General features: G+C 40.1%; 1 protein-coding gene across 1 annotated transcript; it reads left to right on the top strand.

Moving 5' to 3' along the window:
- The first annotated feature begins 13,620 nt into the window (after positions 1-13,620).
- Positions 13,621-40,431, top strand: EDNRB (endothelin receptor type B). Its single transcript, XM_052650210.1, has 7 exons — positions 13,621-14,199; positions 34,108-34,220; positions 34,355-34,559; positions 36,179-36,328; positions 37,373-37,506; positions 38,074-38,182; positions 40,111-40,431. Exons 1-7 carry the CDS (start codon positions 13,720-13,722, stop codon positions 40,243-40,245), a joined length of 1,326 nt encoding a protein of 441 aa, XP_052506170.1. The 5' UTR covers positions 13,621-13,719; the 3' UTR covers positions 40,246-40,431.
- Positions 40,432-72,089: the final 31,658 nt, after the last annotated feature.

The raw sequence follows: 72,089 nt of genomic DNA, 5'->3' as shown, positions 1-72,089 counted from the left end.
CAGTGGCTAAGACTCCATGCTGTCATTGGGGGCAGGCCCAGTTTGATCCCTGGTCAGGGAACTAGATCCCACAGACTGCAATTAAGACTTGGCACAGCCAAATAAATAAAGTATTGGAAAGTTCACCTGCCATGTACAGATCTATTTTCAGGTCCTTAAGAATTATCTAGGGGCTTCCCTGGTGGCTCAGTGGTAAAGAATCCTGCCTGCGATGCAAGAGACCTGGGTTTGATTTCTGGTTCGAGAAGATCTCTTGGAAAAGGGAATGGCAACCCACTCTAGTATTCTGGCCTGGAGAATTCCATGGACAGGGGAGCCTGGTGGGTTACTGTCCATGGGGTCGCAGAGAGTTGGGCACGATTGAGCAACTAAGCACAGCCAGCATACTATTGTAGTACATATTTAGTAAAAGAAATCCACATACTCGTGCAACCACTATTAAAAACAGCATAGAAGTTCCTCAGAAAGCTAAAAATAGAGCTACCATATGATCCAGCAATTTGAGTTCTGGGTATATATATTCCAGGTAAATATTCTTGCCTGCAGAATCCCATGCACAGAGGAGCCTAGTAAGCTACAGTCTATGGGGTCACACAGAATTGGACACAGCTGAAGCAACTAAGCAGCCTCGGATAGAAACATCTAATTCATATAAGAAATAAGACAGTTGATATTTCATTCTTTCAAAATAATGATAGATAGATCTTAGCCAAAAATAATAGCAAATAAGCCACAGAAGAGGAAGTCTTCTAATGTACTTTTTAAAAAATAAAGGCCATCTAAAGAGAGCAGATGGGCTGTCCCAGTGGCTCAGTGCTAAAGAATCCACTTGCAATGTAGAAGACATGGGTTCAATTCGTAGTTGGGAAGATTCTCCTGGAGAAGGAAATGGTAACCCATTCCAGTATTCCTGCCTGGGAAATCCCATGGACAGAAGACACTGGCAGGCTACAGTCCATGGGGTTGCAAAAGAGTCAGACACAACTGAGTAACTAAAAATAACAACCAAAGAAAACAGAGGCTGAAGCCAATATACATCACTAAGTATCAAAGAAGAGTCACACATACATGTAGCTGAAAGGTACAGTTTGTATGACCAGATCTTAGATATTTATCTTACCCTTTTCCCTTATATATTAGTAACTGTTTAGGAAGACAGAATCCTGTATATTTTGGTCTTCTCACTCATATACTCTGAGAATTTCTAATAACCAAAACAATTCCTGGTATTAGGCCCACATTACACTTGCTCAGGCAAAACAAACAATCCCTTCACATGATTATTTCCACTGTCAGTCACTTCCAGAAATCTGTTGTAACAAGCAGCATCCTGACAAGTACAGGAAATGAATCACTCACCTTTTGACCCTCGTCAATGTCTGCACCTAAACTTTCAACCTGATACATGTCTGAATACAACTGAAAATGCTTCAGTCATATTGCTTTGGTTCTTCTGCTGATATAGTCTGAGCTCTAAGTAAATCTGATACTTAGAGAAATTATTTTAACAATTGGAGATTGGACAATGATTGTTGCTAAATTACGCATTAGAAATATTTTAAGAAATACTTAGGAAATTCTTCTTAAATAATTTGGTGAAAACATTACGAAGACCATGACATTTTACCTTCATCCCTCAAGCAAATACAGCTTTTCCCTAAAGGTAAGGATCACATTGTTCCCTGACTTGATCTTCTCTTGATTTCCAAGAAGCTGTATTATGTCTGGAAATCCAAGGGGAAAGGGCCATTTTTTTAATCTCAGGCAAAGCCATTTTTATTTATATGTTTCAGATGGAATAACTTAAATATGTGTTTTTAGAGCTACTTTTCAGCCGAACACACTGTTGATGCCTCCAGTGGTAAACTTTTTCCGGAAAAAACATTCTCTTTGGAAACAAATCTCCTTAAAATATCTTGTACTCTAGCTAATTTTATACCAAAAAACACTGTCATGAAAAAAATATATAAAATATTTGGTAACAATACCAGCACAGAACCACCCTGTGGTAAGCAAACGGGATGAAACATTCCTCTGAATATTTCTTGGTGGTGAAAGAGGACCACCAAAGATCAGGTCACTTGGTTCTTGATATAAGACAGTGGTTAACATTACATTTTGTAAAATATGATGATTTACTATTGTTATGGAAACTAAAATGGAGAAAGTCTTATTCAGTCTTCAGAAGCAAGAAAGCAGGCCTCTGACTTGTTCCTGACTAACCTGGACTCTGCTTGGATTCCGTGCCTGCCTGCAAACACAGCAAGTCAGACAACACTTTAGATAAGAAAGGGAGTGGGTCTTGGAATCTCTTTTAAGCCCCTGAGGACCAGGCCAGCCTCCCAGGGTCTAACAAGTCTTAATGACTCACCAGATGAAACAAACTGTAACAGTATTGTAAAAGCATTGCAAAAGTTAAAACAGAGCTGCATTTTTGCACACAAACTGATGATGATGGTATCAGTTTGCAGCCTGGGATTATAAACAGGAGCCCCCCACACTGCCATCTGAAGGCTTACCTCTAGGGTAGATGTACCGCCTGGAACACTTTCACAACTGAGACTCCGGGTTGCTACTAACAAGGGACTTACCAGTGCTGTTCAAGTCTGGATATAGATTATTGGCCCAATTTGGTGATGTATGCACTGTTCTCTCTATCGTTTCTACAGCTTTTCTTTTAAATGACTGTATATTGAAATTGTCAAATAATTTTCTATAAAAAATTTAAATTGTTTATTTGTGAGTAACAAGAGATTTCTTTTGTTAACAAATTTCCTTCCAACCTAAAATGAAAGTAAAACTTTTGGCAAAACAGTTATAGTCATATATAATATTATAATACATCTACACATATATGTATACATAATAAAAGTAGCATCTTATTTACCTCCCAAATGATTATAAAATAAAAGATTAGTTGCTTGTCTTTTTGCTTGCATATTAAAGGTCAAATATGCTTTTTTCTACAAATACTTGACTCCCCCACAAGATATGGATTATTTACTATAAATATCTAGATAGATGAATGGATGGATGGATGGATAAATGTAGAAGAAAAGCAGCTGTGAAAGTCTAAAGATGTTATAGCTCTTACTCAGGATAAATTTTATTTAAAGCACTGCAGTGATGATAATCATTCACCTACTTTTTCAACTACCTTGAAATGGGAACAATATCATGAAAACATTTCTATGAAGTTCCTGTCTGTCTATTTCACCTAAACTCCACAGCTGGTCTTTTACCAAATTGTCAAAAAGGGGAAATTTGTCTTAAATTTATTTTGAGTACACCCACCCTTCTTAACCCTTGACCTGGTTTCTAGACACAGACTTCCCTAGTCCTCACATTTCCCCAAATGGGTCTATTAATATCCTTCTTGTATAATTTCAGGCCTGTCCAATTCCTACATAAATCCAGAGCAAGTTCTGAATGCAACAGTACAGTTCTAGAGTCCAGCCCTCAACCTACCTCAACTTGAGAATCTCTGAACTTACTGAGGCTCCCAGATCAAGGATGTGAAGGCTCAGTGCTCACACAGGGATCTTTGAATCTCTGACTTCTACGACCATGAACAGAGAACTAGGCAATTAAGAACAATCTTTCTTATGAATGAAATAATGCCATTTGCAGCAACATGGATGGACCTAGAGATTATCCTACTAAGCAAAGTTAGAGGGAAAAAAAATAACATGATATCATTTATATGTAGAATCTAACATTTGAACCAAATACACGTATCTATGAAACAAACACAGATTTACAGATATAGAGAACAGATCTGTGGTTGCCAAGGGGGAAGGGGTGGGGGAGGGAAGGGCTGGGAATTTGGGATTAGCAGATACAAACTATTATATTAACATATAGGATCAATAAACTTCAAGATCCTACTGTACAGCACAGGGAACTATATTCAATATTCTGTGATAAACCATAATGAAAAAAAGGACAATCTTTTTCATGAAGATGAGAAAAAATATGTATTAATCTTATATATACTGTGCGTGTATGTGTATTGCTCGAAGCCAAAGATTTAGCAAGGTAATGAATTAATAGGCCAAGTTCTCAGAGAAACTGTAAAACCGGAGAAGTAAGCCTGTCATTTTGATACTGCTTTTGCCACCCCCAGGCATTGACCAGTTCAGTTGTGCCAAGAGGCAGCTTCTTCCCAGCCTTGCAGAGCTAGGAGGACAAAAGCTGGAGTCCAGGACACACCCTGAGTGGGGGCCCCTATCCCCCATCTGGGGTTGCACTCAGAGCTGTCGCCTCTTAAGAGTAAGGACGGGAAATAAACAAGCTTTCACATGGACTGAAACTCAGCTTCAGGTTGTATGCCTGCAGCCCATATACAGGACACCAGGGGCTCTGACCCTCAGGAAACTTATGTTAGAAGTCCAGCATGTGGTTCCTTCTCATCAGTTTGTCCCAAGTTGTTCTGATCACCAGTGCCAGCCGGTGATTTCCTGCTTGCCATCACAGGATTAGATTTCAACATATGAATTCTGTTCATATCACCTCTTCACTGCCATATTATTCAATAGCCAAAAGGTGGAAGTGACCCAATGTCCATGGACAGAAGAATGGTTACACAAAATGTGGTTTTAAACATACAATGGATTATTAAGGAATATTATTGGGCCTTAAAAGGAGAGGAAGTCCTGTCACCTGCTACAACATAGATTTAGCTAAAGATTTATCTACGATAAATAATCCTCAGATAAATCTGAAGATTATGCTAAGTGAAATGAGTCAGTCGCAAAAAGACAATTACAAGGGTATCTAAAGTTCTCAAATTCATAGACACATTAGAATGGTTGCTACCAGGGCCTGGGATGTAAGGGGAAAGGTACAGAGGTTTCAGTTTTGCAAGATGAAAACTGGAGACGTGTAACAATTCCCAGCACAGGTGAACTGTACACTTACAAATGATTAAGATGGTAAATTTCATGTTATGTGTTTTTTATCACAATAAAAAAATAAACAATATAGATTTTCAAAGGAGGAACCACTTGCCAGATTCCCTATTGCTATATCCTGTCTGCCTCCCTACCTAACTGCTCGGTACCCACTGCCTCGGCAGGGGCCCCTTAAATGACCAGCAGCCCCTGAAGGATGTCTTCTGTGCATTTCCTATGAGAGCATGTGGGCAATGTCAATAATTAATAGCTGATAAACCACTTCAGAATCCCTGTTTCCATAGGTAGCAATAACTGCTCCTCCTAGAAGGCCTAAAATAGAAGAGGCAATTCTTTGCTCATCCATCTCTAAGTCATTGTTATCATGGTTTAGTCACTAAGTCATGTCTTTGCGACCCCGTGGACTATAGCCCACCAGGCTCCTCTGTCCATGGGATTTCCCAGCAAGAATACTGGAGGAGGTTGTTATTTCCTTCTCCAGAGGATCTTCCCAACCCAGGGACTGAACCTGTTTCTCCTACATCGCAGACAGATTTTTTACCACTGAGCCATTTACCAAAACAGCCTTATGAAATCAGGCACAGTTTTGAAAACCCCTGATAATGCCTCACCTTAACAAAGGTGTCATAATTCTGAGCTATTTACTTTAGTTTGGACTGGAGATCAAATTTTTGGTCTTATGTAAGGTAAATGAACTTTCAGGAAATTCAGTTTCCTGAACATTTGCAGTTCAAACTTTTCTATTCTTCCACTAATAGATCTCAACAGATAGGAAACTTTCTAAAGATGTCAGCAGAATTTGATTGAAAATATTTTCATTAAAACTCAGACTTTAATTATTAGCAAAAGTGAAATAAAAACACCTCACTGGTCAAACACAATTTTTTTAAAAGCCTGCTGTGGAAATTCTTTTTCTCGTCTCCTAGCACATTCTATTTTGTACTGCAAAGAACTCCTTTCTTTAAGAAAATAGCAATTCTCCTTTATTCAAGAGTGAATTGTTAAATCCCCATGTTTCACACTCTCCTTTCTTTCTAACTTTCTTTGACGAATATCTTTTTGAACATTCTTTTGGGGATATTAAAAGAATGGTAATGAGGAAAGGTGAAAATTAAAGAAAATAGAGGAAATGATCTATAAATTCATCATAAATTTATCCTAATGAAATAACAGCCCCCAAAAGGAGTTCCTGGCATATGATGGGATTATTCTAATGTCAAGAAATGGGAGTGTTTTGTCCATGATTGAATGAACTAAGAATAATTATCGTAAATGCTAAGTGTGCTCTGGCAAACCAAGAGAGCCCAGGTCGGACTGCTTGCTTAGAAGGGATTTCTAATACATTTTTAAGTTGTGCCAAGTAGTTCTTGTGAACAGTTTTAAGGATTTTGTAGACCAGCTTATACTGTTTTTTTTTTCTTTTACTGACACTGGTGTCCAAAAAGTACATCAAAGAAAGAAATATAAAAATTGCTTAAGCCATAAGCAAGGAGCAAATCCTTTAATTAAGTCCTTTAATTAGACTTTAGCCTGAGGTATTTGAACTATGCTGTTTTTCTCAGGAAATAAAAGAAGTGTGACCTTGCTATTTTTCATATTTCCTCTAAGCAGATAACTAGTTATGTCTTATTTCTAGTTACTAAAAGCCTATCAAACTTTCGTTACTTTAGGGGTATTGTCAAGCAATTATCAATATAGTTTCAAACTTTAGATTCTGTAAATTATAAGCACACCTCTAATGAATCATGTTTCAATCATGGAAACTGATACCATGTATAAAATAAGATACTAGAGTAGAAACGATGTCTAAATGAAAAATTTCATAGGAATAGTATCCAGATCCAAAATATTTAAATGTTGCTACTTTAAAAGAAGAAAAAATGCATTTTCAAAAATCGCTGGTAAAGTATGGGTCACAGGGAACATGCATTTGTCAAAAGTCTTCCAATAGTGAAAACTGTGCACTTGTGGTTGTTTGTCATGTCTGACTCTTTGCGACCCCATGGACTGTAGTCCTCCAGGCTCCTCTATCCGTGGGTTTTCTTGACAAGAATACTGGAGTGGGTTGCCATTTCCTCCCCCAGGGATCAAATCCATGTCTCCCACATTGGCAGGTGGATTCCTTTACCACTGAGCCACCAGGGAAGCCTGTCCATTTAGCTATATGTAAATTATAGTTTCACTTTGAAAGCCTTAAAAAGGCATCCTCAGCCATAAGGCCCAAATAGCTACATCACTTAATATATGAGAAAAATTCAAAAATAGAAAGGCTCAGGCTGTTTGCTGTTGATTTGTACAGTCATTTTAAATCTTCTGTTTGCTCTTACTTCAACCTCTATTTGATCATCAGATCTGTTCCTAGGGGAGATGTGTGGAGAGCAACTAAACCAACTCTTTCTGTGTTTTTCATACACTGTGTTCCCCAGCATTGATGGTTTAGAGAATGGCAGGTAGATTTCGAAAGGTACATTCATAGCAAAGGGATCACACGAAAGCATTAGCTTTTTCTCGTGATTGTAAGGGATTTCTTTTTTCTTCTCTTACCAGGGGAAAAGGTTTGCTTTGAGTGAGCTCCCTGTTTCTCAAACATCTTTGAGAAATGAATTCTGGAATGCATTCAACCATGTCTTCCAGACTTTCTAGTTAAACCATTTGAAAGGGATTGTGGGACATTGTTCTTCACCACCCTCTCTCTCTGGTGACTTTAGCTAATCTAGGATTTTGAAGTACTTCCTACGACACTTCAAAAAGTGTCTTCATAAAAGCAACTTTGTAAAACAGTCCATATTTACGAAGTCAAAAAAAGAAATTCCCTTCATAAATGCTAACAACGGAATTAGTTCAAACCCAAAAGTTTTCAAGAAAGAATTATTAAAACTTAATCCAACTTTTTTCTCCTATTTACAACTGAAAAGTGTTTACACAACACTTTAACTACTGGTGAATTTATAAATAACATTTATCAATAAAGGCTTTTAAGTCATTAGGTGAAAAAAACCCTTGTATCTGTAGTAGTAATGCCCAAGGTATGAGTAGCAGAGAAAGTACAAAGAAGAAAAATAAGGTCTGGCATAAGATCTCTCCTCACTTTTCTGATTTTCAGGTCACTGAGCACACCCACAAACACACACATACTCGCACACTTATAGGATCAGTTAGCTTACCTGTCAAACTGATGGATTAAAGTGAGACAGCTTTAAAAATCATCTAGTCCTTTCCCTCTATTTTACAAAAGAGGAAAATGAGACTCAAATTCTTGTGACTTGATTAGAGTCATTCAAGAGGAGCAAGTCAGAAAACTTTCACATCATTACCTTTACCATTATCACTCAATTGAAGGTTAAACTTCAATTCAATATTCTAATGTCTAAAATACTGCTTTCCCAAATTAATAAAACAAAAAATATGTGTAGAATCTATGGAGTTAGTTGAAAGTGCGGTCTGTATAACCAGATAGACTCAGATTTGAATCCTACATTGAAATCATAATCCTAACAACTAACCAACCACATGATCTTACACTGATTTCTATAGCTCAATTTCCCTACCTATAAAATCATGAAAAACAATTCCTAACCCAAAGATTACCATGAGGGAGTATAAGATCCTGTGGATGAGGTGCTTAGTACGTCCTATAGTTCAGTTTCAGTTCAGTCGTTCAGTCGTGTCCGACTCGTTGCGACCCCATGAACCGCAGCACACCAGGCCTCCCTGTCCATCACCAACTCCCAGAGTTCACTCAGACTCATGTCCATTGAGTCAGTGATGCCATCCAGCCATCTCATCCTCTGTCGTCCCCTTCTCCTCCTGCCCCCAATCCCTCCCTGCATCAGAGTCTTTTCCAATGAGTCAACTCTTCGCATGAGGTGGCCAAAGTATTGGAGTTTCAGCTTCAGCATCAGTCCTTCCAGTGAACATCCAGGACTGATCTCCTTTAGGATGGACTGGTTGGATTGCAGTCCAAGTGACTCTCAAGAGTCTTCTCCAACACCACAGTTCAAAAGCATCAGTTCTTCGGTGCTCAGCTTTCTTCACAGTCCAACTCTCACATCCATACATGACCACTGGAAAAACCATAGCCTTGACTAGATGGACCTTTGTTGGCAAAGTAATGTCTCTGCTTTTGAATATGCTATCTAGGTTGGTCATAACTTTCCTTCCAAGGAGTAAGCGTCTTTTAATTTCATGACTGCAATCACCATCTGCAGTGATTTTGGGGCCCCCAAAAATAAAGTCTGACACTGTTTCCACTGTTTCCCCATCTATTTCCCATGAAGTGATGGGACCGGATGCCATCATCTTCGTTTTCTGAATGTTGAGCTTTAAGCCAGCTTTTCCACTCCCCTGTGTCACCCTCATCAGGAGGCTCATAGCTCCTTTTCCTGTAGTGTATGTGTATCAGTCACTCGGTCATTTCCGACTCTTTGTGACCCCATGGGGTGTAGCCCACCAGGCTCCTCTGTCCGTGGGTTACCATTTCCTTTTCAAGGGTGTCTTCCCAACCCAGGGATCAACCCCAGGTCTCCTGCACTGCAGACATACTATTTACCATCTGAGCCACCAGGGAATCCCAGGTTACCTGGTCCTGAAGTAGGTATCCAGTATTGTATTTTAAGTTTCAGGTGAGGAATGTGTATATTTACCTTAATTTTTGGCTTTGACCCTGAGACATGACTACAATTGTTAAAATATAATTCAATTACATAACTTAAAATGTAATTATCACATCTATAAAAATTATTTCTGGAGCTCAGCTTGCAGCAGGTTTATTGTGGTGGTTCAGAAAGAACCTATCATTCTGTCCCTGAAAAAGAAGCGAATACACATGAAATCAACCTTGAGCCATGAAAGCCTCAATGTGATCAAGTGCTCAGTTGTATTTAACAGTCTTACAGTGCTAAGAGAAAAAAAGGAGAGTGAGATCTTAGTGAGGCTTAGAATAGACGTCCAGGACTCGGCGGCACAAACACGACTGGAGATGGCAGTGAAAGTGGGGGACTTTGGAGGGAAAAGAAAGTAACCCCTGCTGTAGGGCTCTATGTGCCTGCCATAGGGGAGAAGGACAGGTCCCAAACTGAGCACAATATACTCCAAATGCATCCATTTGATTTCTCATTCACATAACACTCTGTATTGTCACTTGACTCAGTTTTGAAGCAACTGAATGTTTACTTTGTTTTTTACCAAGACACGAAGGATGAGTACTGGGCTCAAAATAGCCAGATCTGGAATTAGTACTCACAATTCTAGACCATATTTCTCATTCCTTTAGCATTACTTCTTAATCATGTTCTTTAAACCATATTTCACACTTAAAGTTCACCTTTTAAAATAGAAATTGATTTCTTACTTAGATTTTCCCAGAAAACTTTGTATCGAAGCCCCAAAGCCCAAGATTCTGGTCGCTGCAAAGAGTGGCTCCTCCTGGTTCTGAAATTTCACAGATCCAACAGGGACTTAGCTGACTGGGGGACAGCGGAGTAACATCCAGTATACACTGTACAGCCTGAATTTCTGACTTCTGTTCTATACAATCTAGCTAAAACTGGCCAAAATTCTCAGCCAATATTATTTCTTTCTCCCTCTTAAAAACTGAGTTCAAGAATGGATAGGAAGAATTCACTTTATGGCTCTGCTGATAAATATCCTAAATCTGAATGTTAACTTTCTGATTATTTCCTTGCCCCTGATAGGTATCAGGTTCTGACAGGAATAAAATCTGGAGGTAGGCTGACAATAGCACTTTAAGACATAGCAGGAAGAGAAAAGAGCCATTGCTAGAGAAAATGAGGGAGGAATTTTAATTCTCTCTCAGGGCAGTGATGAGGCTTAAGGAGAAAGGATCAAGCTCTTCCATGCTGGTGGGCGCCAGTGCAGACTTGACACTTAACAGGAAAGCATTTGGACTCAGTGGGAGAAGAGGAGGGAATGATCTGAGAAAACAGCATTGAAACATATACATTACCATATGTAAAACAGTCAGTGGGAGTTTGATGTTGGAGAAGGAAATGGCAGCCCACTCCAATATTCTTGCCTGAAGAAATCCGTGGACAGAGGCTGTCCATGGGGTTGCACAGAGTCGGACACGACTGAAGTGACTTAGCAGCAGCAGCAGCAGCAGCAGGGAGTTTGATGTATGACGCAGGGCACCCAAAGCCAGGATAGGGTGAGAAGGGAGGTGAGGGTGGGGGTTCAGGCTGGGGGTGACACATATATGCTTATGGCTGATTCATATTGATATATGGCAAAAATCATCACAATGCTGTAAAGTAATTGTCCTCCAATTAAGATAAATAAAGAAGTCCACAAGCAATAAATGCTAGAGAAGGTGTGGAGAAAAGGAAACCCTCTTACACTGTTGGTGGGAATGCAAACTAGTACAGCCACTATGGAGAACAGTGTGGAGATTCCTTAAAAAACTGGAAATAGAACTGCCATACGACCCAGCAATCCCACTGCTGAGCATACACACCAAGGAAACCAGAATTGAAACAGACACATGTACCCCAATGTTCATCACAGCACTGTTTATAATAGCCAGGACATGGAAGCAACCTAGATGTCCATCAGCAGATGAATGGATAAGAAAGCTGTGGTACATATACACAATGGAGTATTACTCAGCCATTAAAAAGAATACATTTGAATCAGTTCTAATGAGGTGGATGAAACTGGAGCCTATTATACAGAGTGAAGTAAGCCTGAAAGAAAAACACCAATCAGTATACTAACACATATATATGGAATTTAGAAAGACGGTAATGATAACCCTGGATGCGAGAGAACAAAAGAGACACAGATGTATAGAACAGTCTTTTGGACTCTGTGGGAGAGGGAGAGGGTGGGATGATTTGGGAGAATGGCATTGAAACATGCATAATATCCTATAAAAAACGAATCGCTAGTCCAGGTTCAATGCAGGATACAGGATGGTTGGGGCTGGTGCCCTGGGATGACCCAGAGGGATGGTACAGGGACGGTGGTGGAAGGGGGGTTCAGGATGGAGAACACATGTACACCCATGGTGGATTCATGTTGATGTATGGCAAAACCAATACAATATTGTAAAGTAATTAGCCTCCAAAAAAAAAAAAAGAAAGAAAGAAAAAGAACCCAACAACAACAACAAAATAAATAAATAGTTTTTGTTTAAGCCAAGAGCACCCTCCACCCCCAACTAATCGAAGTTTAGGTGTCACCGTGGGATGTTTAACTTTTTGGGGCAGGGGAGTCTTAGCAGACGTTGCGCGTGCCTATGCTCAGTCACTTCAGACTCTGGGCCACCCTATGGACTGTAGCCCGACAGGCTCCTCTGTCCATGGGCCTTCTCCAGGCAAGAAGACTGGGGTGAGTTACCACATCCTCCTCCAGGGAATCTTCCCGACCCAGGGATGCAGCCCTAGTGTCTTGTCTCCTGCATTGGCAGGTGGGTTCCTTACCACTAGCACCACCTAGGAAGCGGGCATTAAACACATTTAATTCAGAGCCAGGTTCTAGTCTCGAGCCTCGAGGGCCAGGAGTTGTGTAAAAACTTGGCCTTGGCCGAGGCTCGTCATCTGAAGCGCTTTGAGCCATGATACATCCACAGCCTTTCAGGACGCATCTCTGTCCGAGGACTGCCCAGTATGGCAGCGGCCAGGTCCGACTGATGCTGTCCAGGCGTCGCCCCAGGGGAAAGGTTGCTGCGCGGTCGCTAGGGACGGGAGGAGTCTGGTGGTGATTGATGGGGAAGGGACGAATGAATAAAAGTACTTGTCTTGGGACAGCAAGAATCCCGAGCAAACTGCAGAGGCTGCATGGTCAGGCATTCCCTCGGCGTTTCGTCAGAGCCAGACCCTCCCGCTGCTGAAGGGAGGCGCGCTTTGCTCCCGGGCCGCCGGGAACCCAGCCGCGCGCCGGGGGAAGGAGGTCCCTGCCCGGCGCGTCCGGACCAAGAGGTAACCGTTCTGCTTGGTGTTTAAATCAAATCTGTGATTGAACCTTATCCTGGGGCTTCAGTTTGGATCACTTCTTTGTGTGTGTGTGTGTGTGTGTGTGTGTGTGTGTGTGTTTAAAACCTGTAGCTACAACAGATTAAAATGGGATTGGAGTGAAGGAGGGCTTGAGCGTTTGAAGTCACTCGGAGGGGATAGAAACTTCCGAGTTAATGCAGATAGAGACTCTTCCAATCAGACCAAGTGGAGATGTCCGGGAGATTTTCCGAATCAGCCGGCGCAGTCCTGGGGTGTGTATGGGGGGTGGGAGCGGTGCCGAAGGAGCCCGACCACAGGCAGCCGGGAAGGGAGGGGTCTGGGAGTCCAGACACGCGGCATCCGGGGTTGCTGTGGAGTCAAATGCAGAGACTGGCGATGCCCTTGATCTCTAGGTGCCTTGATTTCCCCTGTACCCGCGCGCCGTTGGCCGGAACGAATACTCCTCCCTCTGCGCACACCAGGAGCTCAAAGCTTTGCATTGGACACCCATCCTTTCCTCCCCGTCACACCCCTTCCAGGATACCCCGCCCCACTGCGAGTCATTTACCCCTCAGGGGACGCAGGGGAGGAAAAACCAGCGAAAGCTGGCTCTGGAGGGATCGTCTAGGGCGCAGGCGAGTCCCACGCGCCAGAGTTCCCCACTGCAGCGCCAGCTCGACTTATTAATACTTTCGCGCGCTGAGAGTGCGGGCGCTGCTGCGCTCCGGGACAGCTGCTTGCAGGGGCGTGGCTGGGGACGCTGACCCGGGTGTCCTGTCTTCCTTCCCTTGCTGGTCTCTAGACTCGGAAAGCTGAGGAGCGGCCACCCGACTCCCTCTGGAGCAGGCAGCAGCATGCAGCCGCTGCCCAGCTTGTGCGGACGCGCCCTGGTGGCGCTGATCCTTGCCTGCGGCGTGGCAGGGATCCAAGCAGAAGAGAGGGAATTCCCGCCAGCCGGGGCCACTCAGCCACTTCTGGGGACCGCAGAGATGATGGAGACCCCGACTGAGACCTCCTGGCCAGGGAGGTCCAACGCCAGCGAGCCGCGATCTTCCGCAACACCGCAGATTCCTAGAGGCGGAAGGATGGTGGGAATCCCACCGCGCACCCCACCCCCGTGCGATGGACCCATAGAGATCAAGGAGACTTTCAAGTACATCAACACGGTGGTGTCCTGCCTAGTGTTCGTGCTGGGAATCATCGGAAACTCCACGCTGCTGAGAATCATTTACAAGAACAAGTGCATGCGAAACGGTCCAAATATCTTGATAGCCAGCCTGGCTCTCGGAGACCTGCTGCACATTATCATTGATATCCCCATCAATACCTACAAGGTAAGGGATGCCTGCTAGGATCGCGATGGGAGGGCGCACCCTCAGGACCGGGAAGATGGGAAAGTCTTTGCAGGGAGGTTCCTCAAGAAGAGCCATCCCCGCTCCCCGGCTCCCCCACATCCACCCTCTGGCCCTACATCCCCGCTCTCCCCCCACCCCCCGCACTTCCAATAATCATTGGAACCAAACACCCTTCTGGTTTCAGTAGCCCCCTGCTAAGCCTAGAAAAAGCATAGTCCCCAGACCAGCAGCCTAAATATAACTTGGGAACTTGTTAGAAATGTATTTTAACAAACCCCCCAGGTAAAGTTTGAAAGGTACTGGTCTTGAAGGACCTTGTCCCTAAATTCAGCTCACAAAGGTATATTCGCTCTGCTCACAGATTGATGGACCATGGACTGGCAGATTGTTATCACCTGAAAGCTTGTTAGAGCTCCATGTCCACCCCAGATTTATTAAATCAGAACCTGCATCTTACAATACCTGTGTGATTCATATGCATACTAACCTTGGGAAATGAATAGATTTTTAGAAAACGAATGACCTAAGGGAAAAAGTCCCAGATAGGTGAATGGGAAAACACAGTTCATCTGCTGTGAATGACTGTATCCTATCTGGTTTTTCTTTACTGAATGCCTATGATGGGCCAAGCACTGGGATAAATGTGTTACTTTTCCTTCCTCCTTCTAACAACCTATGAGTAGATATGACTCCATTTTATCAATGATAGGATGCTCAAGGTCTCACAAGGAGTAAGTGATGGAGCTGAGGAAAATCAGGCCCAATCTGTCAGGTTCCAAAGTGTGAACTGCACCGCATCAATTACTTTGTGGACAAGACCAAGAACACTCAACTGCAGTCTGTCACAGTTTCAGTAGCTAACATCATTGTGTGATTACCACTGGCATCAGAGGAAATGGGCATAAAGAGCTAGGGCAGGACACAAACCTCCACATGATTTGACTCTCGCTTGCTTTGAAACTCTGAACATATCCTAACATCTCTGGACCTCAGTGTCCTTAACTCTACAGTAAGCTGCTGAGTGAAGTCGCTCAGTCGTGTCCACTCTTTGTGACCCCATGGACTGTAGCCTACAAGGCTCCTCTGTCCATGGAATTTTCCAGGCAAGAGTACTGGAGTGGGTTGCCATTTCCTTCTCCAGGGGATCTTCCCGACCCAGAGATCAAACCCAAGTCTCCCGCATTGCAGACAGACACTTTACCATCTGAGCCACCAGGGAACCCACCAACTGGAATTTTGTGGCATTGAGAAAACAGCCTAAGGGAAAGAGATGGAATATTTTAAAGGACTATGCAAATATGTAAAACTCTGCATCCCCATCGTAATCAGCAATAGAAAGTCACCCATAAACACAGAACCAAAAGTGTGAGGGACTCAGAATGTACTTTGGGGATTTGCCTAAAGCTAGCTTTGGGCTCAGTACAAGGGGTGGGGCGCGGAGGGGGAAGGCATGTAGGATTAGGAAAAGGTTGTGGGGAATTCTTGGAGCTTTGTGACAGGAGAAGTTACCAGATAGGATGCTTTTAAGATGCCTTTTATGAATCTCTGGAAATCCTAATCCAAAAAATCATACATTAAGGAATTCTAGAGATTTTTAAGATTTAGAAATAATATTTAGATTAGGAGCCAGGTCCTACAAAGAAACACTCCCAGAAATGAGGGATAAATAGATGAAACCCTAACTTCCTGCATGACTACCAGTTCTGATAAACTCTGAGGATTTCCTGGGAGAAGCACGGGCTGAAATGCATCCCTTATATGCAGTCCCATCTCCATTAGAACCTAACTAACCCATTTTAGGAGTCCTACAGACCAAGTCTTACTGTTCTAATGTGGCAGAGGCATTCCTCAAACCTGACTTAAGAAACTTCAGAGTACAGTGTGTTGTGAAAAATTTTAAAGTAAGTGATTTCTTGCTGTTGTTTATTCACTAAGGTGTGTCCAACTCCTTGCGACCCATGGACTGCAGTGCACCAGGCTCCCCTGTCCTTTACCATCTCCTGGAGTTTGTTCAAACTCCTGTCCATTGAGTCAGTGATGCTCCTCAACTATCTCATCCTGTTACCCCCTTCACCTCTTGCCCTCAATCTTTCCCAGCATCATAAGATCCTTCTGAAAAGGGAGCTTACATCTAGTTTTGCTAGTTCTATGAAAGATCTGTTAAGGAAGGTGCCAGGAAACCTCATGTGGTGAGTGAGCCCACTTAGATATCCTCCTAACTCCTAAGTCAGCAGGCAGGTGAAATCCTGTAGGGAAGATAGGTTTGAGGGCATCAGATGTAAATCAGCTCTTCAGGACCATCTTACTTTCTCTGCCTGACCAAATGATTACATTCAATAAGCCAGAGGCAAGCCTGTTCCCAAAGGGGCACACAGGTTTTCCTTCCCTTTCAAATTCTTTTATGATTTCCCTAGGAAGTTACATTCTTTTCCCTGAAACCATTAAGTCTGTTCAACCTGTGTTTCTGTTTCTGAAATAAACAAACTAATGAGTCATTACAAATCTGGCCCTGTAGTCATCCTTATTGGCTATGAACAAATCCATCACTTAGAATTAGGTCCTGTTGCTAGGTTTGCCATCACTGAATCCTACATAGTGGCCTTTGGTTTGTGTTTGTAATATGCATAAATGTGTCACTTGAGACATACTATAATAATAATGATTACCATTTATTATGCACTGTGTACTTGGTTTTGTTCATTTTGATCACTACAAGAAAGCCTATGGAGGGAGTATTGTTATCACCCCTGTTTGATGGGGAAATTGCATTTTCAAGAGATGAAGAAGTAACTTGCTTGATGATGTCACACCACTAGAAAGTGATGAAACTAGGGCTTGAACCCAGGCCTTCTGGCCCTAGAACCCATGGTCCTCCCATCCTGCACAGATTGAGCTGCTCACAGCATGATCTCTTCCAACCTGGAATATTGTTAGGACCTCACTGGAGTATAATGGTGCAATTACATCATGATATACTACCACACAGTAGTCTACTTGGGAAGCATTTTCAGTTTTAATTTCATAATCTAGAGATTCCTATCTGCTGAAATTTCCCTCAGATGATCTATAATGTATAACATTGATATCACTATTTGTTATTCTAAAGTCTTTATTTACAAAAACATTGAATCCAGGACTAGTTAAAAGCCATTTATTTCTTTAAATAATTGTGTCACTATATAAGGAAGTTTTAAAAAATGCATTTAGTATTTCACAGTATTCAAGTATTATACTTTACACAAAGGAACTTAAGTGAATTATGAGTGTCATTTAAATTTAGCCTAAAGTGGGGTATTCTAGTGATTTCTAATTTTGTTTTTCTGGGGTGTTACTAGTCTCTTGAAAATCCAGTTTTAATTATCTATGTTATATGCTGTATAAATTAATATACAAATAGATGATTTATGTATGAAAGAAAAAGTGTTAGTCACTCAGTCTTGCCCAACTCTTTGTGACCCCATGCCCACCAGGATGGAATTCTCCAGACAAGAATACTGGAGTGGGTAGCCCTTGTCTTCTCCAGGGGATCTTTCCAACCCAGGGATCCAACCTGTGTCTCTCTCATTGCAGGTGGATTCTATACCATCTGCGCGTTGTAATGAATACATAATATAATATACATTCACAATTTCTGAGGGTTCATAGAATACTGCAACTCATCTATTGGTTTACCCAGGGTATGGAAACTTCAACATGAATCTGTAACTTTAAACTGGAGTTCAGTGCTTCCCTAGTAGCTTGGATGGTAAAGCGTCTGCCTACAATGCAGGAGACCCGGGTTCAATCCCTGGGTCGGGAAGATCCCCTGGAGAAGGAAATGGCAAACCCACTCCAGTATTCATGCCTGGAAAATCCCATGAACCGAGGAACCTGGTGGGCTACAGTCCATGGGGTTGCAAAGAGTCGGACATGACTGAGCGACTTCTCTTCAGTAATTCTAGAGTTCAATAAAGTTGACAAACCGCAAAATGTCACAGATTTGGCTGAGAGCCGTGCTCCTTGATGCAGCTGTAGAAACGGGATGGGACTTCTCAGGGAGGGGCTGCTGTGAGCGCTGACAAACCTGAGAGCATGTGTCTCTTCTGCCTCAACTGTTTCAAAGAACCGTTCTCTGGAAACTTCTAGACAGAGTCAGTCCTCTCACCAGGGCTCCTGAGTCAGGGAGGAAAACCTGATTGACAGATGTTGTGGGAGACTCAGCAAACTGAAGCTCGAAAGGGGCTTCAGATAGGCATGTAAGCATGCTGGAAATAAAAGCTTAAGTCTCCTTCTCAGCAACACACACTGGGGCTGTCATTGTATTACATAAGAGCATCTAGATGAGAATGAAATGCAAGCATCCAAAGAGGTCCTTTAAAAATATATGTGTATGTGTATATGGGCTTCCCCAGTGGCTCAGCGATAAAGAATCCTCCTGCCAATGCAGGAGACACAGCAGACGTGGGTTCGATCCCTGAGTCAGTTGGAAGAAGGCATGGCAACCCACTCCAGTATTCTTGCTGGGAAAATCCCATGGACAGGGGAGCCTGCCAGGTTCCCATCCCTGGGGCCGCAAAGAGTAGGACAGGGCTGAAGCGACTGAGCACGTACATGCACATATGTCTTTATACATATTCATATGTAAATACACTAAATGTTACAAGAATGTATAGATAAGTAGATAGGTGACTATCATTGGTCACAGTTCCTGGTACAAAGTAACCAAGTAATAAATGTTACTAGAATGTGTGAGAGAGTGTGTGTGAATAAGAATGGAAATTGTTTTGTTTTTCAGCTTTTGCCATTATAAACTTGACTACAAGTAACCTTTTTGTATGGCTTTGTACACATGTGTGACTATAGTTGAAGGATAAATTTTTAGAATTAGAATTATTGAATCAAAGGATATGTGCCTTTGTAATTTTGATAGACATTGCTATACTGTCCCCCAAAGTTATTGTTTACTCTTAGTTTGAATCACGAGTTTATGTAAGATGTTTCAAAGCTATACAAAGATGTTACTTGTAGTCATGCTTATAATGGCAAAAGCTAAAACAAACACACAAAAAACAGTTTCCATTCTTATTCACACATACACTCATACACATTCTAATAACATTTTTACTTGGTTACATTGTACCAGGTACTGTAACCAGTAATATTCACCTCTCTACTTATCTATACATTTTTATAACATTTAATATATTCACACATTAATATATATATACATATATACTTACATATTTTTAAACATCCTCTCTGGATGCTTGCATTTCATTTTTCATCTGGATGTTCTTATGCAACGCAGTGACAACCCCAGTGTGTGTTGCTGAGAAGGAGAAATAAGCTTTTATTTCCAGCATTTCACATGATTATCTGAAACCCTTTTAGAGCTTCAATTTGCTGAGTCTCCCACAACATCTGTCTATCAGGATTTCCTCCCTGACTCAGGAGCCCTGGTGAGAGCCCTGGTCAGAAGCCCTCTTTATACGGGCTTCCCTGGTGGCTCAGACATTGAAAGAATCTGCTTGCAATGCAGGAGACCCCAGTTCAATCCCTGAGTTGGGAAGATCCCCTGGAGAAGGGAAAGGCTACCCACTCCAGTATTCTGGCCTGGAGAATTCCATGAACTGTATAGTCCTTGGGGTCACAAAGAGTCGGACGTGACTGAGAGACTTTCACTTTCATATATATATATATATATATATATATATATATATATGAAAAGTTAAAAGTGAAAGTGCTAGTTGCTTAGAGAAGTACAATTCTTTGCGACCCCATGGACTGCAGCCCGCCAGTCTCCTCTGTTCATGGGATTTTCCAGGCAAGAATACTGGAGTGGGTAGCCATTCCCTTCTCCAGGGGATCTTCCCAACCCAAGGATTGAACCCAGGTCTCCCACATTGCAGGCAGATTCTTTACCAGCTGAGCCACAAGGGAAGCCCTTATATGTATATATATATATATATATATATATATATTCACACATATACATACATATATACACACATTTATATGTATCAATGTCTATCTCTAAAATATAACATGAATCACTATGTCAGTATTTATATGGGCTATGTATGTCTTAAGAGTCCCTTGTTCTGCAAGGAGATCCAACCAGTCCATTCTGAAGGAGATCAGCCCTGGGATTTCTTTGGAGGGAATGATGCTGAAGCTGAAACTCCAGTACTTTGGCTACCTCATGCGAAGAGTTGACTCATTGGAAAAGACTCTGATGCTGGGAGGAATTGGGGGCAGGAGGAGAAGGGGCCGACAGAGGATGAGATGGCTGGATGGCCTCACAGACTCGATGGACGTGAGTCTGAGTGAACTCCAGGAGATGGTGATGGACAGGGAGGCCTGGCGTGCTACGATTCATGGGGTTGCAAAGCGTGGGACACGACTGAGCGACTGAACTGAACTGAACTGATGTACTGACCCACAAACTAGTGTTTAAGTATCTGATGGGAGGGTGAATCTCTCCTTATTCACAAACTACTTATTGTGTCCTTCTTGTAAGACTAAAATGAATGAAATAATCTAGATGTTTGTTGCCTATAGAATCCTGGAGTAGCACCAATGTCAAAGTTGCATAGGAAGAGCTGAGTGTACCTATAGATCCTCTGAAGTTTTATGTGTTGCTAGTGATTAATTGATTAGTTGGTTTGCTTCGTTTGGATTAGCAGTGATATTTTTAAAAGCCTTGAATTGAAAATTTCTTCAACTTCTCTTAACATCTCAAGAAGTTAAAAATGCTTGAGCAAATATCAAACTTTTAAATTATAACAAATTCACTCTCTTTGTGCTGTATTTACATGGATAATTGAGTCGATATATATAGTTAACATAAATATAGTAAATAATAGAAATATAGTTTCCTCTATGTGTAAGCAAATTGCATTTAGTATTGTCCCAGGTGGCCCTACTGGTAAAGATCCTAAAGGTATGAGACGCAGTTTCAATCCCAGGTCGGGAAGACCCCTGGAGAAGAAAATGGCAAACTGCTCCAGTATTCTTACCTGGAAAATTCCATGGACTTTTTTTTCCTAGTGGGCTACAGTCCATGGGGTTGCAAAGAGTCAGGCACAACAGAGCTCACACACACACACAAATTGCGTTTGAAAACAAATCTTATAAACTGATGACAGATATCTACATGGACATTATTTTGATAAGGATCCAAGTATAATCTGACGTCTAGTGGCTGTGGAAAGCTTTCTAAAAATTAAGCTGGTGACCTATTTGGAGTGCCTCTAGATGGTTTTATTGTTAAGACTTTGGAGGCCACTGTTGGAGGCAAAGAAGCTGCCTTCATAGGTCTGAGAGGCAAAAACTACTGATCTTTAACATGTAACTACTGCAGGTGGAATGCATATAACATTAAAATGCTGGTATGTCAAAATGGGAATTGCTTCACTGAACCCTCAAATGAGTTTTGAGTGAAATGACCTTGTGGTGACTTTGTCAGTCAGGCTTTCCTGCTTGGGACACAACCAAAGCTATATTTCAATCAAAAACACCTTTCTCACTTTTCAATCTTAGACTACTTCTAGCACTTAACAAGTCTGTGTATGATTAACTAGTTTCATAGTTAGAAGTAGAAGTGAACAGAGCACCATCAAGTTTAACTTTCGAAGTTATACTTCTCTGATTAATAAATGGAAGTTTATGTGTATAGCGCAACACAAGAAATAAAGGTATCATGGAGGTTGTTGTCATTGTTTAGTTACTGAGTCATGTCTGACTCTTTTGCAACCCCCAGGACTGTAGGCTGCCAGGCTTCTCATTCCAGAAGATTTCCCAAGCAAGAATACTGGAGTGGGGTGCCATTTCCTTCTCCAGGGGATCTTCCCAACTCAGGGATTGAACCAGTGTGTCTTGCATTGGCAGGTGGATTCTTTATTGCTGATGCATCGGAGAAGCCCCCACATTGAGTAGGCAAGTCTAATTTTGCCCAAGATAACAATACTGTTCATATGTCCAGTTAAGTAACTGTGATATTTTAGTGACATTTTAGTAATATCTGGAGATATGTTAGGGTTCACCAGTGGCTTAGTGGTAAAGAATCTGCCTGCTAATGCAGGAGATACAAATTTGATCCCTGGATCAGGAAGATCTTCTGGAGGTAGAAATGGCAACCCATGCCAGTATTCTTGCCTGGAAAATTCCATGTACAGAAGAACCTGGCAGGCTACAGTCCATGAGGTTGCAAAGAGTCAGATACAGCTGAGCACATAGAGATATGTTAGTAGAAGAAGCATTTTGTACCTAGAACAGAACCTAGATAATTCTGAGATTCATTTATTTAAAGCAAAAAAAAAAAAAAAAAAATTAAGGATCACCAATTAATCATATTTGAAATAGTAACATTTTAAAAGTATTAATAAAGGGTAAGACTATTCGTTTTGAATAACCTTGAGTTGATTAATAAATATAACACTCCAATACCCTGTAACAGTCAACTGCAGACAAATGCTTGTTGACATATGTTCTACTCATATTTTTGTAACTGTCCAAATGAAAAAGAAGAGATTTTTGTTCTTTTTTCTATATATATATGAGGCTATTGGCCATTGCAGAATAAGAGGCCAATGTTACTGCTGCTAAGTCGCTTCAGTCGTGTCTGACTCTGTGTGACCCCATAGATGGCAGCCCATCAGGCTCCCCCGTCCCTGGGACTCTCCAGGCAAGAGCACTGGAGCAGGTTGCCATTTCCTTCTCCAATGCATGAAAGTGAAACGTGAATAGCAGATGTCAGATAACCCAAAAACTCAACACTTCCTAGTTCTGATTCGCTGCTTCACATTTTGCCCGTGGTTGCCTGTGATGAAATGATTGGCAAACCCTTGGCCATGGACAATGGAAGGTTTCCCAGGGTTAACTCTATGATTCTTCTTGTGTTTGCCTTTGATCTGTCACTCGGTCACTCCATAAATCTAAGGCTCTTAAAATGTCAAGGCAATGTCTCTTTCAACATGGTAAGGCTTATCCATTAAAGGTTTTACATTTTTTTCTTTGCTCATTTTAAATGAATAGTTCAAGACTGAAGGTATTTCCATAGTTGTACAAGAGGATGGTACAGCCAAGACCATGTTGTTTCGTAGCCAGGGAGCCAGGGTCTTCACTCTCTAAAGAAAACCAAATAAGGTTTTCACCGTGTAGCTAATATGCAATGGTTGATGATCTTTAGAGAAACATGCCTAATAATAAGTGTTTAAGTGCTTTCAAGGGTGTTGACAGATATAGCCTGAGCTAAAAAGCAATTCTAGATATAATTTATGATGTGAAGCATTTTCTTTGAGGACTTTGCAAAATTAAGAAGAGGTTGGTTATGTCTGGGAGACAGCTGAGCATGGTATATGGATGTACCTTAGCCGGCAAATTCTCTTATTTTAGACTTTTTTTTTTCTTTCCAATGCTTTTATTTTAGAGATTTACTATTTGTCTTTCCTAAAATATCCTCTGGTGAAAATGGTAAAGAAATAAGAAAATGGCCAAAATGCAGTGGTAGAAAGAAGAGAGAATGAGGATTGTTCTTGAGTCAGAAATTATTAGCAGGGACTTCCCTGGGGGTCCAGTGGTTAAGACTTTGTCTTCTAGTGCAAAGGGTATGCATTCGATCCCTGGTCAGGGAGCTAAGATTTCACATTCCTCACAGCCAAAAAAACAAAACATAAAACAGAAGCAATGTTGTAACAAATTCAATAAAGACTTTAAAAATGGTCCACATCAAAAAAAGAAAGAAATATATCAGCAAAGTTGACTGAGGCATTTTGTCCCCAAGATTCCTTTCCAGACATACTCGTGCCTTCTCACCCTTGTGTTTCTACTTCTCTCCTCCTTAGCTTCATTTTACTTTCCAGAAAGGGGTAACCCAATTCTTTGGGTGTTAGGTTCTATATGTCTCCTTCCCCCTCACACAGTGTTTTTAATTTATATTAAAGAGCTTTTGATTTCCATAGTAATCAAATGTTTTCTAAGCACAGATTATTCCATAAACCATTCTCTGGATAGAATTAGGTTCAAGTAAGACATGAAATGACTTAATAAGATTTGTTGAATTTATTAAGTTTGAGAGTCACTTTCTGAGCCATGAGATCATCAGGTTATAATTCTTTAGTTTCTTTAGGTGTCACAGTGATCTTAGCAGATTCAGCTCAGAGAAGTGAATTTGACCATAAAGCTAGATTTGTGAATAGCATTTCTTAATGCTCTTACTTGAATCTTTTCAACACATGTGACATGTCAATGAAAGCTTTTAAGCACAAATTGAGGATAAGTTTTCAGGTTCAGATCATAGAAGAGTAGCCATCCAGTTATTTATTGGCCTGTTACAGACGTGGAAATAAATTTCATTGTAACCTGAGAAGGGATATATATTTAAGGTGAAGTTAATTTACTCCTAAGACATATTTATATTTAAGGTGAAGTTAATTTACTCCTAAGACATATTTATTTTTTTTTCTTTTTATTCTGTTTCTTTGCTGCTCTCAGAGCTTTTGTTTCTGGAAACTTAACTCATTTTAAAGGAGTCATTCATCTATTTCAGCCAGTTCTAGGAATCTTTTCAGAGCAGTGAAAAGCCCTTTCTTTGCTGGAGTGCACACAACAGAGTCCTAGGACAGGGTCTCTGTCTTACACAACTCCAGGGGGTGCTGTTCATACCGTAGTCTATTTAAATAGCTGCTGCTGCAGCTGCTGCTAAGTCGCTTCAGCCGTGTCCAAATCTGTGTGACCCCATAGACGGCAACCCACCAGGCTCCCTCATCTCTGGGATTCTCTAGGCAAGAATACTGGAGTGGGTTGCCATTTCCTTCTCCAATGTATTTAAATGGCATCTCTGGCCTATTCTTTAAGTGATTAAGTTTATTTTAATGGATGTAAGATGGAACTTGTAATTGATATTTGTCCCCAGGGCACAAGTACGATGTAAGTCAAGAAAATATTTTCTGTGCACTTGACCAGCAGCTTAAACTCTCACTGTACTTTTTAAAATTAAATTTATTTATTTTTAATTGAAGGATAATTGCTTTACAATATTGTGTTGGCACCCACCAAACATCAACATGAATCGGCCATAGGTATACCTATGTACCCTCCCTCTTGAACCTTCCTCCCACCTCCCTCCCCACCCTACCCTTCTAGGTTGTCACAGAGCTCCAGTATGAATTAAAGAAAAAGAAGAAAGGGAGATCAATCAGACATGGGAAATCCTTGAATGAGGGTGTCTTATCTTATTAAAACGCCCATTCAAATGCAGAAAAACTCTTATCTGCCACAGGAAACAGAGATAAAAGCAGAAGAATACACCCTTCCCCAAACTTGTGAAACACAGCTGCTCCATTATTTCCTTCTTTTGACTCTGACTGTAAAAATATTTCTATAATATCAGTCATTTGAAAGAAATGTTCACAGTTCATCACCAGATGGAACGACAGCAGTCTAGCAAAGTAACCCTGGTTGTCACTTGTAATGTGTTGCTCACCCACCTTCCTGAAAGCATCTCTGTGCTTTCTGCATTCATCTCCGCCACGTTTACAAACAACACACCTCATAGAATCTCATCAGATAGTGAGAAATAGTGGGTTCTGTTTTATACCAGTCATTTCCCTGACACGTTTGAGGAGGAGAGAGAGAGGGGAGGGGAGGAATTTTGCTTTCCACTTTTTCCTGTCTGCTTGGCAAGTGGAACTCCCAGAGAAGAGCCAACGCCTCATTTCCGGAGGCCCTGGCTTTATGTGTCAAGAAGACTTGATCTATCTGGTAGGGAGGAGGACCTGGACTAGACAGTACAAAATCAATCAATCAGTAGTAAGCCCAGTCATTTCAATTCTCAGAAGAATTGTTTCAAATATGGGAACTGAAAAGCTCATGACAAGTCTTAATACAAGATGTCTGTCTTATGATCAAATTCATTCACTCATCCATGAACTCATTCATTCATCATTAAGAGCCAACTCACTGGAAAGGACCCTGATGCTGGGAAAGATTGAAGGCAGGAGGGGAAGGGGACGACAGAGGATGAGATGGTTCGGTGGCGTCACGGACTCAGTGGATGTCAGTTTGAGCAAACTCCGGGAGATGGTGAAGGACAGGGAAGCCTGGCATGCTGCAGTCCACGGGCTCGCAAAGAGTCAGACACGACTTAGTGACTGAACAGCAACGTTTAATCAGCAGTCACTGTGTGCCAGGCACTATGCTAGCCACTAAAACTGTTGTAGAATATTCTGAAACTAAGAACCAGTTAAAGCTCAGTGCATCCTGTTAATTTTTTTGAAAAATAGAAAGGAGAATGGTGGTTATGGTTAATGAGACAATTGAACATTTGTTAGTGCAAGATGGTTACCTTTGGCATTTCCTGACCCTATGGGTCTAGATTCCATTGGGTATTAAGAATGGTATCTACTAATAGGATTTTCTCCATTTAATTTGTCAAGAATGTAATTTTTAATTAAAAAAAGAATTGGAAAATATAAATTTCCCCAGTTGGAAAGATTTTGTAAGACTCATTTAGCAATACCTTTAAAGAAAAGACATTGATTTTCTATTCACACTGTTTATCCTTTTAGAAATTTTTTAAACTATGTAATGTAAAAATATGGATATACTATAATAGTATATAGTACATAGTAAAACTATGTACTGTAGAAATAATTTTACAATATGATATGAAATTTTGTAGTATTCTGTTGCCTTTTTTCTTTCTCAAACAGCTGTTTCAACATAAAGTTATGAAATCATGGGCATTTTTGAATAGAAACCTTATAGTCAGTATTACTATGACTGTTTTCAATCTAGTGTTTATTTGTTTGTTTATTTGTGTTTATTTATACAAAAGAAATGTGCTAGCAAAGCAGTGGAAGCTTTAGGGGAAAGAGGCAAGCCTGAGGAGAGGCTATCATTTGTCAAATGGACACTACATTGCTCCAAGGAACAACACTAACAAAAGCTCTTTCTCAAATGAGCCATCACCATTGCAAACCAGTGTCAGTAATGGGAATATTTTCTGACTGGCTCACATTTGATAAATGATAAGTAATACGTATTCAAACTTAATTTTAAGCAGGCCCCAAACATTTAAGTTACGTGGCAGGGATCTAGAAACAATATTGATCCCTGACATTTTTTTTTTTGCAATCAGAGAGATTTGATTATAGGCATGATTTGTCTTCAGTACTCAGATTTTGCCCTTAAGTTATCTAACTGAATGACAAAAACTGCAAATAAGAAATATGAATGTGTTATTGCTAGGTTTAAAGTTAGACTTGCTTCTTCTTGCAATAAAAGAGAATCTGTTTCCTCTACCAAAAGGAAAACTGAATCGTTGAACTTCAGATTATAGGCATTGGGAGTCATTATTTTTCTCAAGAAATAGTGAAATAATTTCCAATAATTATGAAAACCTGTAAGAACATTCTTTCACCAAATTTTAAAGTGGCGTCTTGGTTGAGATTGATTTTTTTTTTTTTTTTAAGTTCACAGCTTTTCCTCCACTCAGGGCAAGAGATTAATGTCTTTGCATTCTTAATAAGCTCCAAGCCCTAAATTGCCAAGATATTCTGGATGGAGGCCATTTAGGCAGAGATGAGCATCAACAGTAAGCATGGTCTATGTCACAGGAGATCAGGCTTCTCAGCGTCTCCACAAAGCCTTCTGATGAGAGAAGCAGAGATTGCCAAAGCCATCCTTCTGACTACAAAATAATAGAAATGGGCACTTAATCCCTCACCTTCTGTGGCCTCTCAGGACTGGCAGCATTCATGTCTGAACTGAAATCATGAAGGGTTTTTTGGCAGTCTCTTTTCCTTTGGAAGGGTAGATTAGAAAATTGTAATCTGTCGGTTGTGATTAAGTTGCTGACTATCTCTGTGTTGAACTTGAAGAGAATTGCTACAATTTTCAGTTTGTGTTTCCCTGTCCCCTGTGATAACTTGGGTCAGAGGTTGGACTGCAGGCCTCCCAGTGGTATGAAGAGCAATCATCCAATGTCTAGTCTGAGCCAAAAGCAATAATAACCTCAAAACAGAGCCTGGATTCAATGCAGAACTCATTTCCATTGGCCAGACGTCTCTCCCTTCAGTGACCAGACACTCATTCATTTTGACTCATCTAATGACTATACCCTGTGATACTCATATTTGCATATTTAGAGATTGTTCAAGACAATAAAATAATTGAAACTATCTGAATTTTTGTACATTAGATGAATAAAATAGCTAGGGAGTTATCTATTACTTACCTAAGTTAGCATGTGTGTGCATGCTAAGTCACTTCAGTCATGTCCAACTCTTTGCAACCTTATGGACTATAGCCCTCCAGGCTCCTCTGTCCATGGGATTCTCCAGGCAAGAATACTGGTGTGGGTTGCCATGCCCTCTTCCAAGGGATCTTCCTGACCCAGGGATCGAACCCACAATATCATGTCTCCTGCAATGACAGGTGGGTCCTTGACCACAAACGCCATGCAGGAGGCCTCACATAAGTGAGTGACCAAGGACAAACATATTCGCTGGTAGCTCAGTTGGTAGAGAATCCACCTGAAATGCAGGAGACCCCGGTTCGACTCCTCGGTCAGGAAGAACCGCTAGAGAAGGGATAGGCTACCCACTGCAGTATTCTTGGGCTACCCTGGTGGCTCAGCTGATAAAGAATCCACCTGCAATGTGGGAGACCTGGGTTCTCCTGACTCAGGGTGTCTCACAAGGGTCAAGTTATTGGCGGGGCTGCAGTCACAAGAAGGCTTGTCCAAGGCTGGACACTTGGCAAATCAGTGCCAGCTGTTTTCAGGTGGCCTCAGTCCCTTTCCATGTTGCCTCTTCACAGGGACCCTTGAGTCTCCTCCTTGACATGGCAACTCCCTCAAAGTGATGATCCAAGAGTGAGCAAGGAGAAAGCCAGAATGCCATCTATGAACTAGTCTCAGATGTCAGGCATCATCAGTCCCATCACATTCTATTCACTAAATGTGAATCATTAAGTCCCTCCCCGCCCCCTGCCACTTCAAAGGGAGGGAAATGAGCTTCACCTTTTGAAGGGAGGACTGTCAAAGAATTTGTGGGCATGTTTAACACTGGAGTGGGTTTCCATGCCCTTCTCCAGGGGATCTTCCCGATCCAGGGATTGAACCCAAGTCTTCTGCATTACAGGTGGATTCTTTTACTGTCTGAGCTGTCAGGGGAGCCCTAAAAAACCAACACAGCAAGTTAATAAACTTCTAAGTACCTCTAAGTCTTTTAACCTATTAAAATGCAGATTGTAGTAATTTACCTTATAGGATTGCTTTGGGCATTCAATGATATACCATAGGTAAATGGCTTAGAATAGTGCCTAACCCATTGTAAATGTTAGTTTTCCTTTTTCTTCCCCCTCTGATATGAAGACAGAATGATTAGAAAGACTATCACCTAGATGCAATAGTTTATACCAAACTGTGTCTGGAAGCATTCTTTCAACCGGTTGGAATCTTTTTATTATGTTTGCAAGGGTAACTGGCAAGTCTTCTAAACCACCTTGAGCTTGTCACTGGTTCAGATTTGCCGGGTCCTGCGTCTTCTACATTTCTGTCAATGTCTTCACCATTCATATGATCAACTTCTTTGAGTGTTCTGGCTCCTCACGTCTTATATCCAACCCATCAACAAGTTCTGCTAGCTCTGTTATCAAAATATATCCTGTCTATAATCCATTCCTTTCAGTTGCAAGGCACCACAAGTTTCAGCCCATGATCTCTCATCAAATCTTCTTTTCTTGACTATTCTAGTTTATCATTGTCTATCTAGTCTATTCATAGTCTACCGTTCCATTTTCTAGTTTATCTTGAGCATCCAGAGTGATCTTTTTATGTGTTTAGAATGAGAGGGGTTTTGGTTTTTTTTTTTTTTAATATGGACCAATTTGTTTCAAGACTTTGTTGAATTTGTTACAATATTGCTTCTGTTATTTATGTTCTGGTTTTCTTAGCCATGAGCATGTGGAATCTTAGTTCCCTGACCAGGAATCAAACCTGCAACTCTTGCATTGAAAGGTGAAATCTTAACCACTGGATCACCAGGAAAGTCCCTGGAGTGATTTTCTTTTAACATAAGTAAGATGATGCCATCTCAATGTTCAAAATATTGCAGTAAATTTCCTTTAAAAAACAAATCACACTCCTCCCTCTAATTACATCTAGACTGGTCTGGACCACTCCAGTCAGCCTTAAGAACCTTCTTTTCATCTCTTCCTCTCACTAGGGTTATTTTGACGTCAGTTCAGTTCAGTTCAGTCGCTCAGTCGTGTGCGACTCTTTGCGACCCCATGAATCGCAGCACGCCAGGCCTCCCTATCCATCACCCACTCCGGGAGTTCACTCAGATTCACGTCCATCAAGTCAGTGATGCCATCCAGCCATCTCATCCTCTGTCATCCCCTTCTCCTCCTGCCCCCAATCCCTCCCAGCAGCAGAGTCTTTTCCAATGAGTCAACTCCTCACATGAGGTGGCCAAAGTACTGGAGTTTCAGCTTTAGCATCATTCCTTCCAAAGAAATCCCAGGGTTGATCTCCTTCAGAATGGACTGGTTGGATCTCCTTGCAGTCCAAGGGACTCTCAAGAGTCTTCTCCAACACCACAGTTCAAAAGCATCAATTCTTCAGCACTCAGCTTTCTTCACAGTCCAACTCTCACATCCATACATAACCACAGGAAAAATCATAGCCTTGACTGGATGGACCTTAGTCAGCAAAGTAATGTCTCTGCTTTTGAATATGCTATCTAGGTTGGTCATAACTTTTCTTCCAAGGAGCAAGCGTCTTTTAATTTCATGGCTGCAATCACCATCTACAGTGATTTTGGAGCCCCAAAAAATAAAGTCTGACACTGTTTCCCCATTTCCCTATCTATTTCCCATGAAGTGATGCGACCAGATGCCATGATCTTCATTTTCTGAATGTTGAGCTTTAAGCCAACTTTTTCACTCTCCACTCAGGACCTTTCTATTTGCTCTCTCCTCTGCCTAAAATACAGTCTGCATGGCTTACTCTTTTATTTTAGTCAAATCCCTACTGAAGGTTGCCACTTGTGAGAGAGACCTGACTGGTGGTGCAGGGGTTAAGACTTTGCTTCCAATGCAGTGGGTACAGGTTGGATTCTTGGTTGGGAAGCTAAGATCCCACATGCCTCATGGCCAAAAGAATCAAAGCATAAAGCAGAAGCAATATTGTAACAAACTCAATAAAAACTTTAAAAATGGTCCACATCAAAATTATCTTTAAAATAAGAAAGCATCCAAAATTTCATTACAATTTCTCAGTTCAGTTGTTCAGTCATGTCCAACTCTTTGTGACCCCATGAACTGCAGCACGCCAGGCCTCCCTGTCCATCACCAACTCCTGGAGCCTACCCAAACTCATGTCCATTGAGTCAGTGATGCCATCCAACCATCTCATCCTCTGTCGTCCCCTTCTCTTCCTGCCCTCATTCTTTCCCAGCATCAGGGTCTTTTCCAATGAGTCAGCTCTTCGCATCAGCTGCCACAAATCCTGTGAACACCATATTAAGTATTTAGGTATTCTTCCTCTGTCTCCCTCACTAGACTGTAAGCTCCATGAGAGCACGGAGTTTGCCTTGTTCACTGATAGGCCCCCATACTCCAAATGGTGTTGGCACATGGTGGGTATTGAATACATGTTTGTTGAATGAATAAATGTATAAGCAGAGTTATGAGCCAACCCATTTTAATCCAGAGGTCACAAGTTAGAGGCTGGTCTGACACATAAAATTATTTTGTTAACATGATGTTATTATCTGTTAGTGTTTTTGTTTTTTCAAAAATTTGAATTAGTTGACAATTTTTATAAACTGTGAGATTTATATAAACATTTGGGGATAAAAATCAAGATATTTTGGTATTGGGGATTTCTTATCAACAATCACATTATGTTTATTAGCACAGGCTCCTTTTAGACAGGATTTACGGCAGACCCCTCTGCCCTCTATTATTTCCTGACACCAGTGACTTTCTTGCACCTGGCTGCCTTCACTCTTGTGTGATCTGTCTGGCCTTGCAGGCTTTCCGACCCTAGAAAAAGCATATTTGCTGTAAGTTTGCCAACATTGGTCTACATGTCGGTGTAATTTTTCATGTCTGTCTTAGAAATGAAATTGGTCTCATGCTGGAGCTCTGAGTCATATTCATACTGAGACACACGTTTCAGCTTTGGGTGCCATTCTAGTTGCCAAACAGTTACCCAGCATGATAAACTCTACAAAGAAATGTCACAAGTAGAAGAATAGAAAGACTTAATTATGTTTCAAACTAGTTTTCAACTTTGGAAGGTTATTCTTTAAAACATTAAAACACACATAGGTAGATTTAAAACAGTTTCTTTTCAAACCGTGTAAACATTTGACCCAGATGTTTACCTAATATGATTCATTTACATTGGGTGTGGGGCATACCCAGTTGTCCTACAAAAGAAAAATCATGAGTTTAACAGAAGACGGCTGCATAGTTAGTTTGAAATAGAAATGTATGTATAGTAGCAAGAACTAAGTCATTTTGCTCACTGAATAACCAGTGCCTATGTATTTTAGGGACTTGAATACTTAACCATCTACTGTGTGTCAGGAACTGTGCTAGGCAATTGCAGAAGTTGTATTCTGTCTGATAGGCTAGGGGTTGCAGACAGCAAAAACTTAACAAAACAAACAAGTATACTATACTACACACAATAAGAGTTAACAAGTGCTATAGGTGTAAAGGAAAGTGGAATAGAAAGACAGAGATGGGGAGGCCTGACCATTTTCTATTCTTAGCAGTGTGGTCATATTGAAAAGATGAGACTTGAGCAAGAGCTAAAAGAAGTAAAAGTTTTAGCCAAGTGGATCTGTGCGGGGAAAGCCTTCTGGGAGAAGGAAGGACTCAGGTGAAGTCTTAAGGAAGAAGCATGCCTTGTGTTAAACACATTTGGACAGTGTGCTGACTGACAGTGCAGTTGACCAGAATGAAGAGTAAGGACACAAACACACACTCTGTTCTCCATAGGAGTCATCTGTGCTTAGTCGCTTAGTCATGTCCAACTCTTTGCGACCCCATGGAGTGTAGCCCACCAGGCTCCTCTGTCCATGGGGATTCTCCAGGCAAGAATACCGGAGTGGGTTGCCACTCTCTTCTCCAGGGGATCTTTCCAACCCAGGGATAGAACCCAGGTCTCCTGCATTGCAGGCAGACTCTTTACCAGCTGAGCTACCAGGGAAGCCCAAGGAGGCATCTAGTCTAACTAAGGAACACTTTTCACCTATTTTTGAGTAATCTTTATTTTGATTTGGCTGTTAACTGAGCATTGGAGACTTCATAAGAGTATAAGAGGCATTTTCAGCACTACAGGCTCAATTTATTTATTTTTTTTATTTTTATTTTTACAGGCTCAATTTAAACATTTTTTAAAAACTGGAATGTAATTGTTTTACAATGTTGTGTTAGTGTCTGCTGTGCAATGAAGTAAATCAGCAATATGTATACATATATCCTCTCTCTCTCGAGCCTCCCTCTCACTGCCCCCCATGCCAGCCCTCTAGATCATCATAGAAGACTAATCTGAGCTCCTGGTGCTATACAGCAGCTTCCCATTTTTGTAAGGAGAACTTAAGCAATTGGCCCTGCTGTAGAAGAGACCTGGACCCTGAGCTCCTGTTCATGTGTAGCTAATTCTCCTGAATTGGCTGCCCTTTCATGATTGCCAGCCCACTCTCTTATTCCAAATATCTAACAAATGCAGGTGGTTTTCAGAGGAGTCCATGAGAAAAAGAATAAGAACTGGAATTTGTTATTTTACTCCACAAGCTCATTCACCTCCACTAAGTAATACATACAGTTCAAGAGCACCCTGTGAACATCTCCCTAACAGAGCTTTGTGTCTCCTCGATGCAGCTGCTCGCCAAGGACTGGCCCTTTGGGGTTGAGATGTGTAAGCTGGTGCCTTTCATTCAGAAGGCCTCCGTGGGCATCACTGTGCTGAGTCTATGTGCTCTGAGTATTGACAGGTAAGAGCATGTATCTAAGCAACATATATCCTGACCAAAATCCTAGTGGTTGCTACGTTACTTAGAAAGTAAACTGTAATTCAATAATAACCAGGCTCTGCCAGCTTGGCAATTGATTCTGTTTTGTTCTTCAGGTATCGAGCTGTTGCTTCTTGGAGTCGGATTAAAGGAATCGGGGTTCCAAAATGGACAGCAGTAGAAATTGTTTTAATTTGGGTGGTCTCCGTGGTTCTGGCTGTCCCTGAGGCCGTGGGTTTTGATATAATTACGAGTGATCACATAGGAAATAATCTGAGAATCTGCTTGCTCCATCCCACTCAGAAAACAGCATTTATGCAGGTAAATTTTACTTTTCTTTCCCTTTTCTGCTCTTGCCTTATAAATGTTTAGCTATTTCCCCCCAATCTCCTCTTCTTGGGAAATTATTGATTTATGACTGTCCTTGGCATAAATTAAAAGTGTAGGTCCCAGGACCTCAGGGTTAACAGCAGGACTAATGACCCATGCTGCAAGAAGCTAGGTCATTACTTCTCCAAATATCCCCTGGTTCTCAGGAATACAGATAAGCCAAGTTGACATAAGAGAGTCAATTAGAATTTATAGCTTTCCTACTCAAATTCACATAAGAACTGGCAGCTACAACATATTTTGCATTAAGCAACACAGCAGTCATTGGAGGCAGTGTGTGGTTAAAGGGATGATCAAGTGGAAGTCACCCTGGTATGGATAGACTGGTAGAAATCTACATGACTCCATGAATCTTGGTATGAATGACAAGCCTGTCCTGTCTCTAAAGGGAAAACTACCATTGCAAAGAACTCCATCTTGTCAATTTATTTAAGAGTGTTTAATTAGGAAATGGGGAAAAATAGCAATGCTGGTCATCAGAAAATAGACCGTAAGTGAAAAAGGCTCTTCTCAACAGAAAGGGTAAAGAGGAGTTAATGCAAAAGGAGTGGGTCCAAATGTCACAAATAATTATTTTCTACTTTACACATGAGTTTATATAAGACTTTATGTATATGTGTATAGATCATGGTAAACAAAAGACTAAAGAGGGGCTTTAATGGGAAACTGAAAATGAAAATGCTGTTTCCTTGTTTCTTATTAGTTACAATGGAAAAAGTACTGCATGGGTGTGCGCTAAGTCGCAGTCATGTCCCAATCTTTGCGACCCCATGGATCTTACTCCACCAGGCACCTCTGTCCATGGAATTATCCAGGCAAGAATACTGGAGTGGGTTGCTGTGCTCTCCTCCAGGGGACTGTTGCGACCCAGGGATCAAACCCACATCACTTATGTCTCTTGCATTGGCAGGCGGGTTCCTTACCATAAGCACTACCTGGGAAGCCCAAAGTACTGCATAGATTCCATAACTTCTGTTCCAACAGAGACATATCTGGAACAACAATCTTTAAAAGGAAAAGGAAAAAAGAACAAGTAAGAGAGGAGTCATTTTATAAGCAATTTTGATTTTTAGTTGCTAGTTTAGATGTATACGTCCCTGAGCTAAATGATTACTATAGAACTCTTCCTACCTGCTTTCCCCAGAATCAAACTTGTTAAAAAGTGAGAAGTTCCCCAAAACACTAGAATATCTTTACACATCCAGATGTGGTAAGGAATTCCTTTCACTTATGTGAAGACAAAAATATTTGAGTTATCAAGTATTTAAAAATTCGCCCAATTGCTTGCATTTTTGTATATAATTATAGCACACTGCCTTAGAGAATTGAAACACCTTTTAGGAAAAGTTTGTTTCACTTAATTTAATTTTTTGTTCAGCAGACAAAAAATTCTGCATAGTGGAGTAAAGATTCTACTGAAAGATTCTACGTAGTATTTATAAAATGGATCTACTTTAGAAGAGTATTCCTTGATGAGCATTTTTTAATATTTGATATGTAAGAGTTTCTTACAGAGGAATATTAAATATAACATCCTTTCTTCCCCTTAGTTTTACAAGACAGCTAAAGACTGGTGGTTATTTAGTTTCTATTTCTGCCTGCCATTGGCCATCACTGCATTGTTTTATACCCTGATGACTTGTGAAATGTTGAGAAAGAAGAGTGGTATGCAAATTGCTTTAAATGATCACTTAAAACAGGTAAGGAAATAGAAATATTTGCTAACTCATGATTATAATTCCAATTATGAATATGAAAATTGTTGTAGTGATAATAAACTGAAAGTATCATCTACTAGAGCATAATTGCTTTTTCTTAGTCTGATATTTTTAATATGTTTTATGCTATCTACCTGGAGGTATCCTACATAATCTAAAGGAATGTAAAAAGAGCCATCACTTTTTTAGAGAAACCGTTTTTTATTGGAGTATAATTGCTTTGCAGTGCTGTGTTAGTTTCTGCTGTGCAGTGAAGTGAATCAGCTGTATGTGTACATAGATCCCCCCCTCTTGGACCTCCCTCTCACCACCGCCCATCCCTCTCAGCTAGGTCATCACAGAGCACTGAGCTGAGCTCTCTGTGTCACACTGCAGGTCCCCACTATTCATTTACACATGGTAGTGTATTTACATCAAATCTGATCTCCCAGTTCATTCTACCCTCCTCTCCCCTGTTTGTTGTCCATACACCCTTTCTCTATGTCTGTGTCTCTATTCCTGCCCTGCAAGTAGGTTCATCTGTACCATTTTTCTAGATTCCACATATAAGCCATTACTTTTTAAAGATGAATCTCTAGGATGAGAGGAAAGGCTGGCTAGTTAGGAGGTTTGAAATGGACATGTACACACAGCTATATTTAAAATGAATAACCAACAAGGACCTACTATATTAGCACATAGAATTCTCCTAAATGTTGTGTGGCAGCCTGGATGGGAGGGAAGTTTGAGGGAAAAGGGATACATGTATATGTATGGCTGAGTCCCTTTGCTGTTCACCTGAAACTATCACAGCATTGTTTATTGGCTATACCCCAATGCAAAATGAAAAGTTTAAAGAAAAAGATGAATCTCTAGTCATTTAGGTTCTAATTCAAACTAACTATTCAGCTTAAAACTCTGTATCCTGAATTTTTACAAATGCCACTCACTTTTTGTAAACATTATTAAACATTTTGTTTGGAAAGAGAGAATGCTGTGATTATAATGAGCCATCCGTTACAGAGTCTGATTGTGGTTTTATTTCAGAGACGGGAAGTGGCCAAAACAGTATTTTGCCTGGTCCTTGTCTTTGCTCTGTGTTGGCTTCCTCTTCATCTTAGCAGGATTTTGAAACTCACTCTTTATGATCAGCATGATCCCCGTAGATGTGAATTTTTGAGGTAAGTAAGGTAAAATAGAAATAGTTGTGTAAATAAATGCCATTCAGAAGTTTTTCCATTGATTCCTTTCATTGGCAGGAAGAGAGAGTACCATTTTTCTAATCCTAAGGGAGCAATTTAAGATGCCCCCCAGCTTTTCTTTTAACTTTTACTTCTATTTCCAACGGAGAAGTAAGGGGAGCTTTGGAGAGCACTGAGAATGGAGAGCCAGGGCTGTCCAAGTGAGTGAATGACATGATTGAAAATATCAGATCTGGTTCTCCATTGCACTTTGTAAATCCTTTGTTTTTTAGACAGCCTGGGCACTTACAAAATATATTTTATTTTAAGGCAGAGAATTGAGCATGGGAGTGGGAATAAGGATTAAGGATATGACAGGGACAGAGAATAAGACAAAGAGAGAGACAGAAGCAAAGAGAAAGAGAGAGAGACAGAGAGAGATCAGCGAAGACTAGTGATAAAGTAAAAATAATTATAAATGGGTAGTTTTTTAATTTATAAAGTACAAAAGTCTGTAAAGAATTTGTGCTCATAACACATAAATAAATCTTTGTATTATTTTTGCAGCTTTTTGTTGGTATTGGACTACATTGGCATCAACATGGCCTCCCTGAATTCCTGTATTAACCCAATAGCTCTGTATTTGGTGAGCAAAAGATTCAAAAACTGCTTTAAGGTAAGAAAGTATTCAAAAATCAAAAACCCTTTTAATCTGGTATCAAATATAACCCTTACAAACTATTAATATTTCTAACCAGAGAGATCTAGTCAATTGTTTTATAATTTTCCCTTGTATTACATGATAGATGATTCTTTAAATATAAATTTTGCTCATAAATCACTATAATTGATTTCTCCCTACAAATCCCAGTCAACCATTCACTACTGCCTCAACCAATCAGTCTTACTCATAGAATTACTCAGAAAATGAATAAAAAATTACATGCATTGATATCTGAATGCTATCACATGATAAAATAAGAGCTACACATGAATTAAATGCACTGTTTCCCTTTTTGGAAGATTTTGGACTAGGTAACACACTGCTAATTATAACTAAGTTAGTCTCCTTTTCATACACAGGTGAGAATTACAAGTCAAACAAAGCAGCTTAATTCAAGTTCTACCTTCACTTTTTTGCCTTCATTCGATAGCAGTCTTCCTTGATATAGAATACATGAAATTATTCCTCATTTGGCTGCTTCCATTTGTGTGTAACATCCATCCATTCATTCACTCCTTCAGTTACCTAGTATGGAATAAAATATTCCTTCCCTTATATCCACTTGTTCCTAGTGTAACCAAACCCAGGTTGGCTGCTTGCCACTTATACACCAATAATTCCAGAGGCAAGTGTTAATAAAGGAGAAAAAATGGAGAAAAATGCTTTCATCAGAAAAGCCAGCAATCTAGGGAGATGGTGGACTCAGGTCCAGAGACCGACTCCAAAGATTGTGTTCAGTCACGACAATTTTTAAAAGGAAAAATGGAGGGAGAAGCATCTCAGTGAATCATCCAGGCAGAAGGTTGGGCTCTGCCTCTCCATGGAAGGCAGACTGTCTGGCTCTCTCTTCAGATGTTATCTTGCCAAGTGATCTGCTCCCAGGATTCCTTTCGGGGACTGCTGTGGGTGCAGACCTAGTCCTGCTTCTTTTTATCTAGGAGAAGCATCAACAGGTTAGACAAGGCATCTTGTGCACTCAGCTGAGCATTAAGTCAGGAGTTAGTTTCAATTGCTTAGTGATCAAATCCCCAGGGGTGTGTTAGTTGCTCATGTCCAATTCTTGGTGACCCCATGGTCTACAGCCCACCAGGCTCCTCTGCCCATGGAATTCTCCAAGCAAGAATACTAGAGTGGATTGCCATTCCATTCTCCAGGGGACTTTCCCAAACCAGGGATTGAACCTCAGTCTTCTGCATTGCAGTCAGATTCTTTATCCTCTGAGCCACCAGAGAAGCCTATAATTAGGTTCTTTCAAGGTTAGAAGTAAACAGAAACAGGCAAACAGGAAAGGGACAAAGGAGCTGTTTTCAGTTCCCCCGCTGTCAACCACCATTCCATTTCTATAGGATTAGGGGTGAAGTCCTAGGGCGCCATATACTCAGAGGGGAAGATGTCAACATGGTTCTGTAGCATCTCTTTGCTGACAATTCTAGTTGTGTCCTTTAATATATGGATGGAGCAAGCTACAAATATTTTGATGCCCACAAAGTTACAGATTATTATGTATGTATGGGTATGGTAATATTTCCACTTGCATAGGAAAAAAAGGTTTGAGTTATATATTTATCAAATATTAAGACTATTTCTCAAGTAATCAAGAGTAAGTATCCAAGAATTGAGTGTCTTTCTATTTCATTTTAATTAAAAGATGAAGAAGTGTAATTATATACATTTTTCTTCGGTGTAGCTTCTAGTTTAAAAAATTATCAAATACTACTTCTGTAGTTATATGTTTTTAAGGGGAAAATAAGAGGGCATGGCAAGAAAGTGGCCCAAGAATTGCTGTTCATGCAGAGAAAGCCAGAATTCTGGTGAGCTGGGAGGGTTGTGAGAGTGTAACTTGATGTAAACTTATAACAAAGTTACTTTGTTTTGGGCAGTCATGTTTATGCTGCTGGTGCCAATCATTTGAAGAAAAGCAGTCCTTGGAGGAAAAGCAGTCGTGCTTAAAGTTCAAAGCTAACGATCACGGATATGACAACTTCCGTTCCAGTAATAAATACAGCTCATCTTGAAAGAAGGAATATTCATTTTCTTTATTTTGGACAGAAATCATTCAAACAAAGAGGTGTCTGCCAAAGTGAAACAAAACAACGTGTGTGTTTGCACAAAACAATGTACAAATCTAAGAGTGATTATTTTCTTCACGCTCAAGAGTTCCACATGACATTTGACGAGCTGTTTCCAGCATGAGAAGACAAGCAGTGAGAATTAAGAAAGCCTCGTTGTGAAAGCACTTAATTCTTTACAGTTAGCACTTCACTGTTATAGCTCTTCAGAACTTCTGGTCTATTCATACACCACTTACAGTTAACTTGAGTTCACTCAGAATTCCTGTGAAAGATGTTTATTTTTGTAAATTAAGATGCATCTGATGTAAAGGAAAAAAGTGTCACTGCAAAACAGAATTTTTAGATGAAATTTAAATTACTCAATTTTAAAATTTTAAAATCTTTTAAAGTTTCACACCTTTGGTGGAACTATATTTGGAAACAACACACGAAAATAGTTCGGCTGGTGTGCTTTTGACATTAGAGACATATTTAAATGATCAGGAGGGAGAATCAGAGACTGAGGTTTTTGAAAATCATGCAACTTTACATTCAGATAAGATCAAATGTCACAAAGGGACAGAGAGAGAAGTTTTGGAATGCCATGCCAAAACACTGCTTTGAAATTGCTTATTCGTGTACTTGGCAAAGAAAGGACTACCTACAATTTTTTTGAGGATTATTAAAGCATTCTTCTTTTACCACTGTAGTTTAAATTCTGTACGTTTAGTTTTGTCATCTGTAAATACTTAGCTATAATACACAATGTGTAGATGATTAAACAGAGGGCAGGCCCCAGTGTTCATACCTTTACAATGGAGAGATGCCAGTAACCCCATCATGGACAGAATGTGAGTTGCCTGGAGCGTTGACCATATGGCAAAGAAAACAGCAGCATCTTCTCTGCAATTAAGGTGGAATCTGGCATATGTACCATATGATAGTTAAAACACTGTCTCTAAGATCATAGCTACTACAGTCAGTGCAAGAGACACCTTTAAAACTTATTACTAACTTTTATATTATTTTTGTAAATAACTAATAGAAAAGAGTTCTGGATGCAGTGCTTTCCTGTCACAGGCAAAACTGCTATATGAGACTGTTAAGAACCTTTTAACTTTGTGCATTCTTGCCGAATTCTTTCATCTCCCCAGCAAAGTGCCTTAGGTTAACTCAGATGAGATGTGTGTGAAAGTATGTACGAGAGAAAAACGGAAGACAGAGGAAATGAGATGGGGCGGGAGGAGACCCATGGGGACAGATTCCCATTCTTAGCCTGATGTTCGTCATTGCCCTTTACATCAATGCAAAAGGTCCTGATTCTGTTCCAGCAAAACACAGTGCAATGTTCTCAGAGTGGCTTCAGGAACAAATTGGGCCCAAGAGCTTTAACTCTGTCTTAAAATATAACAGAGTTTCTGAATTTTTTTTTTTTTTTTTTGGTAACCCAGAGCCACATGTTGGGAATAAATGAGCAATGCTGCTTTCCAGCACCTAATGTGATGATACCAAAAACCCAACAATGCCAGAAAGGAAAGACAAGTCATGGATTCATGTGCCACATAGAATTTATTTACACATCACAGTCTTGCTTATTAATGTCTTCCTAATCATTTTCAGATCTTTGTTATCACAAAAGACATTTTAAACTTCGGATCTTAAATTAACTTTGGGTCACTGCTGTTTTCAGTTTGTTAATGGATTTTTTAATTCCTATTTAAATTTGAGCTCATTTTGTGACCATTTCATTTCTTCCTCATTTACATTATAATGCCCTTTCTCTGTGTCAGAATCATGGGCTGTCAACATCTTGCCAAATTTTAAACTGCACACAGAAAGTATATGCATGCATTATTTATAATGAACTCATGTTCTGTAGCTTTTCTAAAAATGGTTGATTCAAAATTTAAACAGACTGACAAAGGTTGGTAGGAAACAAACATGATTTCTCAGCATAAATAAAATCAATACAGGGAAAGGGGCTACCGTTTAATTTTCAAACATATTTTCTAGTATTAAGGACTGTATAATATAACAATGGACAAAAGTAGTGTTAACATGGTTGGAAAGCTTAAAAGATTTATGACACTTTTAGATTTTCTCTTTTATATTTGCTAATATGGGTGTGCATTAGTATTGATAGCTTATAACATATGGCCAAAGGAATACAGTTTATAACAAAGCACGAGTATGCTGTAACTAACTTTATAAAATTGTAATATAACCATGTAAAATAATTATATATTTTGTTTTTTCTGAAGTCACTTAAAGTGGCAACTACTATAGTTGCTAATTCTTTATGATGTAAACAAAATCAATAAAAATTTAAATTGTTTTTGAAAAAGACCAGCTTATTTTTTTCAATGTGCAAACAATAATTTATTAAACACTAATTTAGTATTAAAATTTAAAGGAAATATAAATGTCACAAATGGACTTTACTTATGTTAAACACACAACCATCAAGAAAGTATGAAAGTTCATAAATTAAAATGCCAAAGTTTCTGTTAATGGTTTATGGTTTATTGTTGTGAATAACCAGATACATATATACATTCAGTTTTCCGAGGTTATCTGATTGATAGTTGCCAATGGCACCTTATGTCTTTCCACCTCTGATTTCTTGCCTGGGGAGCATTTCATTGTCTAATTATTACTGTATCATAGATGAAAGGTGAAAGGCTGAAATGAGATTTTGGAATCACTCATTTCATTTCACAAGCTCCTTTTGAGTATTTACTAAGTGCAAGATAGGATGAAATTAAGAAAATAAAGAGGTCGGCTCTTACTGGATAGTAGATAGAAATGACAGCAAAAATAGTACAAGACAAAATGAAGTGACCACTAAATAACTGTGTTTTGCAGCTCTCATGGTTCACATGCCTGTAGCTCTTAGTACGCAATCTCTTTCTTCCCCTGATAAAAATAATCAAGAATTTGCATTTACTCTTTTACCAAATAATTATCTTAAACTCAGCCTAGTGTTCCAGAGGTTTGTATGAGTTATTCCTCACCTTTTCTGAATGGCAAGTTACCTAATCTGAGCTGGGCATTTTGAGATATGCTTGTGTGCTAAGTCACTTCAGTCACATTCGACTCTTTGCAACTCAATGGACTGCAGCCTGCTAGACTCCTCTGTCCATGAGATTCTCCAGGCAAAGATACTGGAATGAGTTGCCATGCCCTCCTCCAAGGGGTCTTCCCAACCCAGGGATAGAAACCATATCCATCTTTTATGTCTCCTGCATTGGCAGGTGGGTTCTTTGCCACTGGCACCATCTAGGAAGCCCCCATGTACTTTGAGATATAGATGTTCTGAATTCAGGAGCTATGTGAGAAGTACAAGAAAGCAAAACCCAGGCAGAATCCTCTCTAAGGATTCAACAAAAAGCCTTCCTTCTCTTGAACTATATTAGTTATGGAGCCACAATAATAATAATGCCCACATGATTCATGATAGTAAATGTAGGCAAAACAAATATAATTTAGGTTCTTGGAAGAAAACCAAAAGATGTGGCAGCACTAAGATGGAAATGTCCAGAAATCCAAACAGTGCAGAGGCCAAACTCATGAAGAATAATGTATCTGGCTGGACTGACTCACTTTCAGTCATTAGTCAGCCACAGAAGTGACAACATTAAATAATCAACGAACCGAATGTGTATACCCAAATCAGAAAATCCCACTGAACACTTCCAGAATGTAAGGCTCACCAGCCCAGGGAATAACTCCATCATGGTAGGAAGGCAGCATGTGTAATGGAAAAAACTTCAAATGTAAAAAAAAAAAGTGATACCCTTGATTGTTTTGACACTTTGGTTGATCTCAAGTCAGTTAACATCTCTGAGTTCCAGTTGAATTATCTATAAAATATAGATATGAACACTCTTAGTCTAACTCTTATATCAAATCAACACATTTATAACATTGTTGTTATTCTGTCGCTAAGTGGTATCAAACTCTTTGCGACCTCATGAACTGCAGTGTGCCAGGCTTCCCTGCTCTTCACTGTCTCTCGGAGTTTGCTCAAACTCATGTCCGTTGAGTCAGTGATGCCATCCAACCATCACATCCTCTGTTGTCCCTTCTCCTCTTGCCCTCAACCTTTCCCAGAATCAAGGTCTTTTCCAATGAGCTGGCTCTTTGCATCAGGTGGCCATAGCATTAACCTGAGCTTCAGGTTCAGCATCAGTCCTTCTAGTCAATATTTAGAGTTGATTTCCTTAAGGATTGACTGATTTAATTGCCTTACTGTCCAAGGGACTCTCAAGAGTCTTCTCCAGCACGACAGTTTGAAAGCATCAATCTTAATATGTAATTTTATTGTACCCTCTAAAACATAGGTATATTCAAAAGCAGAAGACATAGTCACTGTCCTTCAGAAATTCACACTCTAATGGGAGAAGTAGACAAATAAATTCAAGGAGCTAATATGTTATAGGTTCTAGAATATGGATACATACACAGTAAGAATAGACAGTTCAAGGAAACTCATCAGAGCTGTTGGAACTTGAATTGAACCTTAAAGGAAGTTTACCCAACAGACCAGGAGATAATGGCATTACTGGCAAAGTGACTATCTAATGGGGAAAAAGAGGATGAACCAGTATGGCCAGTTCAAGAAAAGGGCTGACCCATAGTATGTTGAAGGAGGAGTTGTGAGAGGTGGGGCTGGAGAGATTACAGGTCATGAGGACTTGTGCTCCATTCAGAGGGGTTTGCCCTTTCCCAAGGCTGAAAGTGAAAGTGTTAGTCACTCAATCATGTCTGACTCTTTGCGACCCTGTGGACTGTAGCCCGCCAGGCTCCTCTGTCCATAGGATCCTCCAGGCAAGAGTACTGGAGTGGGTTGCCATGCCCTTCTCCAGGGGATCTTCCTGACCCAGGGATCAAACCCAGGTCTCCTGCATTGCAGGCAGACTCTTTACTATCTGAACCACCAGGGAAGCCCTTTTTCTAAGGCTACTGTTTTTCAAATGTTTGAGGACCACACGTGCCAATCCATCTGGAGGTTTGTTTAAAATGCAGAGTCTTGGCCTTCAACTCATATCTTTAGAATCTCTGGGGTGGGGCCCAGAAGTCTTTAATTTAATGAAGATTTCAAGTAGGTCTTATGCATGTAGCATTGAGGAAGCCCTGCAATGTAGATGTCGGCAGAACACCGAGTATTTTAAATAAGAAGCAACAGGGTAAATTCTGTTCCTATAAGACACTGGTTTGGAAGCAGCGTGGAGCCTGACTAAAAGACAGAAAGCAAGGAGACAGAATAGAGACATGAGGGTCTGAGGGAAGAATGTGTGTGGAGAGGATGGAGAACAGACCTGGAAAGACAGGGTCATCATAACCTACTAGAGCAGAAAGATGTGGCAGGTAAAGTTTTTAAGAGGTTTTTGGCTGGTGGGCCTTTAACCTTAATTAGCAAACTGTGGCCCAAGGGCCAAGCCAGTCTGCTAACCTGTTTTCTTTCTTTTTTTTTTTTTAAATAAGGTCTGGGAAGACAGCCACATCCATTTGTTTACATATTGACTATCATTGCCTTTCACTATAATAGCACAATTGTGACAGAAACTTCATGGACTGCAAAGCCTGAAGTATTTACTACTTGGCCTTTACCAGAAAATATTTGCCAGTCCCTGACTTAGATAACGGAGAAGACGATGGCACCCCATTCCAGTACTCTTGCCTGGAAAACCCCATGGACGGAGGAGCCTGGTAGGCTGCAGTCCATGCGGTCGCTAAGAGTCGGGCTGGACTGAGCGACTTCACTTTCACTTTTCACTTTCATGCACTGGAGGAGGAAATGGCAACCCACTCCAGTGTTCTTGCCTGGAGAATCCCAGGGACAGGGGAGCCTGGTAGGCTGCTGTCTATGGGGTTGCCCACAGTCAGATACAACTGAAGCGACTTAGCAGCAACAGCAGCAGCAAACTTAGATAAGGGCTTCCCACGTGACGCTAGTGGTAAAGAACTTGACTGCTAATGCCAGAGACATAAGAGAATAGGGTTCAATTCCTGGGTTGGGAAGATCCCCTGGAGGAGAGCATGGCAACTCACTCCAGTTTTCTTGCCTGAAGGATCCCCATGGACAGAGGAGCCTGGCAGCTACAGTCCATGGGGTTGCAAAGAATCAGACACGACTGAAGCAACTTAGCACACCGGCACAACTTAGGTAAACAACATTAAAGGAAAAGAGAGGCAGCAATTAAATTGGAGGACAAAAGTGAATTCTGGGAATGAAATGAAGTCTGTTTGGGATGGAATGAGTTTAAGGTACCATGGAACATCCACAGAGAAATTTAGAAGCTATGTCGAGGTTCAGGACAAAGATATGTTTATCACTTCAATCATGTCTGACTTCTTATGGCCCCGTGGAATGTAGCCCACCAGGCTTCTCTGTCCATGGGGATTTTTCAGGCAAGAATACTGGAGTGTATTGCCATGCCCTCCTCCAGGGGATCTTCCCAACCTAGGGATCAAACCCAAGTCTCCTGTATTGCAGGCAGACTCTTTACCATCTGAGCCACCACAGTTTAGAGATGCTCATTAAAGGGGGAAAGATTCAAGGAGAATCAGAAAAAGTAGAAAAAAGAAAAAAAATAACAGGGGTCACAAATGCAAGAGGGGTGAACAGAGAAGAAAAATTCAGAAGAGACTCCAAGGAACAATGAAGGCTGGTGTCACTAAAGTCATGGGAAGGTGGTGCAGAAACAAAGGAATAAGCTGTCAATCAGAGTAAAATGAGAATGTTCAAAGTGATCTTTGAAATTGGAAATTTGAAAAACATCAGAGACGTCATCAGGAGCAGTTTCTGTGTGTGTGTGTGTGAGAGAGAGAGATGATGATGATGACAACGACGGCAATATATCTCCATTTTCTCATCTCCTATTCACTCATTAATATGTATTTCATACATATGTCATATATCATGCCACCTTAGCAATAGAGGAAGATTAGGCTCTTGATTAACATTAGTGTATTAAAAATATATGCTTTTTTCCTCATACTCCTTCCAAAACTCCACTAAAATGACAGAAAAAGAATTTTTTAAGGTATAAACCCACAAAGACAGAGATGAAAGAGAAGATAGCAGCTGATTAGAAATAGTAACAGAAGTGAGTAAGATGAAAACCGGAAAGATGAGAAACAACTCAGTCAAATTTGGGCGTTCTCTATGCAGTGACTGCCGCAGAGGCAGGTTGACATGTTTCACAGCCCAGAAGACTCAGGTGTTGGAGGGGCAGGTGTCTTCTTTCCCTTTGAAGACAAGGGGCTGAAGTGAAGCAAGAAACAAAAGGACTGATTAAAAGTCTAAGAGAGCAGACTGGAGCATCCATCTCTAGCCTGTACAAACCAGTGAGTGCCCCTAGTCCGCTGAAGACATGTGGCTTAACTTCTGGAGAGGTTGCGCCAGGTTATCTGTGGAGATCATGGTCTGTGGAGGTCAACTCTGGGTTCACATGGAGGACAGGAGAAAGTGGGAGGCGAAAGAGATCCCTTACTGGAATCAAAAGGATGAAGCAAAGACTGCCCTATAGACAGTGGGAGCTTCAGCCCTCATCCCCTACCAGACACACCAGAAGAGTGACTGGCAGTCTTGTATCTCCTGGCAGGAGACTGACAATTCTGTTCTGAGGAAATAACCAGCTCAACTTAAGACAAATAATGTCTACAGATATCTCTATTGAGGGTGGGGAAGGTTCTCATTGCAGTGGGGTTTCTACCCCACCACATACCTAGAATTACCTTAGTGCCACATTTTGAAATATGAATAATCAAGCAAAGATCAGTAGGCATTTTAGAAAAACATCTGAAGTGAAAGAACCCAAAACAAACAGGAAAAAAAAAAAAAAGTGAAGGGACTGGGGAAACAAACGTGAAAAAAAATGCAGCAAAATCATAACTGATTTTCCCAGAGCAATAAATAATGAGCAGCAAATACTGGATGTTGTATAAACAAAAGGAACATTCAAAGATGGAAAACATGCTCCTGGAAAATGAAAATTGTTAGGAGAAATAAAATAAAATACAATGAAAGGATTTCAGAGATGAACTTGAGGGAAAGTAGAATGTAATGCTCTTCTACCAAAGTGTGCTTAAGCTAAACTGAGGAAGGAAATTAAGGAATCCAGGAAACAGGTGAATCCCACACAGGAAAGGCTCAGAAACTATTCCCAAGATAACTGAGGGGGCGGAAATACTGTTTAACCTGTCTACGGTGCAATCAGTTTAGTTTAGAGCTGAAGAGCAAGGGGAGGAGCTCAACAACAACAACAAAAAAAACAGAAGAGAGAGATTGTCTGTCATATTTGACCATATTTATAGGAGAAGGAAATGGCAACGCACTCCAGTATTCTTGCCTGGAGAATCCCAGGGACAGAGGAGCCTGGTGGGCTGCCATCTATGGGGTCGCACAGATTCGGACAGAACTGAAGTGACTTAGCAGCATAGGAGTTTGCAAGTCTATTAAAGCACCTGAGGATAAATGGATAACAGTTGCATAGAATGTAAGCAAACAAAAAGTAATTAGGTAATCATTCATCTCCAAAATTTTTTCTGGTAGAGAAAAAATAAATTATCATACCTACATGACTTGGATATGTTGTTGTCAATGTGAACACTGAAGATTGTTTTAAATAATCCTGTGACACAAATGAAATTGTTATATAAATAAATTGAAAGAAAAAAAAGGAGAAGAAATATGTGTGTAATGGTTATGGTGCAACAGAGGTAAATCTTAATTTTGTATAATAAAAACCTAACACTGACTTGGGAAAACAACAGTTGTTGTTGTCGTTCAGCTGCTAAGTCATGTCTAACTCTTTGTGACCCCATGGACTACAGCATGCCAGGGAAAACAATTGCTGACTACCTAAAAAAGTTGAAAATATGCTTATCTTATGACCAAAATTTTTACTTGTCGAAATACTGCTTATGTAATCAGGATACGGATAACAGAATGTTCAGAGAAGTATTGTTTGTTTCAGTCAAAAATAGAAAAACTCTAACTCTACCCATGATACTTTCTATGGCTAGATTTTGTGGTCCATAGCCATAGAGTGATATACCCTACTATGGTTTTCTCAACCTCCTCACTATTTACATTTTTGACCCAATAATTCTTTCTTAAAGAGTCTTTCTTGTGCATTTTAAGATGTTTAGCAGCATTCCTAGCCTCAGCTTAGTAGAAGCCTGTAGCATCCACCCACTCAGTTGTTACAAACAAAATGTCTCCAGACATTGTCCAGTGCCTCGTGGGGGCCAAACTGCCTCCTGCTGAGAACCACTGAGTTCCATCAGTCTGATTTCATTAACATGAAGTTCAAAACCTTGCAAAACCAAGCTATATTTTACAGTATTGCAAACATAGATGACAATAAATAAATAAAGGTAAGCAAGAAAATAATTATACAGGAAGGATGATGGTTATTCATGGGAGATAGGAGATCACTGTGATTTAGAAGAGATACATGAGGCTCTACTGGCTTTGGAGAGATGCTTATTATTTGTTATGTTATTAATTTGTAGTATTCTGTATGCTAACATGCATATTAATACATAATATATGATGTATATAATATGGCTATATATGGTAATACCTAACTATATTATATAGGGGCTTCCCTGGTAGCTGGCAGTAAAGAACTTGCCTGCCAATTCAGGAGAAGTACGTTTGATCCCTGGATTGGGAAGAAGGAAATGGCAACTCACTCCAGTATTCGTGCCTGGGAAATCCAAATGGACAGAGGAGCCTGGCAGGCTGCAGTCCATGGGGTTGCAAAGAGTCAGACAAGACTTAACGACGAAACAAAAACAGTAACAACTATATTAAATATAAATATATACTTCGTGTCTGTACTAAGTCACTTCAGTCATGTCTGACTCTGCGACCCTATAGACTGTAGCCTGCCAAGCTCCTCTGTCCATGGGATTTGTCAGGCAAGAACACTGGAGTGGGTTGCATTTCCTTTCCCACAGAATCTTCCTGACCCAGGGATCGAACCTGAGTCTCCTGCATTGCAGCCAGATTCTTTACCATCTGAGCCACCAGGGAAGCCCAACATGTACTTTAAATATACCTATATTATACATGCGGCTTCCCGGGTGGCACTAGTGATGAAGAACCAGCCTGCAAATGCAGGAGACATAAGAGATTTGGGTTCCATCTCTGGCTAGGGAAGATTCCTTGGAGGAGGGCATGGCAACCCACTCCAGGATTCTTGCCTGGAGAATCCTATGGACAGAGGAGCCTGGCAGGCTACAGTCCATAGGCTTGGAAAGAGTCAGACGCAACTGAAGCAACTTAACAGGCACACACATATATTATACATACATGTATTATATATGCAATGTAAGTTTGCATATATTATATATGCATATGTTGATACTATTACATATACATGTACATAAAATATGACGTACTTTATATACTACTAAATTTGTATAATTATTTATTTAAGTATAAATGTCTTATGACTGCTTCTGTAGTTGTGTTGTAGTTCACAATTTAAGAAGTGAAAAAAAACAGGAAAAATGTAGATAACACCTAACTGAAAAATTGAGAAATAGCAGTAAATTATGTTTTCAGAAGTATGAAAGAAAAAAGGCTGAAAGGCTAGGAAAAAAGAAAGATATTACTTAAGGATACAGAATTCACAGGAACAAAGGATGGGGGAGCAGCAGGAAGAAGCTAATATTCATTATAAACCTTCTTACAATAAACTAGGGCACATATGTTAGTATATTAAATGTAAAAGTTAATCTTTAAAAGTGGAAATTGGTAGAGGCATATGAATACATTTCCTGAGTTGTAAGCTCTGTAAGCATTCTGGCTAGATTTTTTAATGCCACGTATTAATCAGAGTGTTTATTATTTGCGGAGTGTCTGAACGCTTTGGGGTTGGCAGAAGTATAACAAGGCTATTTTACTAAATAGGCAATATAGAAGCATTTTGTAATGTTTACTAAAGATTAAGCAGATAAATTCCAAAGGGGATTTTAAAACCGTAATACATTTAACATAATAAACAGGCAAATTTGAATGACTTACTAGATTAATTCTTGAAAGTTTAAACTTTTTAGCAAATCAAAGGAAACAGGGAAAAAAGAAAACAATGGCTGAACATGAAGTCCACTTTATTACATTGTAGGTGGTGCTAGAAAAATTGTTTTTTTCCAAGAGGTTGAAACATAGCTTAATCTATTATCCTAATTAGCAATTAATAGTATCAATTAGCATTATCCTAGTGTGCTTTAAGACCAGGAAAATTTTTATTGTTTCAAGTACTTATATTGACACCATAGTCAGCTTTGGCCTCACTGTTCAGTACATATTAAACAGATTGTGGAGAAAGCCAAGTTATAAATCTGAGATAAGCAACACCGTTCATTTATTCCTCTCAAAAGTCAACAACATACATGGAACTCAGTAAGAACTCTTACAGGAAAAATGAAGCGCAGAGGGGCCTGGATTCTGTGGCATTTAGGGAAAGCTTCCTAGGGCAGGTGACTTTTAGGCTGAAGTCTAAAAGTGGGAGTTAGCCAGACCAAGGTCCAAAACAAGATTTCTCCTGAAAGAGGACAGCACACATACAGCCTAGAGATGAGAGAGGACATGATCTCTGATAATGTCTGTGTGTGTGTGTATGCATATGTATGTACATGGGTGTGGGTCTGTGTGTGCATATGTATGTGTGTGTATCTGAACTCTGTGTATGTGGCATCAGAGCAAGAGAATAGTGATAGACAAGTAAGCAGTTCAGAAAGGCCCTTCAAAGGTAAGAGTTTCAAATCAGTGATCAGGGAGACACTAAGTGCTTTTAATCTAGGATGTGCACTTAGAAAGATGATCATGGACCTACTACAGACAGTGAATGAGGGCAAAACTGGAATTCTAGAAATGGATTAAAAGGCCATACGTGATGAGGTAACAGATATTGCACCCTAGACTAGGGTAATAGTTCTGGAATGATGTAGCTGGACTAAAGAGATATTTAGAAAATAAATCAACAGGATCCCACTTAGTGATGAATGAAAAGTGGGCATCAGATAGGTAAAGAGTCAATGACACATCCCAGGTGTCTGACTTGGGTGATGTTGTTCACTGAGAGGGGGAGCCACAAGAGAAAGGCAGCCGCTAATGCTTTTGAAGGGTGTGTGTGTGTGAGTGTGTGTGTGTGTACGCACACGTGCACTCACCTGACACGCAGAGAGAAAAGGGAGAACTTATAAATATTTGACTTGGCGTCACTTACACTTGAAGAACTTCTACAACATTTGTCTTTTAAAAAAAATACACAAGAATCTTGACGGAGTTTATATAATGATGGGGTTAATTTGCTGGAGAGGGAGAGGTTTGAAGACACAGAAGAGGATTTGGGAAATGGTGTAAAGAAGAGAGTCCTGAGAAAGCATAAGGAGATGGGATTGGATTTCAAGAAGGAGAGACTGGGTATAAACTGGGGAAGAGAGAGAGGGAAAAAAAAAAACTTTTTTAAAAATAGTGATGTAATTGTCACTTCAGTTCAGTTGCTCAGTCACGTCTGACTCTTTGTGACCCCATGGACTGCAGCACACCAGGCTTCCCTGTCCAACACCAACTACCAGAGCTTTCTCAAACTCATGTCCATTGAGTCGCTGATGCCATCCAACCACCTCATCATCTGTCATCCCCTTCTCCTCCTGCCCTCAAGCTTTCCCAGCATCAGAGTCGTTTTTTCCCAACAGGCGGCCAAAGTGTTAGGGAAAGCACACTGACTGAAACGGCCCACCCTGGTCAGGCCCTTTAGTAACCATTCTCATGAGCTGTTTTATGACAGGAGATCCTGGTAAGGAATACAAAATTAATAAGCTACCACCAACCGGAAGAGTTAGGAAAGGTCAAAATGAGACAACACGTGTCGGTCCACTTCCCAGAATCCCTCTCATAAGCATCCATCTTGGCTGAGCCATGCGTGCACCACCAGGAAAGACTCTGAATTAGAATGATTGGCCAAAGACCACCCGGAAACTAATCTCATCACCATAAAACCGGAGACTGTGAGCCACATGGCAGAGCAGTTCTCCTGGGTGCCCTTACCCTACTGCTCTCCACCCGGGTGCCCTTTCCCAATAAAATCTCTGGCTTTGTCAGCACATGTGTCTCCTCGGACAATTCATTTCTGAGTGTTAGACAAGAGCCCATTTTGGGGCCCTGGAAGGGGTCCCTCTTCCTGCAACAAAAGTATTGGAGTTTCCACTTCAGCATCAATCCTTCCAGTGAATATTCGGGACGGATTTCCTTTAGGATGGACTGGTCGGATCTCCTTGCCATCCAAGGGACTCTCAAGAGTCTTCTCCAACACCACAGTTCAAAAGCATCAATTCTTTGGTGCTCAGCTTTCTTTATAGTCCAACTCTAACATCCACACATGACTACTGGAAATACCATAGCTTTGACTAGACAGACCTTTGTTGGTAATGTCTCTGCTTTTAAATATGCTGTCTAGGTTGGTCATAGCTTTTCTCCCAAGGAGCAAGTGGTCTTTTAATTTCATGGCTGCAGTCACCATCTGCAGTGATTTTGGAGCCCAAGAAAATGAAATCTGTCACTGTTTCCATTGTTTCCCCATCTATTTGCCATGAAGTAATGGGACCAGATGCCATGATCTCAGTTTTCATTTTTTTAATATAAATTTATTTATTTTAATTGCAGGCTAATTATTTTACAATATTGTATTGGTTTTGCCACACATTGACATGAATCCACCACGGGTGTACATGTGTTCCCCATCCTGAGCCCCTCTCCCACCTCCCTCCCCATCCCCTCCCTCTGGGTCATCCCAGTGCACCAGCCCCAAGCATCCTGTATCATGCATTGACCCTGGATTGGTGATTCGTTTCACATATGATAATGTACATGTTCCAATGCCATTCTCCCAAATCATCCCACCCTCGCCCTCTCCCACAGAGTCCAAAAGACTGTTCTATACATCTGTCTCTCTTTTGCTGTCCCACATACAGGGTTATCGTTACCATCTTTCTAAATTCCATATATATGCATTATTACACTGTATTGGTGTTTTTCTTTCTGGCTTACTTCACTCTGTATAATAGGTTCCAGTTTCATCTACCTCATTAGACCTGATTCGAATGTATTCTTTTTAGTGACTGAGTAATACTCCATTGTGTATATGTACAACAGCCTTCTTATCCATTCATCTGCTGATGGACATCTAGGTTGCTTCCATGTCCTGGCTATTATAAATAGTGCTGCAATGAACATTGGGGTACACATGTCTTTCAATTCTAGTTTCCTCGGTGTGTATGCCCAGCAGTGGGATTGCTGGGTCATATGGCAGTTCTATTTCCAGTTTTTTAAGGAATCTCCACATTATTCTCCATAGTGGCTGTACTAGTCTGCATTCCCACCAACAGTGTCAGAGGATTCCCTTTTCTCCACACCCTTTCTAACATTTATTGCTTTTAGACTTTTGGATAGCAGTCATTCTGACTGGCGTGAAATAGTACCTCATTGTGGTTTTGATTTGCATTTCTCTGATAATGAGTGATGTTGAGCATCTTTTCATGTGTTTGTTAGCCATCTGTATGTCTTCTTTGGAGAAATGTCTGTTTAGTTCTTTGGCCCATTTTTTTATTGGGTCATATATTTTTCTGGAATTAAGCTGCAGGAATTGCTTGTATATTTTTGAGATTAATTATTTGTCAGTTGCTTCATTTGCTATTATTTCCTCCCATTCTGAAGGCTGTTTTTTCACCTTGCTTATAGTTTCCTTTGTTGTGCAGAAGCTTTTAAGTTTAATTAGGTCCCATTTGTTTATTTTTGCTTTTATTTCCAATATTTTAGGAGGTGGGTCATAAAGGATCCTGCTGTGATTTATGTCAGAAAGTGTTTTGCCTATGTTCTTCTCTAGGAGTTTTATAGTTTCTTGTCTTACGTTTAGATCTTTAATCCATTTTGAGTTTATTTTTGTGTATGGTTTTAAAAAGTGTTTTAGTTTCATTCTTTTACAAGTGGTTGACCAGTTTTCCCAGCACCACTTGTTAAAGAGATTGTCTTTTCTCCATTGTATATTCTTGCCTCCTTTGTCAAAGATAAGGTGTCCATAGGTGCATGGATTTATCTCTGGGCTTTCTATTTTGTTCCATTGGTCTATATTTCTGTCTTTGTGCCAGTACCATACTGTCTTGATGACTGTGGCTTTGTAGTAGAGCCTGAAGTCAAGCAAGTTGATTCCTCCAGTTCCATTCTTCTTTCTCAAGATTGCTTTGGCTATTTCAGGTTTTTTGCATTTCTGTACAAATTGTGAAATTATTTGTTCTAGCTCTGTGAAAAATATCGTTGGTAGCTTTATAGGGATTGCATTGAATCTATAGATTGCTTTGAGTAGCATCCTCATTTTCACTATATTGATTCTTCTGATCCATGAACATGGTATATTTCTCCATCTATTAGTGTCCTCTTTGATTTCTTTCACTAGTGTTCTATAGTTTTCTATATATAGGTCTTTTGTTTCTTTCAGTTCAATTCAGTTCAGTCGCTCAATCGTGTCCGACTCTTTGTGACCCCATGAATCGCAGCACACCAGGCCTCCCTGTCCATCACCAACTCCCTTTAGGTAGATATATTCCTAAGTATTTTATTATTTTCATTGCAATGGTGAATTGAATTGTTTCCTTGATTTCGCTTTCTATTTTCTCATTATTATTGTATAGGAATGCAAGTGATTTCTGTGTGTTGATTTTATATCTTGCAACTTTGCTATATTCATTGATTAGCTCTAGTAACTTTCTGGTGGAGTCTTTAAGATTTTCTATGTAGAGGATTATGTCATCTGCAAACAGTGAGAGTTTTACTTCTTCTTTTCCAATGTGGATTCCTTTTATTTCTTTTTCTGCTCTGACTGCTATGGACAAAACTTCCAAAACTATGTTGAAAAGTAGTGGTGAGAGTGGGCACCTTTGTCTTGTTCCTGATTTTAGGGGAAATGCTTTCAATTTTTCACCATTGAGGATAAAGTTTGCTGTGGGTTTGTCATATATAGCTTTTATTATGTTGAGGTATGTTCATTCTATTCCTACTTTCTAGAGGGTTTTTATCATAAATGGATGTCGAATTTTGTCAAAGACTTTCTCTGCATCTATTGAGATAATCATATGGTTTTTATTTTTTAATTTGTTAATGTGGTATATTACATTGATTGATTTGAGAATATTGAAGAATCTTTGCATCCCTGGGATAAAGCCCACTTGGTCATGATGTATGATTTTTTTAATATGTTGTTGGATTCTGTTTGCTAGAATTTTGTTAAGGATTTTGGTATGCATGTATTTTGTGGCATCTTTGTCAGGTTTTGGTATTAGGGTGATGATGGCCTCATAGAATGAGTTTGGAAGTTTACCTTCCTCTGCTAACAGGAAGGATCATAGCAATACAGGCATACCTCAAGAAACAAGAAAAAAGTCAAATAAATAACCTAACTCTACAGCTTGGACACGACTGAAGCAATTTAGCAGTTAGCACACCTAAAGCAACTAGAAAAGGAAGAAATGAAGAACCCCAGGGTTAACAGAAGGAAAGAAATCTTAAAAATTAGGGCAGAAATAAATGCAAAAGAAACAAAAGAGACCATAGCAAAAATCAACAAAGCCAAAAGCTGGTTCTTTGAGAAGATGAATAAAATTGACAAACCATTAGCCAGACTCATCAAGAAACAAAGGGAGAAAAATCAAATCAATAAAATCAGTTTTCTGAATGTTGAGCTTTAAGCCAACTTTTTTACTCTCCTCTTTCACGTTCATCAAGAGGCTCTTTAGTTCCTTGCTTTCTGCCATAAGGGTAGTGTCATCTGCATCTGAGGTTATTGATATTTCTCCCAGCAATGTTGATTCCAGCTTGTGCTTCATCCAGCCCAGCATTTCTCATGATGTACTCTGCATATGAGTTAAATAAACAGGGTGACAATATACAGCCTTGACATATTCCTTTCCTAATTTGGAACCACTCTGTTGTTCCATGTCCAATGCTAACTGTTGCTTCTTGACCTGCACACAGATTTCTCAGGAGGCAGGTCAAGTGGTCTGGTATTCCCATCTCTTTTATATTAGAAACAACACTTTTGATTAATCTTGGTTCAAGTCACTATTTTCTCCTTGACTTCTAAAAAGCTGTTATTTAGACACACATAATTGTATATCTACAAAATACAATTTAGAATGCTGAAACAGATGATATTCAATACATAAATTTTACGGAAAATCTTCCTTATACATAATAAACTATGGTTGGGACAACAGGACTTTGTTGAGATTATTACATAAGAAAATTACTTAATTGCTTTATATAAATATTGGACAGCAGCTTGAATTGAAATTATAGTTTTCTTGGAAGTTTATGATTAGTTCTCCTTCCTCTGCCTCTTTGTAAGTCCCCCTTACCCAGCCAGACATCTTAACAAACATGTGCTCTTTCCAAAAAGACATTTTAAGTTTGCCTTTACCCAGAAAATATAAACCAAAAAGTCACCTTGTTTCCAGGCCTATTGCTTGAAAAGTTATTTTTGAAATTCAGCTTTAAGTTTTCAATCTGTTGTGAATCAGTGTCAATAGATCAAGGCATAAGAAATAAAATAATAAATATATATACCCTAATACATCCAAAAAAAAAGAAAAAACTGTATGCTTTTCAACTCACAGGAGTAATTGAGAACAAATCAATGAGGCTAATATCAATCCAAAAACCCACCACTGTGTGTCATGATGTGTGTGTGTGCTATTGCTTCAGTCGTGTTTAACTCTTTGCAACCCTACGGACCATAGCGCACCAGGCTCCTCTGTGCATGGAATTCTCCAGGCAAGAATACAGGAGTGGGTTGCCATGCCCTCCTCCATATGTCATGATGAGTTCCGTGTGATGCAATCCACCATTTAGGGACAATAAGAGGAATACCTGATTTTCTTGTCTTGAATGTTCATCCCAAATGGTAACATCTCTTAAAAAGTACTTATATGCAATTATCTAGCACCTACCTTCAGCTCTATTACTTGGAAGAAGTCATGAATCAGTCAAAAGGATTTCTTTTTCCAAATAGTGTGGTTCCTAAGAAATCAGCTGTGCCAAAAGTAGGGGTAAGAAGTAAGACCACACACAGCATGAAACCAAAGGGGGAAATACAATGCTGCCTGTTGTTCTTCCTGTTCAGGGATTGGTAATAAATATGTGGTACACAAAGGGAGCTGACAGAGAGTAGATGTGAAGAGACATACCCCTTCTATCCCATGTGTATGTGATAGAGGCCTCATGCAGCTATTAACTACCATTCACAGCCAGGATCTGCACATAGTCATGCCTTTTAAACTGTGATACTTGCAAGTGGAGCCAGAAGGGCAATTTTCCTAACCACTTACCTCACCCTGCTTTTACCCCACCATGTACGCAGATGCGTGTGCACGTGCACACACACACACATGTGTGAGCATTCACAGAGAGACTCCCCCGCTCCAACTCCCCAAAGCATTTTTAAAACCCAGCCCTGTATGAGAAAACAAAGTCCTTTCCTTTCCCTCAGTAGCAACCTCCTTTATCAATTCTGGAACTGGGAAGTCCCAGATCAAAGCCAGCAGATTTGATATTTGGTGAGAGCCCTCTTCCTGGTTCACAGATGGCTGTCTTCTCTGTGTCCTCACATGACAGAAGGGGCAAGGGAGCTCTCTGGGGCCTCTATTAGAAGGGCATTAACCCCACTCGTGAAAGCTCCATTCTCATGACCTAATCACCTCCCAAAGTTCTCACTGCCACATACCATCACACTGATGATTAAGTTTCATCATACGAATTTTGAGGGGACCCAAACATTCAATCTACAGCTTCTTCTTTCTCTGCTTTATTTTTCCCCATGACAGTGCTTATCAGATCTGCCACCCTATAAATGTATTTGTTTTGTTGCTCTCCTTTTCTCAATTGGAATCACAGCTCCACAGGGGCAGGGTTTCTTTGGTTCACTGCTCTAACCCTAGGACATACAGCAGTGCCTGGAATATGGTGGACATGCAACAAATATTGGCTGAGTCAATCCATTTGTTCACCAAGTATTTGTTGACTGCTGTCGCCCAGGATTACATAGATGGTTGGACATAGAGCCAGAATGAGTACTTAGGTCCCCTGACTCCCTGTCCTGTGTCTTTCTGGTAGATCATACCATCTTCTTCTTATGAACTGCTGTTTCCAATAATTGCTTAGATAAATGGACAGATTTTCTAAAACTTGTGTATGTAGAAAGACATGAGGTGATGCCCACATAGTAGGTCGTATTCTTCTAGATTCTTTAAATTAAAAATCAAGAAGGTAATAACTATATAGTAAAAAAAAAAAAAAAATTGCATTTTGAAGTTCATCAAAGTTAGTGACGTTGCTCAGTTATGTCTGACTCTTTGTGACCCTTTGGACTGTAGCCTACCAGGTTCTTCTGTTCATGGGGTTTTCCAGGCAAGAGTACTGGGTTGCCATTTCCCTCTCCAGGCGATCTTCCCAACCAAGAATTGAACCCGGGTCTCCCGCATGGTAGGCAGACGCTTTACCGTCTGAGCCACCAGGGAAGTCTAAGAATGGCAAAATTATGAAAGTGAACCTTCCTATTTCTTTTGCATTTTAATCATTAGATTATGGATAATTGACCTGGTCCCTGAGAAGGGGACAACAGAGGATGAGATGGTTGGTTGGCATCACCAACTAAATGGACATAAGTTTGAGTAGGCTCTGGGAGTTGGTGATAGACAGGGAAGCCTGGCATGCTGCAGTCCATGGGATTGCAAAGAGTCAAACACAACTGACTGACTGAACTGAACTGATATTCTTTAAATTTTATGTAAAATAGTCTGAATACATTGTTTTGAGCTTATGAGTTTCATGTAAAATATTATAAATAAGTTGTTTTGAGCTTCTTTAATGCCAATTGCTTATTCACAGAGGTAAAATCTATACAACTGAGGATCTGTGGGCTCCACTGGTGGCTAAGAGGTAAAGAAGCCCCCTACCAATGAGGGAGATGTGAGTTTGATCTCTGATCCAGGAAGATCCCCTGGAGAAGGAAATGCTAGCCAGTATTTTTGCCTGCAGAACCCAGTGGAGCCTGGCATGCTGCAGTTCATGGGGTTGCAAAGAGCTGGACATGACTTAGCAACTGAACAACAGCAAAATCTATACAGTGCATCAGAAGAAATTTTCCTAGAATTCAAAAGCTGTATACTGATAGATTCCTAGTTACTGAGTGGGAATTTCACAGATGATATTGTCAGTGATTTCCTTACTGCACATTCCTAGAGATCTGTTAATATTGCTACCCAAAGAGAGAGAGAGAGATATAAGGAACCACCAAAGAATGCAAAAAGTTAGGAGCTTAGCGTCTCATCCCATTCCAAATTGAAGCGAACCCTCTTATTTCTGGTTAGTACCTTAGGCTTCCAGATAAAAGAAAACGTCATATTTTTTTTTTAAGTTTTTAAATCCTCATTATTTTACCATTTCCATTCTATGGATAATGTAACTATGTCCCAGAACCCTGCTCAAGGCCCAGTAATCAGTGATACCCTGATAGCTCTGTTGGCAAGGAATCCACCTGCAATGTGGGAGACCTGGGTTTGATCCCTGAGTTGGGAATATCCCCTGGAGAAGGGGAAGGCCACCCACTCCAGTATTCTGGCCTGGAGAATTCAAGGACTGTATAGTTCATGGGGTCACAAAGAGTTGGACACAACTGAGTGACTTTCACTTTCACTTTCACTTTGAGAACTAATAATAATCGGTCTTCTGAGTCCTCATCCAAACTTCATATCCTTGTACCAACTTCCTCCCCCATAAACAAACCTATTTTGAAACACAGATAATCTGGGTTAGGTCTGCCATCTCTCACTCCAAAGTATTTCAGCTATGTGCTTGCAATTAACCAAGGATGATAGGACCACAGTAATTAATTCTGAGGTATTTATCACCATAGAATCATTTACCACAGATGAAGCTTGAAATAAGCACTCACTTTTCATCTATCATACCTTTTCATGACTTTCTGGTTAGGGAATCAATACAGAAATATCCTTCATGCATTCTGGGACTAACAAGGAAAGAACACAGGTACAAACTCATTTCCTGGATCCCTGAGTCCTAACAAAAGGGAACTGAATGCCTTCCCTTAAGCTTGGGAAGTAAGCTCCAAGACAGAGGTAATATCTTCACCTCATAGAATAGAAGAGGCCTTTGGGGTAAAGATGCATTTCAAACACACTATCAAACCAATTGTAGGATTGTTCGTATAACCAATGCCATGTTGGGCCCATTCAGCTCTTCCTGTCCTTTTACTGACCCTACTACCTAGGACTGTACTGTATAGTAAATCTCTTCCCTGTCATCAAGGGCTGTGTAGCTAATATTGTCTAATACTAGGTCCAGGTGGCCTCTATGCTCTGTTATTCTCCAAACAATGATGAAGACTGCAGAAGCTCATCCAGAATTTCCAAGCCAGAAGTAATTATGATACCTTTTTTTCTCTTTATTAGGCACCTTGTGCAACTATTGCATACACCTGGGAATTTGATCTTAGAAAGCATCCTCCTCTTCTGGAGGATGTTTCTTCAATAGCAGCACATCTTCTCACTCATCTGCTCTACACCATAAATCCTGTGAAGTCCAAGCACAATGGTAGGTATGGATGGAATAGAGTTGGGTTTTTAAACATTGTCTTGACCTGGCTATTGAGGTCTTGGCTAGTTAGAGGCCCATCAGTTCTCTTTTTTTGAACAATTGATTAAGTCTTCAACCACGTTCCTTCTAGGCTCTCACACTTGGGGCTACTATAAGAAGACAGCCCTAATCACCAGGGCCAGGTACACAACAACCAGGAACAGCTCCTCTGTCCTGGACCTGAAACTATTCAAATTAGCCAGTTCATGGGGAGCCCAGAATCCAAAATAACCCCACCCCCTTGCACTAATAATTTCTCCCCATAGCTCCAGCTAACTGTTACGCAGTTGCAACCCCTGAGATTGCCCAGCTGAGCAGCCTTCTCTCCTTTGGAGCTGCAGGTAACAGAGAGTTCTGCCTTTCATCTGTTCATTTCCATGTTTTATCTGTTTCCATCCAAAGAATATTTAAATCTGATGAAACAAGAGAGCAGAGAGTTGAAAGTTTACCAGGGAAGGAGAGGGCAACAAAGAGCCATCTATCAGCCAGACTTTCAAGTGCACTTTTCCAAAAACTTCTCATCTGCTAAGCACTTCATGAAGTCAGTCTAACTGGTCTGGAAGAATCTGCCCTTGATTTTCTCTGAAAATCTCCAAGGTTAATGTATCTAACATGCATGCGTGCTCAGTTGTGTCCGATTCTTTGTGAACTCATGGAGTGTGGCTCACCAGGCTCCTCTGTTCATGGGATTTCCAAGGCAAGAATACTGGAGTGGGTTGCTGTTTCCTCCTCCAGGGAATCTTCCCAACCCTGGGATAGAACCCACGTCTCCTACATCTCTTGCACTAGCAAATGGGTTCTTTACCACTGAGCCACCTGGGAAGCCTTAAATGTATCTAACAGTTCTCTCTAAAGTATGTCTTGATTATTTGTTTATTCTCAAGCAAAAGGACAAATAATCACAGAAATGATTTTGTCAAAGAGCCTAACAATGTGTCGTGTTTTTTTTTAAAGTATAGTCACTACTTTCCCAGAATTTTCATTATATCTTAGAGAGCCTTTGAAAGAGTGAGAAATGCCTGAGGAAGTTCAGCTTATCTCCTTTTCATACAACTGGAGAAAACATAGTATTTTCATGCTTATCAAACTTAACTGAGTTACAGACTTAAAAATTGACCAACACTATTGACTTCCAGAATGAATGGTGCATCTGTCACTTAGAGGGAAGTTAGCTGATTTAAATTATTCCTCATCTTGCTTCTTCTGTCTTCCAAAGAGCTAAATGTTATGATTACATGGTCCTGATTGAGCAAGTAGAGTTTAGTGGTTCCAGATTTTCTCTGGTAAACTCTTCTGTGCAAAAAATCTGCTGTGTGACGTACTTTAATGAAGAGGAATCTGTTGTTTATTCTCTTTTCAACTTTGCCTGGGAGATAACATCACTGTCCTCTTCCAGAAGGGTGGCTCTTCAGCATGTTCACTGTTGTGGGAGATTAAACAGACACAGCAAATAGGCAGTCATATGTCTATCAGAAGTCACCTCTTTCTCCACCCATCATTACTTTCAGTCTCCACCGATTGACTTAGAGATGGTGGTTTAGGCAGTAAGTCATTCTGACTCTTGCAACCCTATGAACTGTAGCCTATCAGGCTCCTCTGTCCATGGGATTTCCCCAGCAAGAATATTGAAGCGGGCTGCCATTTCCTTCTCCAGAGGATCTTCCTGACCTAAAGATCAAACCCACATCTCCTGCCTTGCTGGCAGTTTCCTTAACTGCAGGCAGATTCTTTACCACTGAGCCACCAGGACTTGGAGCTGGTCTTAACCACTCTCAGACCAGCTTTTCTGGCATTCACATTGACTCCAGGAGCTATGAGTTGACATTGAATATAACATCTCTCAGGGACATCCTTGGTGGCCCAGTGGTTAAGACTTTGTCTTTCAATGCAGAGGGTGGGGGTCCAATTCCCGATCTAGGACCTAATATCCCACATGCCTCACAGCCAAAAATATTAAAGCATAAAACAGATGCAAGATTGTAATAAATTCAATAAAGACTTTTTTTTTAAAAAGACCTCTCAAATAGCAGAGGGCCGAGTAGAAATTAAAGATATTAAAAATCATATCTCCTCTACCAGACAAAATTCATTTGTGTTGCCATAAGCAGGAATCATTTGCATTGCTATGAACCTCTGGAGACCTATTTAATTAAGTTACCAAATAAAAGTATCAGATAGAAAACAGCCTATGGAGATAACTGGAGAAGTTAAAACCGTTGAATCTTAAAGTAACCTCTTCACTAGTCTGCGAAGATATACTAGGGTGTGTGTTAGGCTGTGAGCATAGATGTCCCTAGAACTTCCTTGTAATAAGGCACCATTGTTATAAAGAATATAATACTTAGGATTGGTGAGTTTATTGAATTTCGTTGTGACAGAGAAAAGGTATAGTAAGAATATGACTTGGCCCAACCTGGTTATCCTAAAAACTTCTTTGAGGACAGCAAATATTAAAAGATCTTATTCCTATATATACTTATTTATTTGTACAAACACTATAGCTTTACTATGTCTTGATTAACTAGAGTTAAAAATTTGGGATAACCCAGCCACACTTTGACATGGACTCCAAAAGTCATGGATATTCTACTTACAGCAACTTTATTTCCATATGAGATTTGAGGTAGTCCAAAACATAGAAGGCAGGTTAAAGAAGTTGATCATTTAGAATTAAGAATATATCAAATGTATGAAAAAGACAAACAACAAATTCAGATTTATTCATATATCTTTTCTACGAATGGGTGCAATTGATTACGAGCAGGCTGACATGTCAAAACATCATTTTCCAAAATCAGAAAATGAAAAGATTTTAATCAAGAAAGAAGTTCCCATGGGGCCTAAATTAACAGGAAATTTTTCATGTGGAATATATTTAAGAGACATTGACTAATGTAGGGAGCAATTCCTAAACAAACCATCTAGGAGCAAGCGCAGCATGTGGGCTCATAGGATATTCCAGGTACAGATTCTTAAAGATTATGACTCTCGAAAATCTGCAAAAGAACAATTCCCACAAAGATCTACTAACCTTGTGAATGAAAAGAGACAGATAATGCTAACTATCCACATATACCCCTTGAACCCCTCCAAAAGATGTTCACTTGGAAATTTTTTAAATTGTATTTTGAGAAGGTAAAACATTTTAAAGCATTTTGTCTAACTTCAATTTCTTTATGAGCCCATTTTACAGTATTATGGCTTTAAGTCCACTCTTTCTTCAATCATTAATGGAAATAAGCCAATTTGTCAGATGCAATGACAAGCATTAGCATCACTGGTTTAAGAATTCAAGTCTATTACTCAGCATGATTAATCTGTCATAGCAGCCTGATTCAAAGAAATTGAGTTGTAATCTGTTTGACTAGTCTGCATCATATATAAAATATGAAAAGAAGAATGGTATCAGAGGAGCTGGCCTCAAGCTCTCATGACAGTGACTCAGTGAGCAAAGTTGCCGAAAATGAGGTAAAACAGAAGTTTCCTTGCAATATCCCCTTTCCTATTAAAACATTTTTATCTTTTTTTTCTATCAAGTTTCAGTGTATTCTGATTTTGGATGAAATTATTAGTTATATGTTTCCTATTAGGAGACCCACACTTTAAGCTTTAGGCTACAGGAGTTCATATTTCGTCTAGCTGCCTTAAGTATACTTGAGCCAAAATTGTTTACCTGCTTCATTTCAGACATTCATTGCAATCCCCTGTTATAACAGGATATTATTCAGATTCTTTTGAGTCAAAACAGCAAAGCTTAATAAAAATCAGAATTTGCCTTGGTGATATTTTGTGGACTATAATTTTTTTCCATTTTATTTTAGAAAAATTATAAAACTTTAATCCATTTTATGTAACTAAACTTAAAACAAGGTTTTAGCCTCTTTATTACTAGGTTCTCTTGCCAATATAAGTAAGAAAATGCAACTTGAATTCTTATATATGCGTCTTCAATGCATATACATATATATGTATTTACTATGTGTATTACATATTATAATAGTTTCATAATCCATATTCTGATGCCATAAGCAACTAAAAATGTAACTGCTTGAATAGCAGCACTCAAAAGAGGTATATGAGTCCTTTGAACCAGCTCCTGCTACATCAGTGTTTTTAAAATACTATATCATGCATGATTTCAAGTGCTTAAGAAGTGCAGATTTCTGATGCACTGGCCCCACCTGCAAGCTCCACTTCAAACCAAACCCAGAAGGAATGAGATCCTCCTATAGGTTACAACTAAAGGATTACATTTGACATCCACTCAGTGAAGTAACTGAGCACGCACGCACAATGTGGCCCTCCTTCAGTCTACATAGGATACCTACTCTGTCAAATTAAGAAATATTAATACAATTCAATTTCATCAAATATCTGAAAAAAATTAAAGTCCACAAAATATCATGGAGGCAAATTCTGATTTTTATTAAGTCTTCCGTTTTGACTCAAAAGAATCTGAATAATATCTGAGAGTTGAGAGAGAATCTCAGAGATGGCTAATTCTGGCTTCCCTTAGTCCTTCCTTAAGCCCTCTTGCCTTGGACACCAACACTGCTTGCCTACTTCCTATTATTGTCTTTCACTGGGTTCCAGGGTCCCCTCTGAATTCCCAGGCACTCAGTCCCACTGGGATGCACCACAGATGCCGTTAGTTCTTCTCGATGATGATTAAGAAAAAATATCACTTCTCACAAATCCCAATCTAATTTTAACTTTTTCCTGGTTCTCTCCCTTGGGCATGTGTGTGTTCATGTGGGCAAACACACACACGCACACACACACACATTTCTTTCAAGAGACTCATGCTGAGGTAACAGAGAGGTATGGAGAATCCTGGAAGTCCCAGTACTAAGGATTAATTCCATATGCTGCTTCATGAAGCAACCCTGGGCAGCAAGTAACAGATGCTGCCCTCGCAGTCAGCACCAGGCCTAGGTGGTTTCTTCCTCCTCCCAGCTGTTCTTAGACAGAACTTCAGCACCTGTCTCCCTACAGCATCCAGGGTTCTGTGTGTATGTGTGTGTGTGCGCCTGTTTGTTCATTTGCCTCTTGAGTTGATTCCTCAAGCACCACACCAACCCCACACTCACTGGAGAATTCACAGTGCAGTATAAAGTCCAGTGGGAATTGCAGTGATGTTTAACTCTTCTAGGGAAAGGAACTACTTAAGATGCAACTGATCATACAGTCCTGCTACATCACACTTTCCAACATTTCCCGAAAATTTCCAGTGACGGCAGAAGAGAGCGGATGTGTGACCTCTGAGGTCTTGAGACTTACATGAAGTTGCACAGATTTATGACATTTTGCAAGCACAGATTGCTCATATTTTAGCCTAAATATCCTTGGGATTTTTGAAATTTATTTCAAAGTATGTTGATATTTGTTTTAATAAAAAATGTTTCTCTCTCCAATCCAACTCTTCAGTCTTATAGTAAAATTGACACTCCAGAAATAGATGTCTATCTTATTGTCTTGCCTACCTGGGAAAGCTTTGTATTTCACTCAGGGGATGATGATGATAGTCATCATCAATGATGACCACAAAAATAGTTAATTTTTATCAAATGATTGTTTTGTGTCAGGAACTATATAATGACCTGGGTAAGCATTATCTCATTTAATTATTATACCAACATTACCAATTTCATATAATTATCTTCACTTTGTTGATGAGTGAAGTGAGGTACAAAAAGAGTTAAATAACTCACCTTTACAAATTTTAGCTAGAAAGAAGAGGACTCAGAATATGAATCCCCACAGTGGTGGAAATGATTGATTTCTTTTTCTTGTTCTTCATTAACAGTTTCCTACCATGAAGTCCAGTGGGGTTAAGTGCACCTAACCCCAAAATTCAAAGAGGACTCAAAGTGATGAACAGAGATGAACCAACTATAACTAGGCAACAAAGAGGGTTGTTTAGGGAAAGAACTTGAGGACCTTAATGATGTCAACATAAATGTGGGAGAGTCTGCCTCAACTCAGACATTTTGAACCTTTATCAAGTGCTGATTGGGAGCTCTTTCATGACTGAATTCTCCTTCTGGTACTTATAGAGCAGGTACTCTATATTAGCTACAAGATCCACATGCTCTGGTGCACACATGCTGCAGAGAGGTTTAGTGTCACACTTTTGGACTGCAGCTCAGCTCCCTTTTATTTAGGTCTTAAGGCAGAAGTCAAGTCCTTAGCCCTCAAGTATCCAACTAGCCTTTTCTCTTCAAGTTGCTTCCTCAACTTTTATCAGGCTGACCCCCAGGCAAGTCACTTAGGATAACTAAGGAACTAGGCCAAAGCTGAGATAGATCTTCATAGTACCTTTTCATGGAAGGCTGAGACATCTGTGCAAATCAGGCTTCAGGAATATTCCTAGCCACACAATGATTCCTCAAGCCAGAGATACAAACTAATTCTAATGGGGTAACTGAGTTATATCTATTAATAAGTTAGGTTAATAATAAGTGACTTTCCTCTCTCAGGTCTCCTTGCTTCTTTACCTAGCCAAAATCTCCTTCACAGACCCATTTTAGCTGAAAGCTGAGTGCCAAAGAATTGATCCTTCTGAATTGTGGTGTTGGAGAAGACTCTTGAGAGTCCCTTGGAATGCAAGGAGATCCAACCAGTCCATCCTAAAGGAGATCAGTCGTAAATATTCATTGGAAGGACTGACACTGAAGCTGAAACTCCAATACTTTCGCCACCTGATGTGAAGAGCTGACTCATTGGTAAAGACCCTGATGCTTGGATAGATTGAAGGCAAGAGGAGAAGGGGATTACAGAGGATGAGATGGTTGGATGGCATCACCAGTTCGATGGGCGTGAGTATGAGCAAGCTCTGGGAGTTGGTGTTGTACAGGGAAGCCTGGCTTGCTGCAGTCCATGGGGTCACAAAGAGTTGGACACAACTGAGAGAATGAATTGAACTGAACTGATCCTCTGCATTTCTAACAGGTCTTTATAAGAAGTATTCATTTGAGCATCATGGCATATAATATGTGTCTGTTGAAATACTTAGATTAAAGCCATAAATCGCTGCTCAGGACTTTACACAAGGGTCAATCCAGGAAAATTCAACCTTAAATTTTACTCCAGAAATATGTCATTTCTAAATATTGTAAAGTAATTAGCCTCCAGTTAAAATAAAAAGAAAAAAACAATAATAATTTTCTAAAAATAAAGAAGAGTTTAGTATACTTCATCCAGAAACTGGAAGCCACGTAACATGTTTTCCCCTTGAATTTGCTGCCAGGAACCACTCCATGTGGGCTTCCCAGGGGACACGAGTGGTAGAGAACCAGCCTGCCAATACAGGAGGCATAAGAGACACAGGTTTGATTCCTGGGTCGGGGAGATTCCCTGGAGGAGGAAATGGCAACCCACCCCAGGATTCTTACGTGGATGGCAACTCAGCTCCCTTTTATTAGGTCTTAAGGCAGAATAGTGGACAGATGGCCATGGCATCGCAAAGTCGGACATGACTGAAGTGACTTAGATTGCACACACACCACTCCACTTCATGTCTGAATGAGGTAAAATGTTTATCTCAGGTGCTTGGTAGCATCTATTTGGGTACTGCAGTTTGTTTCAGTGGTTCTCAAGCCTAGCTGCTCACTAGAATCTTCTGTTTCAACAACATTGGATGTCTGGGGCCAGTTCAGCCAGATCTAAGGGTGGGGGCCAGGTCCTAGAGTATTTTAAATGTTCTCTGAAATGACTCAAGAGGTTTCTCCAGTGGCTCAGCAGTAAAGAATCTGCATGCGATGCAGGAGCCAGAAGAGATACAGGTTCAGTCCCTGGGTTGGGAAGATCCTCTGGAGGAGGAAATGACAACCCACTCCAGAATTCTTGCCTGGAGAACCACATGGACAGAGAAGCTTGGCAAGCTACAGCTCATGGGGTCACAAAGAGCCGGACATAAATGAAGCGACTTAGCACGCACTGGATGATTCAAACATAGAGGAGGAGTTGAGAGTCATCTATAGGGATGTTCTAAATTTGTTGGGGTTTTTTGATTTGTTTTGTTTTAATTCCAATGGTCTGGTTTGTAAACTAACTTATTTACCCTAGCTCAAGTTCTTTCTCAATAAAAGAATCATCGTACGTAAATACATAAGCCATCAATCTCACACAGTTGAACAGGTCTACATCTAACCTGTCTTTCTCAATCTTGGCTCTCCATCAGTGTCACTTGGGGAGCTGCTAAAGATCCTGGTGCCCAGAACATACCCCAAATCAATTAAACCATAATCTCTGAGGAGGATACTGAGGCAGTGATCATTTTAAATCTCCTCAGGGAATTTCATTGTGCACCATGGCTAAAAATAACAGACCCATACTCTCTCTTCCCCCTTATTGGTGTCTTAAAAACATGCATTGTTCATGGGTGAAATTATTACTCAAGGAAGTGAGCCATTTCCCCACACCAAGGGCAGGTAAGTTAGAAGGACTGCCAGCATTGACTATATTGGGTCCAGAAGTAGCCTTCCCAAGAAACAAAGGGCCTGGTTTGAGTTCAGATGGTCGGTCCAGACATATGTCTTACCCCTTCATCCCCTCTCCCCTCCAAGTGAAATCAGAATACAATTAATACCAAAGTTACTTTGTAGCTCTATGAGGTCATTGTTGTTGTTTAATCACTAAGTCGTGTCCTACTCTTTGTGACCCCGTGGACTGTAGCCCGCCAGTCTCCTCTGTCCATGGAAATTCCCAGGCAAGAATACTGGAGTGGGTTGCCATTTCCTTCTCCAGGAATTTTTCCAGACCCAGGAATGAAACCCATGTCTCCTGCATTGCAGGCAGAGTCTTTACTACTGCACCACCTGGGAAGCTCCCATGAGGTCATAGATGTTAACTAAATTTATTGTGGTAAGCATTTCACAATATAGACATATATCAAATCATTATGTTGTACAGTTTGAGCTTATATGCTATGTCAGTCTTTACATATCAATAAAATTTTATCTGTCAATAAAACTGGAAAAAAACTTAAAAAATAAAAACAGACTCTTGGATTATTTTTATTTATTCATTTAAAATTGCTTTTAAACATTACAAATCAACCATACTCCAATAAAAATTAATTAAAAATAAAATTATTTTTTAAAGATTTGATCTCATATTTATAAAACTGTTTTCTATATTTCCCTCTTTGTTACAGACTCAACTCTTTCTATATCTTCTTTATTGTCAAATTATCCCCACTATATCCTGTCACATGTGGAAAACAAAACTATTATAAAACTATAATAAAGTATAAGCTTGTTTTAGCAGAATCACTTATTTAGTTTAAACTCCCTATAAGTAAGTTTAGTTTGTGGAATAGGAAAAGGATTTTAACTCAAGGTTTGCATACAAATACACAAGATCTGTTGATATGCAGAATGAAATAGGACAGACAATCAAAATGGAAACTGAGATTTTAAAAAGTATTAATTTCTAATGAAATCTACTTCCTGATTCAGAGTAGCTATGTCATATCTGTTAAGACTTGCACATGAGGTCCAAAAATTCCTTGACTGACTAAATGGAGGTTGCACATTATTCACCAGCTCTGTATCTATCTTTCACTTGTCTCTCCTAATTTAAAACAAAAATGGAAAATTAAGTGATTATCTTTTATAGTGTTGTGGGACAAGATAGTATGCATTTCTGGCCTAATTTATTTAGAGACTGGTAAATTAAATGTTTTAATATATTCACTTATGAACCATACAGCAACCAAATGTATGCATATAGCTTAATCAGAGAGAAAAAGAGCAAAAGATAAGTCTTCAAAAAAATTACTAAGGATAAATTCATATGGACTATTTTAAGAGAACTGTCGCTTATAGTTGGGGAAGTATTGGTGGCTCAGTGGTAAGGAATCCACCTGCCAGTGTAGGAGATCAAGAGACACAGTTCAGTCCCTGGGTCAGGAAGATCCCTTGGAGAAGGGAATGGCTACCCATGGCAGTACTCTTGCCTGGGAAATCCCCTGGACAGAGGCGCCTGGTGGGCTACAAAGAGTCGGATATGACTGAGCGACTGAGCACGCATGCATTTCATGTGATTAGTTCCAACACATGTTCCCCCCAAAATTAAA

The sequence above is a fragment of the Budorcas taxicolor genome, chromosome 12 (assembly GCF_023091745.1).
Source record: "Budorcas taxicolor isolate Tak-1 chromosome 12, Takin1.1, whole genome shotgun sequence".
Lineage (NCBI taxonomy): Eukaryota > Metazoa > Chordata > Mammalia > Artiodactyla > Bovidae > Budorcas > Budorcas taxicolor.
This window is presented reverse-complemented; position numbering and strand designations above follow the sequence as displayed.

Excerpts from the sequence above, each read along its gene's own strand:
- EDNRB (XM_052650210.1), top strand. The coding sequence starts at position 13,720 with ATGCAGCCGCTGCCCAGCTTGTGCGGACGCGCCCTGGTGGCGCTGATC. Across the intron at positions 34,221-34,354 it reads TGTGCTCTGAGTATTGACAG|GTATCGAGCTGTTGCTTCTT; the intron begins GTAAGAGCATGT and ends TTTGTTCTTCAG. Across the intron at positions 34,560-36,178 it reads AGAAAACAGCATTTATGCAG|TTTTACAAGACAGCTAAAGA; the intron begins GTAAATTTTACT and ends TCTTCCCCTTAG.